Raw genomic sequence first — 60,948 nt, 5'->3', positions numbered from 1 at the left:
CTTTCACACAATAATTTTACCTCTGTTGAGAGAATCCATTTCCCTTCCTATTTTTTCTTGTTACATAATTGTCACAAGAGGAATGTGAGATTCAGACAAGGTGTGCCTTCGCCTCAGGTTTTGGCAACAGTTTAAATTTAAGGAATCACTCTTACCTGCATATTCAAAGGCTGGCAGATCAGGTCTATTTATAAAATGAATTTTTCATTAAACCAACAAGAGATAACAGATAAAATATCCTAATCAGAATCTCTTACTACTTGGTATAAAACTAAATAGAGCTACTAGTAGATTACAGCATAACATAAAATAGGGCATGAGATCAAGATATCTATGTTAAATCTAGTAAAAGAAATAGTATTGATTAGGAGCTGAATGTAATTTATCACTGAAATGACAATAACATGCAGATTCCTTCACTTAATCCCTGGGGAGTAACCTCAAAGCAGGCTTCTATATACATGGGAGAAACTCCACACATTTCCAGGGAAATGTATGGAAGATTTCTGCTTTGTGGAAGTTTGGTGTAAAGTAAGTATCTGTCAGTCAAAAATCCAGTTTATCTTCCCAGTTCTCACTTAACAAATGGTAAGATATTTACTGGCAGCTGGAGATGCCAGACAAATGTTAACCACACAGCACAAAATAATTCACTAAAAGACATCTTGTCCTGTTTGAGTTATCTGACTGCTTAACAAGCAACAGATAAGCTCTGGTGGGGGTGAGATGCCCTGCTGCAATGATGTAATTCTGCTTCCTCCTTCACCTCCTTTTCACCATGCAGCAAATAATACTAGTTGTTACCTGTCACCACAGGTGTCCTGGGCCACAGACAGTGGATTTATTCTCCCTTCATTAAAGGGTAATCCCTCTGGGCCTCAAAATTAAGGATTAATAGTTAATCCCTTAACTTCTACCAAAGTTAAAAGCAAATTGAAGTTTGCGTTAAGAAAGAAGGTTGTAAAAATTAAAACGAATACCTCAGTTACTTGTACTACTTGAAATATAAGGCAAAAGAACTTCAGGATTTCTCTTTTAAGACATCTCTTCATTTGGACTCATCCCAGTTACTTCACAACTGATCTCTCATAATCAGTAGTCATGGTGTCAGTTGCTGGGTGTATTGGGTGATGCACCTAATGTGCAGAACTTGTCCTCTTGCTCTAGGCGTGTCTTATGGTGTGCAACTCAAAATGAGTCACAAGCAACTTAAAGTTTTATTCCCAAGTGCCCCTTGACTGTAAACTTAGGGAAATTTTATCCTTCCTGCTCTCAGAACATGCCTGAGAAAATTGACAAGAACTTGTCACAACTCCTAATAGCTGAGTTTGACTCATCAAACATAACTTGATCCTCCAGAGTTCAACTTTTCAGAACAGACATTGTGTCAGGAGATATTGCTTTCATCTGAACAGAATCAAACATTAGAAGTATTTGAAACATCCTCTTCCTCCTGCCTCCTTGACACAGATGAAATTCAGTAGCCCATAATTCTGCTTAAATGATCCCAGATAAACAACAGAGAAAGCGGAGGAACCAAGCTCAACACCAAACTCATAGAGTGGGCAAACCACACATGCAGTTTGGGCTTGGGTCAGTTGCTCATTAACACAAGGCCTTCATTTCTTTCAACTTTCTAGAGCATCTAATGAGATGGTCTACTTCACAGCTCCAGCAGGCATGATATAAGAATATTCCTAAAAAGCTACCTATGGCCTAGCAAGGAAAAACTTCTTTAGTTCCTTCTGTAATCAAGGGCCCAAGTTTGGCTGTAGATTAAATACAAATTTGATTAAATTCTATTGATTAATTTCTAAAGGACAGTATGGTTAGAGCCTTGGTCTAAATAACTTTCTTAGAGAGCACACCTTTCAGTGGTGACTTCAGAGGGCTGAGAGAGATTAGCTGTTGCGGAGGCTTTTGCCATGTTAATAATAATTTATCATCAAAAATTATGTTAAATATTAACAATTACATGCCAGCCCCAGTAACATGTGTTCTTAGAACTACTTAGAAGTGAAGCAAAATACATTACTAATGCCAGGAAACAGAAGTGAAAGTGTACTGAACAGATACTTCCCCATTAACAGCTTGGGGAAATCCAGTTACTTTCATACCACCTTTCTCTTCTTGCTTGCTGGCAAAACATGAATGGCTGACATAGCCAAATCTCTTTTAGTTTTTAGGTATCTTACTTCAGATAAGAAGGAAGTGGTTGTTCACAAACATTTGTCTATATTACCTTTAAACCTTATGTTTAAAATCAGATTGTTTAATATGGTTTTGACGTTTTCCACAGTAGGCTGAAGATAGTAGTAGCTCAGGAAATACAAAATAAAAGATCACCTTGTCTGAGTTTTCCTTCCTCATTTAGTACTCTATGAGCTAAAGTGCCTGAATGAATAAAACTCGTGGAGAAGAGACACTGAGAATTGTCTGAGAAGTCAGAAAAGAGAACAAAATGTGATTAATACCTTCTCATTCATTCACCTTCAAACTGGAAAGCTTTCAGAGGTCTCAGTTCAAAGAAGCCTACAAGCTACCCATTAGGTAGATACCATGCCATGGTATATTGACTCCATACTTACCCAGCATTAGTACAGGGAATCAGGAGATGCAATAGACCTGTGAGCATTGACAGGTACAGAGGGTTGTGGGGGAGTTTTTTTATTCACCACACAAAGTTGGTAACACCAACTTGCACTGTTCATAGAAATTGTAATTACAGGAATGAGATAAAACTATAACTGTTGACTTATCTGCATTCTCATTTGGTCAACTACTTCATACAGAGAGGAAAATCCCCTTAGGAGCCATCAATATTCCTTCTAAGACCCTCCTTTTCACTGTTTAAATGAATTTTTTGTTTAGAGTTTAGGAGAGTTCTCTTCTGCTCAGACAGTTTCCAGATCACAGCTGGGAAATTGACTGTAAACAAATGGCAATTTACATAGAACTTATCAAAAGTGTCATCTTTTTCCTGTACTGCAGTCCTTCCACCCTGCATCACAGGGGCTTGTGAGAGAAGTGAAGCTTGAGGAAAAATTAGGAGATACTCACCTATAGTCATATTTATCACAGCTCTGTGTCACGTTAAATGTAGCTTCTGAAGAAGAGATCATTTAAAATGGAATTCATGCTCATCTGAAGATGGTATTTCTAACCCTAAACTTTTCATGCAAAAAATACTTTCCATTTTCACCAGACTTGGCTTTCTTCATAATGTCAGTATGCCTTGTTGTGCACGTTCCCCAACCTGACCATGAGGACTTCATCCTGCTTCTTTGAGTCTGCCCATAGATGTGGTTTTGACCCCAGCAGCAGGCCAAACACAGTATCACAAGTTTTGGAAAGTTTTGGCAGGAAAGGGAGCCGGGAGCTCAGCGTGGTAAACACAAGCAGAGATGGTGTCCTCATCATCAAGGATGCTACCCTTAGGCACCTGAATATGGCAAGTGGAACATGTTTTATGATAACACCTTCAGACAAGAAAGAGTCCAGACTGCCAGAGAAGTCCCCAGTGACATGGAAGGTTCAAGGTCAAGCAAGCAGGTCAGGTCAGCAACAGGTCAGCAAGTCAGTGGGAGGATCACTCTGTGCTGGGTTGCAGCTGCCAATGCTGGACACAGCCTCTGGTCACAGTGTGAGGCAGGTCCATGATCAAGCCAGAGAATCCACTCATGAGGGATAAGGTGCAAATTACCAGGATGCCCTATCCAGGACTGGACACGACTGCAATGCAGCCACTCTGACCAAAGCTGAGACCAAATCTGGCTGCTAGGGCATGGAGGGGAAAAAAAAATAAAAATTATTATGTACAAAGAAACTGGCATTGTTTATATAAATGTTCATTCACAGCCCCCATTAAAAAAAAAGCGCTTGCTATTTCTCATGAAAATTCCAGTGTTCACAAAAGAAACCCCCATTTAAATAGAAAGCAATTGGCTTTTAAGAACAATCACTTCTTGCACCTTTTTCCTTGAACACAACTTATGAATTTGTATGTCACATTAAAACCCAAATTTTTATGCTAGATATTAATAAATCATTTGCATTTTGTTTTAGTTAATAGCTATGCTTCAAGTATGAAAGGGATTTTATGAATTAATTCTTCGGATGTTCTATGGCGCCACACAACCCCTCTAATAGATTATCATAGATAAGGGCCAAAGAAATGGCCATCAGATCATATGAAAGATCTGTGTTTTTATCTCTGACAGAAACTGACAAACTTCTGATGCACTGCCTTCCTATACTTCTTGTTAATGGACTGGTGCTCACCCAGTAGGTCCATGTCCTATATTGATGTAGATAATGAGTTCAATTAGGTATCATTCATGAATTTGAGACTATTTTTTCAGCTCAATTCTCCAGTTTGTAGACATCCAGCACTCTCATGGATGACACCTCTTTTGTGTCATTGACTAATTAATGTAAGCATTCTATCAGTTTCTTCATATAAGCTGTTAATGAAAATATCTAACAACTTTAAACCCAGAAGAGCGTCTCATAGATCTCCATTCAATACTGTCTTTGGCTTGCTGGTGAACCATTGTTAACTATCTGGTGTGCAAACTGTGCTGTGTCTACACCCATGATTTGACTCGGAGGAGCAGCCTCTTTGTCCTGCTTACACATCTTGATTTAGTTTTATGGAGATTTTGGAATGCGTGACCTAGACTCCTTTAAGATGAAATCTTAAATTTGACTCCAGACATATAAAGAGGGCTCTGCAAATCTGTGCAGAGACTGGTGGAGTCCAAACTAGTGGTTGGTTCTTTTGGTGTTTTTAAACACAGGCCCCTAGTTGTCTGCTCCTGTTGTGTCAAATTAGGTGTTGTGTACGCATGTGTTTCACACTTGTTTATCAGACTATCACTAAAGACAAATTTGAAAATTCTATTAAAGTAAAACACGCTTTGGCATGATTCTGATTCCATAACTGTGCTACAGTGACTCCACTCCCTTGCTTTAATGTTTTCTTTAATGTATGAAGACTCCTTTGTGATTTGTGACTGACTAAAGGAGTATAAATCTACAAATGCCTAAACTGCCTCTTGATATGTCATGGGAGCTACAAATCATCACATCAGTCAGAATTTTGTGAAGCAGAATTATAATCTTTCTCTCTGAAAGCTGCCAATTTGAGCACAGTATTTATCAAAACTGTTTCTCCCCCCGCCCCCCGCCCCAGTTCACTTTTATTTGTCCATTTTACAATCAAGCAAAGAATATGTTTAGTGTGACAGTTCTTTTCATCTGTCTTGGTCCCTGAGAACCTGTCTACTGCAGGCTTCATGTAGGAAATTGAGCTGGTCACCCATTTTTGCTGCTAGTAAAATGAATTGCAGGATCTTCTAAGCAGCAGGACCCTCTGTAAAATTCTTTCATAAAATGTGTCTTTCCAGGGCAAAGTACCAAATCATGCAACTGGGTGAAACAAATGAAAGAAAAGACAAGTTTCCTGTCCCTCTTTCTACCTTCAATGAATGCTTCATGTTGGGGAGTATCATGTTTCTTGAACCAGCAGAACTGGGATGCTGAAAGTTTGTGGGAGGAAGCTTTAGTTGAACATAGACCAAGATGCTGGGCCCAGTCCTCTTCTACCATAAATGGGTGGAGCCCCATCCATGGAGAGTGTGCCATTTGACACTATTTACGCTTCTTCCATGGTACCACCAAGTGTCTTTTCCAACTACAAACTTTTGCTTTGTTCTCTAACTCTGATTTGCTAAGAGCGGTATATTTGCTTAGTAGTATTTACTAAAAGATTCAGTGCCCAAAAAACTTTGATGTATTTATCACAACCTCTGATTTTGGGTCCAATTCTTCTCCTAAGCTTTTCATCAACGTGAAATAATGTGTGATGATAGTGGCAGTGCCTTTGGTGAAAGCCACAGAAGACTCAAGCTACACATATTTTTGTTGTTTATATACCCAGAAGTTCCTGCTCTGAGATTGATTACGAGAGTTTCAGCACCAATAGTGACTGTGGCAACAGAACTACTTTGCAGACAGTTTTCTTTGGTATCACTTTGGTAAATCAAGAAGCCCTCCCCAAATATGCTCAAGCCTCCCTGGTTTTTGCTGGTTGCATGGCCTAAATGTCCTGTCCTTTAGCTCAGCCTCGTGCTTCCTGTGTCTGGACTAAGTCAAATAGAAGGTCCATCCAGATTGCTTGTGTTCAAAGTGCTATCACCAGGGACAATGCTCAGATCAGGCCATCACTTCACATGGTAGCCACGATGGTAAAACACAGGATTCAGTAAGAACCAAAGCAAAGGGGAGCAAAGGAGGGCCTGTGAGATTGGAGCCTTCCCTGCAGCAGCCAATGAATTGTGTGTGGTGTCTTTCAGAAGAGTGGCTTTGATAAGAGAAACAGCTCAGGCTGTTGAAAGTGATCTTCCTAGGTTTCTTCAAGGAGGAATTACTGATTTAATCAGTTGACTGGCCTCAGCATCAGATCATTGATTCATATGATGAAGGTCTTATTTAAGGCTAAGGTCTGCCAGTGCATGCAGCAGTCACTTTGTCTCCTTCCTGGGGATCTTTCAGCTTCAGGAAGTGATGGGGCAAACAATAAAAAGCCCATTTTGTAGAGTTTCTGATGAGTTGTGTGGGCCAGTAAAAATGGAACAAATACTTCTGGAAAGGCTTTGAATGTCTATGAGTGAATCTCTGGTTATCATGCAATCAGTAAAAAATAATATCCTTTGTAACATTTAAACTTTTTCAATTGCTCACTGTTGCTTGCAGTTCTGGTTCCCAGGACTTAGAGACCATAAATCTTCATGTAAAAGCAATGACTTTTATTTTGATTTATGTGAGATGTGTTAATATATGTTAAGGTATGGCAATAAAATTCCAGAGAAGACCAGACTTCAAGGGACATCTTAATGCAATCAGAGCAGAACATTTGCAGTTCTAGCTATAGTCCAAATCTTATTGGCTCAGAATTCTTTCCATGTATCAGTCTTCAAGATTCTTTGCTGGTTTATTCTGTAGGCATCTTAGACTGGCTGGCCCATAATTTTGTAAAAGTAGATCTTCAATCAGAACTTTAAAGATCTCCAGAAATGTCAGTTTTTAACACAGAAGAATCTTTATGTAAAAGATTTTGTCGCTGTGGCAGAATAGTCAAGAGAAGGCCTTTGGCCAGGCTTGAGAAGTGGGACACAGTGATTTTGTGGATGACTATGATTAGATTTTTTGCTACTACCATATCTAAATACTGCCAATGCTGTATTTAAATAACAGCTCTATCAAGTACTAGAAAGGATTTTAGTAGGTTGTTTTATCACAAGCTTCACTGAGACCCCCTTGCTTTCTAAATTTCACAGAGATGCCTAGGTGTAGTTAGAGCCATTTAGTCTCAGTTTTGATCAACACCTTATGTCTAAAGGATTATAAGAAGATCCAGCTAGAAACATACAGGTTTAACATTTTCGGCCTTGCAGGTTTGCCGTTACAAAACAACAAAGCATCTATGTAGCTTCTCTAGGACTTTATCTCCCCATTAGACCAGACCTTAGTCCTTTTTACTCACCAGTCCAAAAGTGAGTGTTCCCCATTTTCAAGTTGGACAGATCCTGCAGATGTCCCTGCCAGAGGTGGGGATCTGTCCGGATAGTTCATCCTGAAATACTCACCTTGCATTCTTATCTTAGGGCAAACAACACGGCCCATCAGAGAGGGAAAGTGTGTGTGTGTGCATGAGGACACGTGAAAACACACAACTTTCATCACCATCACAGTCAGTCTTGTCTACAACTTCTGTGTTCAGTGTTGCAGCATGAAGTCATTTGTCCTAATTGCTTAGTTAGCCTCCAATACAATATAACTGGTTATGCCTATAGCTGTTTTCTTGCCATTACTTTCACTTCAGCAGTAAGATAAGTGCCACAACTTTATGCATTTAGTTTTCTGGATAACATGGTTGACTGGTGATCATTGGGTTCTTTCCATCATGTGAGTGGTTTAACTGAAAATTTTAATTTTAACCAAGAGATTTGTGTTCTTTTGTGTACCAACAAAAAATATACATTAAGACCCCATATTATGTAATCTGTTACTATTCCATAACTTTGTTTTCATAATCATTCAGTGTGTTATATTACGAGAAAAATAAAAGAAGATGCCTCAGCAAACTTATCAAGTCTTGTGGTTTATCGAGGAAGCTGTGCTTATTCTCCACATTACAGTAAATTGTAACTCTTGAAACACTCAAGTAAAATCTGCTGCTTGAAATCTGGTGGGAACTCCAGTCTGCTCCCCTGGAATTCTAAGCATAATGATGACCCATGCTCTTTGTAAAGCAGTGGGCAGCAATGTGGTGCTAAGTTCTACATGAAACTGAGTGTCATCTGTTGACAGCTGAGTCACACATGCCCTGCTGCTGGATCTGAGCAACTTGCTCCACCTGAGTCCTGCTGCTTCTGCTAGGTATCATAATTAGTTCTGTTAAGGTTCCAAATATATAAATACATATCTGAGACACTTTGCAGTGAGTGTCGTTTCTGCTTTTATCTATCCTTGAGAGCTCAAATATATTGGAAAATCTGGAACAACAGTCTGTATTGTCTACAAATGTTACCTACAAACACAGTGGAAACAAAACAAAACAAACAAAAACTCTGTCACTGAGCTGAGAATGGTGGAACACTTGCCCATGCTCCACCTTCACCTTCAATTTAAAAAATACCTCAGGCAGAGCAGCATTCATGGCTTCCTGGCTTTTGACACTGGGAGTAGTCATTTGCAATGACTTCTGGAAAGGATAATGACAAACACTGATTTATTACCAGTCCTTGCCACTTAGGGTCCCTAAATTTCCACAGCAATTCTCTGGGACTCGGTTGCATCACCATGGACTCATCATCATCATCTTGTCCAGGCATTGGACATCAGTCCTAAATGGAACTGTCATAGGATTTGCATACACTGTGTAATGAAGAGGGCTGGTATCAGCAGAATTTCGATAGCCTTTAAGATATACCAGCTTGGACATTCCAGCAGTAAAACTATGGGAAAACAGCTGCCTGAATGATCTGGATATTTGAATTATTCTCTAACAGAGAAGCTTCTGGCTTCTTCTTGTCCATTCTGTTACTTTCTCTAGTCTCTTCTCCCAAGTGACAAGCAACAGAACAAGAGGACATAGCCTCAAGTTGTGCCAGGGGAAGTATATTTTGGATGTTAGGAAAAAAAATTCTTCACTGAAAAGGTTGTCAAGCATTGGAACAAGCTGCCAGAGAAGTTGCACAGTCATAATCCCTGGAGGTATTGAGAGGATTTGTATACGTGGCACTGAGGGACATGGCTTAGTGGTGGATTTGTCAGCGTTATGGTTGGACTCAATCTTAAGGGTCATTTTCAAACTAAATTATTCTATTATTCTGCTCTATAAGGAGCTGTTCATCTTGCTAAGAGGTCTTGCAGAAATTTTTCATAACTGGAGAAAGAATTATTAATCCAATTCCTACTCTCACCCCACTACAGCTGACTTAGTAATCCATGCTGGCAGTGGAAAACAATGAGAACTGTTAGCATGGGATCCACTTTTAAGATCCATATGAAAAATCTGCTTAAGGTGAAGAACAGTATCTCCACTGTTTGTGTTAGTTAGACTGACTAGATGACCATTGACTCTAAGAACAATTTACAGTGATTAACTCCTGTGTAAATGTCCACATTGTACCTTTCTACCATCAGGCAAATGGTGTTCCTAATACATGAAACAGCTGATTCCACCTTGATTTAGAAAGGTTTTAGAGAAAACTTAGAGAATGCGAAGACTTGTATAAAATAGCTGTTATTTTATTTGGTGGTCCAACTTCTGACCTGTTTTACTCCTCATACTGTTGCCATTGTTACCTTCCATTGGAGTAATATGGAACACATGTATCAGGACATACAGAAGAGAACAGTGCACATTCCTTCCCCCAGGAAACTTGGTTCAGAACCAGTTGGTTCTGGTTATCCAAGGTTGTGCTCTCCTTAGGCATTGATGGTGCATGAATTGCAGAAAGCACTCAGCATGCCTGAAAAACAAATTATTTTGACTTAGGTGTCTTCCATACAGTTTGAGTGCTCTCGTCCCAGGCTTTAGCTGTGAAGGAAGGGTGGTTGTGACACTGGGCTTTGTGCTAGAACATAAAGTAAAGAAAACACTCCCATTTTCATTACCCAGAAAGAAGGATTCTCGCTTCTCCCTCCTAACTGCTACTCAGATTTTAGAAGAAAAGGCTAGCACATTTTTTGGCACAGAAACACTTCCAGATTGTGTCTTATTTCTTTGAACTATGCAGGCTAAGATAATGATATAAGGATAATTATATTTCATGCTTCAAACTGAAGTTGATAGGAGAGAAATATCCTTCTGTGTGGAACTTCTACATCATGTTTAAAACATCTGTTATTAGCTGAAGCCAGAAAGACCTATGCATGCACTTAATGAATATATTTAAAGAACAGAGAACACAACCAGCATAAAAAAAAAAAAAGCCTTTTTCTCCTTATATTAGCCAATATGATATTTCTGTTGCATCAACAGTGAAATTGCCAATGATATATCCCATGCTGATCATGAGTATACCAGAAAAGTAATTCACTAGCAGCTTCAAAACATGCAGTTTCCAGAAAAAGATAACAGTAAAATTATCTTTATGCAAAAAGACACAAAAGTTCTTACCACACGGAAAAAAAAAAAAAAGCTTCAAGATAAGTAGAGAATGCTTCTTTAGAAAGAAACTCACCAAAAAGCAAAGAAAGCCCATTAATTTAGTCTGCTCCTCTCATCATTCAGCTCCAAGTGCAGTAGAGATTAGGTCTAGAAATCAACAGGCTGTTTCCTGAGGGCTGCTAAGCTCCGTCACTGAGAGAGGTAAGGCTGTCTATAACTTCTCTCCAGCCCCTGTCACTACTCAGGAAGATGAGTAGTGATGTATTGAAGGATGCTTCAAAATGAGTTATTAGATAGAAGGTTGCAAAGGGCCTGGATTGCCCTTCTTTTAGATTTTGCCCATTTTAAGACCATACTGAGTGAACATAGATGATGCAAATAAAAAAAATAAGAATAAGGAAACTTGGAACCTAGAAGAAGACTTCTTCTGAGGATCTTTTTTGCTGGGAGGGGAGCTGGAGCAGGAGCACTCAAAAAATGCCACAATAAGCAGTGAGATGTATTTGGCATTTGGATATCTGCTGCAACATGAAGCAGCAGGACTTCTGTGAGACAACTGGCGGGACAAGTCTAGCAAAATGCCTTGTGAAATAAATGAAAGCCATCTTCTGAAATGAGGAATGGTGGTGGATTGAGACTTAGTGATCCTTCCTCTTTTATAGTTTAACCTATAAGCTCTAGGTGAAGATGCCTTCATGAGAGGGAACTAGAATGTAATGGAAATTCCTCTGGAACCAAATTAATTCCTCAGGAGGAGGAGGAGGAGGAGGAGGAGGAGGAGGAGGAGGAGGAGGAGGAGGAGGAGGAGGAGGAGGAGTAGTAAAAGAAGAAAGAAGAAAGAAGAAAGAAGAAAGAAGAAAGAAGAAAGAAGAAAGAAGAAAGAAAAAAGAAGAAAGAAGAAAGAAGAAAGAAGAAAGAAGAAAGAAGAAAGAAGAAAGAAGAAAGAAGAAGAAAGAAGAAAGAAGAAAGAAGAAAGAAGAAAGAAGAAAGAAGAAAGAAGAAAGAAGAAAGAAGAAAGAAGAAAGAAGAAAAAGAAGAAAGAAGAAAGATGAAGAAGAAAGAAGAAGAAGAAGGAAGAAGAAGAAGAAGGAAGAAGAAGAAGAAGAAGAAGGAAGAAGAAGAAGAAGAAGAAGAAGAAGAAGAAGAAGAAGAAGAAGAAGAAGAAGAAGAAGAAGAAGAAGAAGAAGAAGAAGAAGAAGAAGGAATTCCTTTGTTGCCTTCATTTATCCTTCAGAGCAGATTTTGTAAAATTCTAGAAATTTTGCTCTTCTAGCCCATTAAAGAATGATTGAAAAACTCCTTATCTTTTTCTTTTCAGGCACTCACTGTTTTTGATGCTTTACATTTGAATCACTGTGAGGTCCTGAAGGTGTGACAAATATATCAATAAATAAAAAGCTGTAACTCTGGAGTTGGTTCCAAATTTGTGATTTGTAGTAAGGGACAGAATATCAAGATCACCGAAGTCTGGTAAGGATAACTCTTTCACACTATTAGGGTAAAAAAGGACTGCAGAACATAAAGTGGTGCCATTTGGAAAGGAGCTGGGGCAGCATCTGACAGGATATTTGACAAAGCAGTTTGTTTGTATGTCTCTTGCTGTACACAACACGAAGCTGAGCACTGGCAGAAACTCTCTGAGTGAAAGGATGTTATTAGGTCCCCCTTGCCTCTGCGATTGGCAACGTGACTGTAGCTGACTGATTAGTGAAATTGCTGATCATAATTTTTAGTCTTGAAATTGTGGGGCTGTGGTTTTTGTTTTGTTTTGCATTGTTGTTAGAGAGCAGGATAATAATTCATGAAGAGACCATATAGGCTACAATAAAAAAAACCCCATAAAACATAAACCTTTGCAAAGCAGTTGGTATTCAGTTCTCCAACCAACAGAATTTAGAATAAAAGGTTGCTAACATTTTGGCAGTGTTTTCCTCAGGCTTTCTCTTGTATTTGTGCCAAATATCTCACAAGGCTCAGATTTGATTAAAATGGCAATGCTCTCTGCTACTTGAATGTAATTAGAGCCATTCATTACAGCTTTAGTTGACAGTTTGGCAACCTGTACATTTTTCTGAATATGGACAGCATTCCATGGAAACAGTTCAAGGGAAGAGTGCAAGAAGAGGGTCCTCCCTTGAACTGCAGCAAATGGAAGGCTGTCTATGTTTAGAGAAGTTTACAGGTTTCCAAACTGTCAATCGAAGATGCAAGGAAGAGCTCTAATTAGATTAACCTAGCAGAGCACTGCAATTTTTGTCAGCCAGCTCCTCTGCGCCCCTGCTGTGTAGTTATCACATATGCTACAGGACCATTAAGTATTTCTATTGCAAGTCACTCTATTTTGCTGCTATTAACCCCAGCCTTAGAACACTGTAGGATGGAAAGTAAATCAAGAAAATGTGTTTGCCTATGAAAATCTTCTCTTCAAGACAGCTTTTTGCAGAATTTAGAAGGCTTTAAATCTGCTTGAATTTCCCACTCTTTCTAGTATGAGTAAAGCAAAATGACACCAACAAGGTCAGAGAGGTCCTGAGCTTCTTTCAGGTTACTAATGAATCCTATCTTTCGGTTCAAAATAGTAAGTCAACTATTGTTGTATTCATTTTGCATTTTTCTGTGCTGTGTCCTGAAACTGAAAAAAAATATATCAAGAGATGTCATTTAAAGCATTTCCCAAATCATCTGAAAACATGAACCTTGTTAATTCCAATCAACTTTTCTTAAGATTAAAATAGGAATGTGTTAGCCCAAAATCTGACAAGAACAGCTCTTTGTTTTCCCTGTGGCTCATCACTGTTAAAAGGGAGAAGCAAGACTGAAGATTAATGGATGGGGAAATGTGTAGTTCAGTTTTGCATTGCTTGTTGCTGGGCTACTTTGCTGTGCAAAGTGGGGGATGATAGCCTCGTTGCCCTTTTGGTTTCATGGCAAACTGAACACTGAGGCTTTGCAGGAAAGAGGGTGTGTCTGGATGAAAAATGGTTTCAAAGTTTGAAAGTCTTGAGATCATTTGTTTATTTACATAATTATACACAAAGCCCAGTTCCTCTCAGCAGCAATAAGAACATGCAGACCACGAGCTTTTGCCAAAGTCTCCCACCAGACAGTTTAGCCATGTGCCAGAGAAACATCTGTCTCTTTCTGCCTCAATTCCTTTATCCTCTGACATTTAACTGCTTTCCTCATTCCCAGCCTTGTTAGATGTCCCTGAATCCAGAATCTCAAAAAACCTGTTAGCTCTGGGTGGAGCCATGGCTTTGGGCTGGACACTTAGAATTGCTTTTATTCTGCTCTGCAAAAGTTGAAGAGCTGTCACAGCTCAGGACATGGAAGACACCAGGAAGCTGTTACCTTCCTGATCCTGAAAACTCCCCTTTCCTTCCAGATCCTCTGAACATCCCTGACTTAGCTCATGTAATTGCTTTTACAATACCTGTGATGATCCTTGCTGTAGTTGCTTGCTTTGTCCATTCTATTGAATTTCCCTTAATCCTTGTGTAATTTTATACTGTGTTAAATACATTAGGTAAGAAATCAAGTCAAGTCTAACAACATCCTTACTGTCACAAGCGTAATTACAAATGTTTAACTATTTATGTGGCATTCTCCCTTTCCAACTTTTCAACTCATCATTTGAAAATCCATTTTATTCCTTTCCCATTCTTGTTGGAACCTCCCTCTGTGTGATCCTCTTTCTTTCCCACACAGAATGTAAATAACAGCTTTCAGATGCTGTTGTTTGGCTTGGCAGAGGGCCTCATAGGCAATACCTGCTCAAGTGATTTTAACTCATGAACTGGGATTTTACTAGCAGGCCAACTGTACTTGGTGCCTACCTCTGTACAGAAGAGTCACAGCTGTGTTACATTCTCCCATGGGTGTTTTAAAGTCCTGCTTCTCATGGGAGTGCAGTGAATACATGAAAATGCTGGAGGGTCCTCTATGCCTTAGAAATATTTTTATGCAGTTCTATCTGAAATTTTCTCAAAAATGTATATGCATGTAGATGTAAGAAGGCCCTCATGTCACCTAAGAAGCATCCTAAGCTTCATGTATTCCACAAACATTAATATCTGTATTGAATAAGAAAGAGAATTTGAAACAAATGTAGATAAGTTTATGTAAGTAATGTAAGTACACAATTTGACTCTGAGACTATATAAAGTTGACTGAAAGCAAAATAAAATGTTCTTTAGAGAGCTGTGTGGTTAGCTTTGTTTCTAGCAGTTTTCTAGTAACTCATTTGTGGTCAGCTCCTCTGTATTGTAGTCTGAAGACAACTTAGATATAGAGATGGTCACAAATGGCCTTCAAAATTCATTCCCCATGTGGCTAGGATACTCAGCACTATTTCTTTCACCTGATGCATGGGAGTTGTTGTGGCCAAATGTGATGCACAAGACTCCACAATTCACACTTCAGCTTATCTGAAACTACTATAATTCATGAGTGATATTACGTTCATATTGCATAGTTGGTCCCTAGCATTAGAATCACAAAATGGTTTTTGTTGGAAGGGACACCTTTTTCCCCAAGATGTTGCTATCTTGGCTTCTGGGCTCAGCCATGCCCTGTGGTGGGGCCGCTGGAGCCATCTGGAATGGGCTGTGTCCAACTGGAATCAGCCTGGCCACTCCTCACGGAGGCTCCTCTGCAGAACCCACTGCCAGCGCCCATGCACAGCAACCCATATTCATTTCTAGACAGCTGAAAAAAGCCATAAGCTGGCCTGGAATCACCTTTTTCAGAACACATATAAGGCAGATGTAATGGTACTACTTTGTTGGCCTCCTTTCTCCTCGTTCCTGGTTGTTTTCATCCCTGATGCAATCCAATTCTACCACAGAAACTCTCCCGCTGTCTGTGCATTTGATCTGCTTTCACTGATGTTGATACGTGAATTGAAATTCAGCTGAGTTTCTCAGTCCGGAGTACCTTTCATTTATCTGGGGTGGCCTCAGGGGTACATGGTGTGTTCCAGCTATATCTCTCAGTTCAGTCTTTTCTGCCTTTGAACTTAAGCTCATGATGAGACTGATGGCCGGATTATGTTTATACATCAACAGCTTTCTCTAGGGACAAGCCATTTTTTCCTGGGCCAAGCTCCTCAGAACTAAACTAGTGTGCTTATTTTGGCTGCTCAGGTTCCCTTTTGTCACCACCATCTCTCACATGGTTACTGAGGCATACTGTTAAGTTAGACCCTTTGGGGTACTTTTTCTCTCGAGTTCCTCAGGACCACAAAGGTGGGACATTTGTAAATATCCTTCTGTGCACAGAGTCTCTGATTGGCTTGTCAGCGTATCTTGCTCCCAGACATCTGCACAGAGGAAGAAAGGATGCTTTGACAAGTTGGTTGGTCTTCTGGGCCTCCCTGGCATCTTGCTACATGTCAGAGTGCTTTTCCTGGTCATTGCCAGACAGTGGAAGACACTTCCATCTGTTTCCAGAGTTACCTACCTGAATAGCTCCTGACGTGATCTACTCTGCTGCACTTTGGCTACTCTGGAAGGTGTGTTGGGCAGTGATCTTACATGACAAGGTGCCTTGGGGCCCTTCTTAGGGATTTGCTACATTTGTTGGTCAGGAATGTACCAGTGATATCCATATAAAATCAGAACTCACTAATGTCAGGTCATGTTAGGGTTACATGACTCATACATTTATATATGCAATGTACATAATTCTCTTATAACAGATTTTAAAATAAACAGGGAAGAAAACTCAGGGTTAATCCATTAAAAATTACATCAGAAAGGTTGCTTTTCCCCCCTCTTTCTTCACTGTAGTAGCTTGACCTTGCTGGGATGCCAGGTGCCCACCAAAACACTCTATCAGTCCCTGTTCTCAGCTGGACAGGGGACAGAAAATACAATGGAAAATGACTCATAGGTTGAGATAAGGCAGTTTACCTAAGCAAAAGTGGAAGTTGGGGTGCACACAAGCAAAGAGAAAAAAATAAAAGTTTTATCCTCTATTTCTCACCAGCAAATGATGTCTGGCTACCTCCTGGGAAGCAAGGCTTCAGCACTTGGAGTGGCTGCTCCATAAGGCAAAAATTGTAAATAAGGAATGATTCCCCTTCCTTATTTTTCATTTAGCTTTTATATCTGAGCTGATGTCCTATGGTATGGAACATCCATTTGGTTAGTTTGGGTCAGCTGGCCTAGATGTCTCTCTTCCCAGGGTCAGCCTCCTGATGGAGGGGGAAGGTTGCAGAGCTCTGGGGCTGTGCCAGCCCTGCTCAACAGTGGCCAAAGCACAGGTGAGTTATCAGCACCATCCACTGAAAGGGTTACCCCATTCAGACCTTCATATAGCCTCTACCTTAGTGAAACACAATAACTTTTAGACCAAGATTCTTGAAGGTGTTCTTCACTTTACTTCACCACGAGGCCCACTCTAGAATACCTCTTGGCCACTCTTCTTGGTTAAATTAGATACTATTTCTTTGGATCTGCAAATCACTCTCTGTTAAGCTTTCTGCACAGTTCTCCTGACTGAAAAAATTAACTCCCATCCTTTGACTTTTGTGACTTTTAGGTGCTTTTGTTTGTGAAGTAGATAGAAATCAGTATGTTAACAAACATGCTGGATGTATAAGGGAATTAAGTGCAAGTAGTAGTTTGCTTGGTTGAAACCAGATACTGTGACACTTGCTCCCACAGCAATTTGACCCTCCCCTTTAGCCTTTCTCACTTCAGCTCCCAGTATTGCAGCTGTCAGTCTCAGCTCCCCCTCTCCTCTCAACCCTGTGACCAGGGCTGTGCCTACACTCTGCATGCCAGAGCCAGCTCCAGACTCACTGCATGGTGTTAATGTGCTGCCAGCTTCCCAGAAAGGAGGTGATCCCATCACATGGCAGACGGCTGAAATTGCTTAGGCAGCTCTTGTCCTCTAAGTGATCTCCTCTGAAGTTGAAGGGTTCATATGTGGGTATCTGCAGATAGTGTTTCAATGTTGTGTGTGTAAAACGTGAGAATTGCAGTGGTTTGTAACCTAATGGGGCAAAATGTGAACATAAATACCGTGTTGTTTTAATCAGGCAATTGGCTAGATACGACTTTTAAGCCTTCTGGAATTTTGTTCTGTAAATGCTCTCTGTTCATGTTTGCTCAACTGATTTCAATCCTTCTAGATCCTATGAAATCACACAGTCCTAGAATTGTTTAGGTTGCAAAAGGCCAAGCAGCAGTCTAACACTGCCCGGCCCACAACTAAGTCGTGTGTCTAAGGGCCATATGCACATGATTTCTGAACGCTTCCAGGTACCGGGATTCCACCACTTCCCTGGCAGCCTGTTCCACCCTCTCAATGAGTAAGTTTTTCCTAATATTCAGTCTCAGCCTTCTCCAGCACAACCTGAGGCTGATCAGAATGAGGTACAAATAAATTTTGTGCATGTATTGAGCCTTATCATGAGCTGGATGCATTTGAAGCAAGGACAATTCATACCAGAACTACCTTTAAACAAAGGTAGCTGAGGCAACAAGGCCACCACTCAGCCTGTTTGACCACACAGCTACCCAGTACACTGGGTGGGCTTCCCACTGTGCTGAACTGCCCAGCACTGGGCAGGACTCTTCTGTGGACACTTACATCTTTATCTTGCAGTCCAGTCTGAGCAGTGCCTTGCTGAGCACGCCAGGATGAATTCCGGCCGAGAAACAGAGAACTGGAGCCATGCCCCTGCATGTGCTCTGGGTGAGTATTTGGTGCAGGACCTCAATAATGCTGGATATGAGATAATTATGGATATCAGCCTCTGTTTTGGTAATCCTGAGGGCTCATCACTCGTGTGACTCTGGCTTTGCTGGGATCTGTTTTACCTTGCACAGCAGTGTGCTTCCGGAGCCTGGGATCCATCCACACAACTCTCCAAAAAGAGAAGCAGGTTTTTAGTGGGTCATTTCTAATGTCCCAGCTTTGTGAAGGGAATTTTACCTAACCAGATGGGTGAGTGGCAGCACAAGGGCAAAACCTAGCAAGGTGTTGGTTGCAGTGTCAATACACACATGCTGACTGGCCACCTGGCTCCCATCTCTGGCCACACAGTGGCTGGATTCCTTTGGCAGAATCAGCTTGGTTCTTTTTCATTTACCCAAAGAAGTGTTTTATCTTTGATATCTTCATCATCCAGTCAAATGTGAATAAAAATATTCTGTTTTTTCAAAAGAGAGAAGGAAAGAGAAATGTATGAGTGGGCAGATTGTGATCATCTAAACCTTATTTCCTTAGAAACCATAAGTAATCATGGACCTCCAGAATTCTGGAAAATAAGAAAAACTCTCTGGAATGTTACAAATGAGAATATAGTATAAAGGGTAAAATATGTTCTAGGTTTAATGCTTAGGTTCAGAGCAGTAGGGCTATGAAGCCAAAGCTGAAATACATATGGGGAGGGGATTTGATTTTGATGACTAGAAGCCAAAACATGGCCATCTCAAACCAAATTTCCTTCCTTCTGTACAGTTTTCTGAGGTAGGATTTAGTGTTTTCCCCGGAGAGAAAAATTAAATGTTTTCTTGAAGAGTATTTCTAAAACTGAAGCCTACATGCTTGTGACATCAAATCACAAATGTAGTGCTATATTGCCCTGTGGGCATGGAAATTTCAAGCTCTTGAGTACACTATTATAATAAGTTTAAAATGCATTTCTTGCAAACAGTGTAATTCCTGGAGACACTTTAGTTGTACATTGGCTTGCAGATTGTTATCACAGTTATGTAAATAAAAGAAGAAAATATTTCTATTTCCAAACACCAGAATCAGGCTGACAGGCCTGTGCTCTCTTTGAGGGAGCAGCGGGGACTTCTGTTTTCCTCTGACTGTAAAAATGCCTTCCAACCCTTATGCAAAAGCATTAATCTTTGCTAGAAACAAAGCAAAGCACATATATTCATTAAAATTCCTTGAAAATTTATCTCAGTATGTTTTCAAGTAACAGTTTTGAAATAATTTCACTAAAGCAGGTTAAATTAAAAGAAAGATTTGACCTGGAAAAATAGCAATGACTTTTAGTCAGATACCCATGTCTGGCCTTGCTGTCACATTCAGGTTACGAAGCCATTGTCAGCATACTTGTCTGTTCCATGTATTTCAAGAAAACTGGGTTGTAATAAATGGCAACAATGTGTGACAACATAATGTTTAGCTCACCAAAGCTATTTCTGATGATTTGGGTTAGAAGGTAGTGAGTGAGTGGATTCCCCAGTTCATGTCTTTGCATCTTGAAAGCTCTGATTTCATTATGCTGAAGTGACTCCCCACAGACCAATATCTTGAATATCCCCTGTGAAGTTAATTTCATAGCTTTTCCTGGCTTCTTGCTTCTGCATTTGCATCTGGGTTTATTTTGCCTTCACATAGTTATGAAATTTTCTCAAATTTTTAATCTGCTTTTTCCCTTGTTAATGTTTTATTTTATTACTTCCTGGTCTTCCCAGTGGGTTGATAAGACTGATTTATCTTTTATCTGATATCCATTCATATGTCCGTGAATAATCCTGCTTCCTCCTGGTCTTTCCTTTCCATGAAAGCTCCATGTTTGAAAATATTTTCTCTTAAACTCTTTCAAATTCAACAGCATTTTTAAAATTTTCCCCATATCAATAAAGGAATAGAAAAAAAAGTCAAGGAAGATTGATTTGAGATAGATGTAGTTACATAGCTGTATATTTAACATGATGTTTTTATTAACACTACCCAACATAGTGTTTGACTTCTCTCTGACAGTCACAGTAACTTGAGTTCAGTGTATTAACAGTTTTAATCTTCCTCTCATATAACATGATGATGTCTTTATAATGGTGATTTTGATTAAGACTGGATCAATGTGAATAAATTTTCCTCATTTGATTCAAGTCATATTTCTTTCTGTAAAACCCTGGGCTTCTGTACAAAAAATCAGTAGTGTGTTTTAACTGTCTTTTTTGGCCCATGAACAGACTTCAAATGCAAAGTTTTTGATGCTTAATTCAAGAAATATAATACATTTTAAAAGACTCAGTTCTTAAAAAATGTTAGAAAGCGCAAGCTATGAATGCCTGGCTTTGCTGACCTAAGGAGAGCTAACTACACTGCTATGACGTGGTAGAAACATAAGCAAAGGTAGAAGAAACTGCTGGGATAGTGGGAAGAAGCTGGTAGCTGCTACCAGGAAGAAAAACACATGTGAAGACAGTAAAACAGACCTAGGCTGGAACCAGCAGCAAGAGAAGTAGTTTTTTTGGAGCCGTGACTGAAAGCTGAAACATTATAGACTCCTAAGAACCTTTGATAGCAGTACATGATCTCATAGTAACCTGCAGAAGGCAACTGGATAACGCTTTGGACTGGATAACAACAGTTTCTAGCCTGAATGATTTACCCATGCTAATGAAGATGGAAATGGGCTTTCACATCCAGCTCTTACAGGGTTTTCCTGTATGTTGTCTAAAATGGATTTTCATTTTATCACCGATGGCAGGAAATTACCCGGCTCATAACCAGGATGGAATAAACCTACCTAATCCAGGTATGAATTGGTATTCTTTGAAAATAATGTTTTCCCCTAGCACTAGGGAAAAACAGTCCAGTCTGATTTGTAGTACAGATTTCCTGCATGTTATTAACGTGAAATGGACTGCTGAGTAAATCTTCTAATTTGGGCTTCTGCTAGACTAAAACCATCCACTTCAAGGATTGTCCATATCACAACAGTGAAATAGATCTCATTGCTTGTTTTAAAATTCTGAATTGGGACTGGTATTTTAGACAATCCCAAAATTTGTACTGGTTCTTATGAAAAAAATACTTAAATGCCTGTCTTCATTTCCTTATCCTGGGTAGGATACTGGATATCCCGGGTGGGACTGGACTGGATTATAATTATGAATCAAAAAGACTGCTACAGGATTCCCTTGAGCAGATTTAAAAGTTCTTGCATACCCTTCCACTACGGACAGTACCTTTTCCATTCTTGCCCCAGATTTGCTGCTACAGAACCAGCAACTGATTTTCTGTGGCTTACAGGTCTTCAAAAAATCACTTAAAAGCTGTACCTTTGCTTCAGCTTCATGCATCTTTACCTCTTTCTTGCCTCTTGCTAAAACAAATAATTTGTGTTGTTATGGAAGCGCTCCCGCTCAAATTGTGTATGCATGCTGGTGATCTTCTGTGATGAGATACTGTACAACTTTACAGTGCCACACACTAAACACAGCAGCATGCAGGAGCTCACATGATGGTCATTTAATATCCATGACTCACAGTCCACAGGACTAGGATTCCAGCCAGATGGGATTTGTTCTAAGTGGCGTGAAATGACAAACAGTGCATGATATACAGCTGAGATACCAAACATGGTGGCCAAGCTTTTACAAAAACATGGCTCCTTTCCCTCTCCATTAAAAGAAGTAAAAACCAAAAAAAAATTTAAAAAAATAAATACAATAAATTCACCTAATGACTACTGAATATTATTTTTCAAAAACTTATGAAAAATTAAGTGCCGAGATAAAGAGCATGATATCTTGGCCTTTCTAGGTGGTTTCTGCGCCCTCCCTGGTTCGTGCTTGTTTTCCCTTTGTTTAATTTTTCAGTTTGAGTTTTATGTTGGAAACTGATAACTCCTCTAACTTGTGCTTGTGGTATCTCTCCCTGACTTTTTTTTTGTACGTAAAACTTCGGCTTATTTTCCCTGGCTTGATATTCAGCTGGGATGTTATACAGTTGCCGAGTGCAAGAGGGATTAGATGTTACTCTGTGATTCACCCAGTCCCCGAGGACAGCTATATAAAGATCATCCTCTTCCCCTTGGCCCCAGGGAAGCTAGGGGGCAGATTACGAGCTAGCAGAAAAGACGAAGGCACAAAGAAAAAAGCTCACCGTCTGCAAAGAGGCTCCTGGAGCACACATTCTCCTGCTCTCACGTTGTACAGAACTGGGAAAAAGTGCGCTCCACTGCTCGCCTACAGTTGGCATAGACATAGAGGGGCAGCTCAAGGGAGAGCAAAGCCACTAAAAGTTCTCTTTCCCACATTGGGACTGCTGCTTTCACAGAAGTTTCTCAAGGTTTCCTTTTCCAAGGAGAAGAAGGTGATGGGAAAGGCAGGACCCAGAGACCCTGCTGTTTACAGATGCTTTTTCCCTATGGCCTGGGAATCCTGAAATGTGATTGCCTTGTAAGGGCAGGTTATTTTCAGCCACTCCCTTCATTATGTTCCTGTTAAATCCATGGCTCAAGTGGGGCTTCTGTGCTGGAGAGATTTTGCACTGGCTCTCTGCCCAGGGATAGATTGCAGCAAGGGTAGACTCCGACAGAAATAGGTGGATATGTGTGTAGACCTCCAAGTCTTGAAACAGGAATATCACTGCTAGAGGTCAAGGTCTGAGCTTGCCAGTATTTCCCTCCTTTACTGAAGTCAGTTGATGCTCCCTTGCCAGTGCTGGCTATTTTTGTAACAGTCTCACAGTGGTGGGGATTTTCTCATTTCGGACTGTGTCACAGAAGTGACACAACTTGGGATACTTTTGACCCTCAGTTAAGAACTGCAAACTCTGCATTCTCATGTTACAATTTCTTCTAGTTTACTTGTTTACAAGTAAGAAGTACTTCAGCTTCTATAAAATATTTAATTGTATTTTTATGCGTGTTATCTGAGGCTTTAATATTTTAAAACTATTATTTTTTCCTCTAGAAACACTTTATGTCTATTCTAATTTCTCAGAAACAAAGTTTTAAAACAAAAATCAAGATTATTGGGTTGAAGTTTATTTTTCTTTTTAACAGGTATCCAACAGTTTTAGACAGCTTTTCAAAACACTTGGAATTACAGATTTAAATCCAGAAGTCTCATATCTGGTCCTTTTCCATGTTTTTTATGGAAGAACCAAGATATGATTTGAAAAAATTGAAGAAAGAAGGAACCTGAAAGCTGACAGCTATGACAACACCTGCCTCAGCTTTCTGTGTTCTGCAAGGCACATTTAGCTATATTTATCCTTCTATTTTTGCATCACCATTTTGTCCTGCATCTCATCACATGCAGCAGGGTTTTGCTGCTTCAAAGTCTTTGTCAACTGTAAAGTCGCTGCTCCATGTAGCTTGTTTGAGATTAAAAGCCCTTCCAAAATGGGGAGGTTTGGTTTTTTTTACAATAGGAGAAGTGTATTCTTCTTAATTTTTAAAAAAATTTTTATTATGAATTTTACTGCAGCACTACCTGGTATTGCCATTGGCTTTACTAAGGCTTCACTGCCTTAACTTTTGTTTTGAATGTTCATTATGTTCAAATGTGTTTTGTTTTAAAATGTGTTGCTATTCATGTTACAGAGAGCAAATTCAAAGTGCCCTGTACAAGAAGGTAATGAGATTTGTGATGATTCCCAGTTCCTTAGGGAATTATTTCAGCCTTAGATGGCACTTTGGGAGTGCTCTGTCCTTGCACAAGAAAGCTTCCCATGGTTATAAGTAGATACTTAATGTAGGGCAAGATTAAAATCCTTGGCAAAGGTTGTAATGACTTCATTGGGTCAAGGATTTTACCACAGGATAGTGAAACAAAGAAATGAACAGAAATGAACAATGTACGACACTGTCTCCCTTGTGAAGGGAGAACACTTTTGGCATGGATCTTGGACCTCAACCAAGCACTTCATCTTCTGAGTGAGAGCTATAGTGTGCATGAAAATGGATCCACACCATGCTACCTGCTGGACTTTTTGGATTGGTCTGTATTTTCTTGGCAATAATATACAAGGAAGAGAGGTGTGAGTCTGCGATAATTTCTCTTCTATTAGCAGGTGACATTGGTAAAATGTGTTTAAAAATTTGTCTGTCTGGTCTCAATTTCTTTACTGATAGGCAGTCTAAGCTATATTTGTTACAAATTGTTGGCCACTGAATCATAAGATATCTCTCAGAACACTGCAGTCACCTTTTGACAATAGCTGTTGCTTTCTATCAGTTTCCATTCAGTACTGAGCTATTCAAGAACTCATCTTGTGTCAGCTAGGTTCTGGAGGCTACTCCAGATGTTTTCTGGTACAAGTATGGGAAAAATGGACAGGATTATAATTTTCAATAAAATGTTGGGTTACAAAGAACCTAACAGACATTTTGCAGAATGGTTATCTCATCTTAACTCCCTAATGTCATATAATTTGGAGGGAAAGGAAGAAAATCTAAAAAAAAAGGAGGCATTGCTTGGGTTTGGAATACTCATTTTTCACTACCTAGCTCTATGCTTTCTTGATTTATTTTTTCCAAGGAAGAATTTGCATTGCTAATGTGTTGACTGGGGGGAGAGAATGGTATTCTGAGCCCTATCCTGTATTTTTCAGGGCTGGCAGTGCTTTCTTACTCAATCTTGTGGTACCCTACCTCCCACAGGCGTGTAGATGAAAGGCCTGAATCAAATCACCTTGCTCATGTAATTCCCAGCACTGCCTCTGTCCATCAACTGCTTGCCCACTGTTCCTTCTTTCTACTGTCCTGCACAATTTCTTCTGTCCTGTGAGAGGAATACATGCAATTGTGTAAGTCTAGTTGATGCATGTTTCACTTTGCTTTGCTTAATGGTTTCGCTGTGCTCACTTTTGTTTGCCTTCTCCTCCCTAGTGGGGGTCTCTGACTGGAGGCCATGATCAGAGGGTCATGTCTATATGTATACTGGTTTCTGGTATTGGTGTAGTCAGGATCAGAAGATCCTCTGAAAACGTGTTCTGGAGAAGATATATGACACTGCAGTGAAGCTGAAGGATCTGTTTCACACAACAAAATGTTAAAAGAGTCCAAAAGGCTTTTAAATGGGAACTATCATAGGAAACCACCTTCTCATCTACTGATTACTGAATAGTTTCTCTTGTAGAAGAATGCCCCAATGCAACTTGATATCTTTTGCATCTTTAGCTTAGCAGACAGAATTAAAAGAAAAAGACATTTCTACAATCTGCAGGAACCAAATTGTAGAATTCAGTGTCTCATTCCACTTGGACCTTGAAGGTCTTCAAAAATCATTTGAGGCAAAAGGAAAGGAAAACTTGTGATGATTGCAGACATAAAACATTACAGTTTTGTAGATCAAATTTCTAGATAGAGTCGGATTTATTTGTGTAGATAAATTTGCCAGGAGTTTGCCATATGAATGAAGAAATATGCAGCTTCAGAGATCTGGTATGAGGCTGGTGGGAGCTCACTTCAGTAAATTCTGTGTGTCCATGTGAATGCTGGTGACAGTCACATGAGTGGTGGCACTAACTTTTTTGGGAGGTGGGAGAAGGCACAGGGTGAGGGGATGCAAACAGCTTCAGAATAACACTTCCAGGAGGAGAGAAAATGACTAGTAGAAAACTCTCCTGTTGTCTGTCTGTCACTCATGAAGACTGATTAACCTCTCTGCAGCTCTGTCCTGGTCCTTTTGGTGAAAAACCCTGCTAGCTTTCTCATAGTGGCAAAAGCAATTTAAAAGGGAATCGACTTCAGAGGAACATAAACCACAGCAAAAGTGTGTCTTTAATGATATCCCCTCCATAGTTCACTGGCAGGCATTCTGCCAATCTAACTCCTCTTAATTCTATTTCTAATCAGGTCTATAGCTCACCAAAGGCTGTTTCATATCTAACAGAGGTACGTTTAACTGTTTTAATCCTTGGCTGGGGAAAAAGTCTGTTGCTATGGAAAGAGATTTTAGAAGAGACTGGAAGACATGGCACACAAGACACTGGAAGTTCAATAGTTTTTTATTGTTGTTCAAAACCACCTGTAACTTTTCTCTAAAAAAAACTTTTTCTGTTTCTCTGATTCTGCTGCATTTCTTCTGCATTTTTCTTTCTCTTCCTGGATTTCTCAGTCTCCTTTGGACTGAATTCTTTTGGGATCTTCCCTTGTGGGGACCCCTGCTTATCTTAGTTCTCTGGTTTGAAGAAAACTCCGGAGCTCGTTAGAATCTTGTTTCTCGTGTTTATTAGAAGGTCATCACAAAACTTGGCAGGTCTCTCCAGAATGGCTGCACAAGTTTAAATCACTGCAGTCTGGTACATTTCTTTCTTCTGATGGTACAACAAGGCCTTGTGGCTCATTTTGTGTTTGATAGCACAAAATGGCCCTGAAAAATGCCGCTCTTTTATCTTTATACTTATTTTTACCCAATTAACAATAGACATGTATATTATTTTTCTTAATGACCCAATGACCCATCGTCTATGTGCTGCACTGCAGCATTTTCTACCCAATCACTTACTATTACCTAAAAACCTTTAGAAGAAGAACATGAAGAAAGAAGAAGGACAAGGGACAACACCCTAAATCCCCCATCTTGTCTTCTGGTCTCTAAACTACCTTTTTCACCCAGTGACTTAAGAAAACTCTGTAATCTACACACTTACACTTTCAGCTTTTTCTATCTAACTTTAACAGTTGTTCTCATGTATCACCATGAAAACATGCTCATTAATTTCACATTATATGAAATTCAATGTTTTTCTGGATCTTAGAACTAAGTATCAGAAACAAGGCCACACACTGTATCTCAGATTCCAACACCACCATGGAAGATGAATGGAACTACACTACAGCAGCAGTGAACAGCAGTGGATTTTATAGAGACAAAGTTCAACACAGTCATAAGTATATTAACTTTCAATACAGCTGTGTTTCCTGCAATGTTTGAAAACTCAGAAAATTAGGGCCACTGTGATAGATTGGCATTTAAGAAAACAAAGAGAAACACCTAAGGAAGTTAAAACCGCTGGAGGCTGATGGGAGTTTTTCTCCTAGCCAACAGCTGGCCATTTCTAAGAATTGACAGCAGTTTTAACCATTGGAAAATGAGATCAACCTGTGAACACCACCTTAAGATCTAAGCCTGGGAATTTCTTTGTCTCTTTGTTTCCTGGCTGTGAAAGGTAACTGAGCTCCAGGCCTCCCGTTCCCCTGCCCAGGCTGTGTGGCCCCGTGGGGCGGGGGCTGGGCTGGGCCTGCTGCGGCTCCCGGCCGGGAGATGGGGCCTGCGGGGCTTGCCCCGGGCTCTGGCCGGGCCAGGCCGCTCCCTGGCTCGGCTGCAGTTTTTGCTGTGACTGAATTCACCAGAGACTGCCGAGTAAAGAAAGGAAAAAAGCTCTTGACCTGCGGCGGGCTGAGACAGTGACCACACTCTCCAGAGCAGCCATGAAGAATCTTCCATCGCAGACAACTCCAGCCGCTGCTCCAGCAGAGATCACAGAACCATCTACAAAGCCTGGGCAAGATTATAACCTTTTCATTACCCAGATGAGACTTGCAGATTAATCCTTTTATCCAGAGAAAGAAAGAGAGAGTAATCAACATATAAAGAGACTTTATAAACTATCAGAGACAGTAAAGAAAAGAATTAAGCTTCAGAAGAGTTAGAGAATAAGGAGATGTTTTAATTAAGCTGAAATATTTTTCTGTTAAAGTTATGGAGATGGACAATAATGTCCTGAAAAATCTCCTATAATTCATGACAGAGTATGTTGGGAGGAATAGTGTTCAAAGTGTAGATTTTGAGCAAAAGGTGGAGTAATTATGATACAGTGAGGTGCTGGAACAGAGTGAGGTGAAGTAATAGTTGAAGATTTGAGGCCTTGAGAGGCAATGAGAAAACTTTGGTTTCCAGGGAGGCTCACAGAGACAGATGAAGAGAACTTTTGCCTTTGAATAACTCATCCTTAAAAATGACATCCTTAGACTCATGGCCCATAACACACCTCAGAGTGATGTGAAATGGGAGGAGTAGACTGATGACAGATTTTTTTCCGGGCAGCTGGCATCAGAGAAATAGAAAGCTATAACAGAAATAGTTTTCTTGTAAAAAACTCCATAGATTAGCAGAAGAAGACTTCTGTTTCTCTACAAAGACTGATGAAAAGACTCTAACAGGAATTGGGACTGATTTAAACACCAAAGTACCAAGTTTTTTGTCTCTATGTTGTCATGTGAACAAGGGAATAGTTGGGTAGTGGGGGAGGAAGAGGTTTTCTGGAAGTTATTCTCGTTTTCTTATTCTTGTAGTTCTGGTAATAAACTTTCTTTATTCCTTTTGAGTTTTAAGCCTGTTTTGCTCTTGTTCTAATCCATATCTCATAGCAAGAAATAAGTAAGTTTTCTAGTAATTTTTTAGTTACTGCTTTAAAACCATGACAGCCACTATGCTGTTGGAATAATGGAATTATGAATAATTCTCATTTCCCAGCCGCCCTCCATCACTCTAATGAGGCAAAGGGAACACTTGGGTGTAAGGTGCCCCCTGCCCAGGAAGGCAAAGATTTCGTTTCAGATAAGCATTGTTAAAGTGAGAGGTGTGGCTCTTTAAAGCCAGGGAAGTGTGAATTCAATTCCCCTGCTTCAGGGGATGGGCCCTGTGAGCCTGGGAAATATTGCTCCACCCTGGACCCCTTATGGGGTGGCAGCCCAGGGGTTCTGATTGGCTTTGGGCCCCTGGAGTTTCTCCCTTACTCTGTCCCTATTAGTTCCCAACCTTAAACTCCACCCTGGTTCTGTCCCTCAAAACCCATCACCCTGCCTCTGTTTGGGGCTCTCTGTCTCTGGATCTAAGCTGAATTTGTTTGTGTGCTGAATAAATGGTTTCCTGAGCAGACGCCTGTCTCATTGGAGTCCCATGTTGGTCACTGGTAACTGTAGCCTGCCTGTTCATGATCCCGTGGCTGCAGAACGCAACAAATGGTGGAGAATGCAGGCATCCAGCAAGGCACCAGGAGAACAGCAGGACCGGCTCCACAGACACCCCGTCAGTCCCTGGCTGATGGCTTGGGAACCATCCAACTTAGAGACACCCGCCTTAGAAATGAGGACTTAAGAATACCTGGCAGGAGGGCCAGGTTGAGAGTGCCTCAGAGGCATGGGGAAAAAAAGGGCTTACGGAGGTGGGGGAGCTGAGAGACCAGACACTGGGACAAACACCTAACATCACCCATCGAGACGTATTATGGACGGTTTTACTTTTCTTATACATGGGAAGGACTTTTATGGACAATATGAACAATACGGATGATATGGGCACTATGCCTCTTCCTGTGGACTGTTTTTTGGCTTCTGTGAAGTCCTTTATTTTGTGTATACCTCCCCATATCTTCCCCTCTCATCTGTTCCTAAAGGCAGAACAAAAGGTGAAAAATGCCAAGATGGCTCGGGGCTGCTGCCAGCTCCCCATCACCCATGTGTGTCTCTGCCACCCCATCCCCCGTTTTCCTGAATGCGGGCAAGGGATGGAGAATGTGCAGAGTGATGTGGATCTGCTGCTGTCTGCCCACCATCTTGTGTTCTCCTTCACCCCCCTGCCTTTCCATATTCCCTGTTACCTGTCTGGGAAAGTCCGTCCTGGACCTCCCTCCTTCCTACAGATGGTGCTGGCCACGTAGTCTGGGATCCCTTTTTCCCACCTTACTCCTTCTCTTCCGGTCCCTAAGCCTTCCCTTCCCCCAGTAACTCCTGCTCCAGTTCCACCCCTTTCTCCAGATGCTCCACCTCTGGCAGCTGTGCCTTTTCCATCGTGGGTAACACCCGCTCCAGGAAAGTCAAAGCTGTAACCTGAGCTCCAAAGGCTGGTGTTTCATCAGGACCATGTGGAGTGGCAACACCCATGGCATCAGTGCTGGAGTCAAGGCTGAACACTATGAGCTCTGCCCCTCATAAGAGGAGATCAAAGAACTGCACCCGTCCAAAAAGAAAAGCAAGAACTGGAAGAGACTGAACTAAAAAACCTTCATGTTTTTATTAACTACCGCCACTGCTTAATTTGCCCAGATGTTTGTCTGAGATCTAAGTGTTTGTTTCTAATTTTGTTTGTGCTTGTTTGCTTAATGTGTTTTGTTGTTGGGTGCTAGTGTTTTTAGTGTCCCACAGAGCAAGGTGGGTGCTTTGTGGGGGTGGGCGGTTGGATTTTTTATGGTATAAGTTTTAGAAACATTCTAAGCTCCTAATCAAATTCTAATTTAAAAAAGGGGGCAGTTGTGAAGTGCTCCCCACCCAGGGAGGCAAAGATTTAGTTTCAGATAAGCATTGTTAAAGTGAGAGGTGTGGCTTTAAAGCCAGTGAATGGAATTAATTCCATCCCTCTGCCTCAGGAGATGTGAGCCTGGGAAGAAGCTCCATCCTTGACCCCTCATGGGGTGGCAACCCAGGGGTTCTGATTAGGTTTGAGCCTCTGGGGTTTCTCCCTTACTCTGTCCCTATTAGTTCCCAACCTTAAACTCCACCCTGGTTCTGTCCCACAAAACCCATCACCCTGCCTCTGTTTGGGGCTCTCTATCTCTGGTTCTAGGCTGAGTTTGTTTATGGCTTGAATAAATGGTTTCCTGAGCAAAAGCTTGTCTCATTGGAGTCCCATGTTGGTCACTGGTAACTGTAGCCTGCCTGGACATGATCCTGCAGCTGCTGGGAAAACACAGCCTCTGAAAAGCAGCTATATATGTCTCTGTATGTATTGCCTCTTTTGAGGGCAAACGTACCTCTTTCAAAGTTAGGCTGAAGTTTGATCAAATATGGTTTGATCAATTAATATTTCGGTGAGGGTGAGTATTTCACAAGTATTTTTCATTACTTTGTAACTCAGATCTCCAGTAGAATTCCTGTCTGAGTTGCTGGATCCCTGGCAAAGGAGATAACTCATCACTCAGGTTCATGGGAGATCCACATGGCATGCATATTGCCAAATTTTGGGTTCCTTAGTAGAGTCTGAGGTTCCCCAAAACTATAAGTCTGAAGGCTCTTGGAGGAAGGAGACTCTGAAAGCTGCAAGGTTCCCCATCACAGAAGGTCCTGAAAATCCTGGAGTTGGCCTCCAAGGACTGTAGCTGGAGCACTCTCATGAAGTTATCACAGTATCATGAAATTATCATAGACCTATGAATCACATATGCTGGCCAGAGCCTATAGAAAGGGGTCTCCAAACATAGATTTTGTGTTGGAATAAGATTAATATGTATCTAGTGGTGACTAGATAAAGATAATTTTGAAAACCAGGCCATTCACAAATGCACTGATATGACTTCATGTGCCTTATAAAATTTCCTTGCTAAGAGAACCCCCTCTATTTTTAGCTTGTGTGGCTGGTCATAATCCTGTCTGCAATTCTTCCTGAGCAGCAACTTTCAGTGAGGTTGAAGAGTAATGTAAATAACTAGAGTTTCAGGAGTCAGGGCTGTGCTGTGGAACACATTCCATCTAGATCAAACCTGACTTGTACTGAAGGAGAATCGATGACAGTCTTGTCAAGGAAAAACAATTCTCACAATTTTTCAGAGACTTGCTGAAACTACATTTGGAAAACAGCAATCAAGGTATTCAGTCTTCATCCTCTTATTTGCAGAGATGGTTTCTTTACTATGTCATAGCTATATGAAATTAGTATATGGGGCTTGCACAATTGTCCTGCTCCTGGAAAGGTCGCACTGGGCTGGCTTGCATAGCATGAGGAACAAATTTCAGGGATTCACTGAAGGACCTCTACTTGAAGAAAATTTGTAAGTATTATCACACTGGGGACAGTCTTCTATAAGGAACTGGATCTGAGGTTATAAGGAGAGAGGTGCCTTTGAGTCTTTGAATTCCAAAGGATCTTATGGCCATCTAGAATGCTTATAGTAATATAGGGCACCAATCAGGCAGAAATAAGGTTGTATATTTCCTGTATGAACTTTTTGTTATTCCTAATAATAGCAGCTTCTAGCACTGTAATTCTGTTCACTTCTCACAGTTTGGGTCCCTCAAACTCCTGTATTATATGCTTTAACCCTTCAGTTTTTAATTTGGTGCCTTATTTTTTTCCCAAATATTCACATCCATATACTGACAGAGCTTGCACAAGACTAAATCAAGCCAAAAGAAAACATCTGGAGATGTCAAAATGTGGATGAATGGAAGTCTCAGCTGGATTGTTCCATACAGTTTTGGATACCATACTTCAGAAATATGTGGTCCAAATGGATGTACTCTGCAGAGATTAAAAAGAATAACTGGAAACTGTGATCAGCAAGGAAAACAAAAGCAGAATTAGGTTTATTTAGTCTGAAAAAGAGAACTCCAAAGGAAGGCAGAAGAAATATTCCTTAGGTATGCAAGCGCTTGCTGGGAAATAATAGCTTGTTGTCAGAGCATTCACAGTGCGTAAGACAAAAGATAATGGATCCAAACTGCAGTAAAGGAGATTCATGGTCAAATCAAGGGGTAAAGTATGAAAGGGTACCCTAGCACTGAATTATATTGCCTGAGAAAGCTGTAAATATCCATCATTAAGGGAGATAGTTGCTGTTGTTTCAGGCAAGTATTTCTCAGTTATGTCTAGACGTGGGTTAAAAGGAGAAAGTAAGCTGACTTCTGAGAATGCTTCCAGCCATATTTTTTTATAATATGTTTTGGAAGCAAGGAAGGAGGAAAGTAGTAGAGTTTGGAGGTGAAACCTGAAGAAACATCCAAAGATTATGCTCTTTCACATTATTCTTTAATTGGCAAATACCACATATAAAAAATAAAGGAATTATTTGTATCTTCCCTGATACATGAAGATTTCAAAAACTAGCTGTCTGCTCTTCTGTTTTGACAAATGTGATGAATTGATAGCCCTGTTACTATCTCTCTCCTTGCTCTGTTATGGAAAGAGCAATTGAAAAAAATTATAATACTTATCTTTTAGTAGTTTTACGTATTAAGGCTCAGGTAGTGTTATCAGCCCTGCAATGGACTCTCACTCTGATCTTGTGCAAGATTCAAAACTTTTTTAATGCTCTTCTGCCTTACAAATGAGGCATAAGCTATTCAATACAGACAGTTTTATCTATGTGTTTCAAGAAAATATAAAATATTAGTATATTACATTTTAAATATCCCATAAAACATCTTTTTTTCTGTTTTTGCTTTTTCTAATAGAGCTTTTACAACCAGTACATAAAGATTAATGTAAAGATTAACTAGAGTGATTATCATGTCATAGGTATTTTTTCCTCTTAACTTGCTTTCTTATGAAATGGTACTTATGCAATACCTTCCTTCCTTCCTTCCTTCCTTCCTTCCTTCCTTCCTTCCTCCCTCCCTCCCTCCCTCCCTCCCTCCCTCCCTCCCTCCCTTCCTCCCTTCCTCCCTTCCTCCCTTCCTCCCTTCCTCCCTTCCTTCCTTCCTTCCTTCCTTCCTTCCTTCCTTCCTTCCTTCCTTCCTTCCTTCCTTCCTTCCTTCCTTCCTTCCTTCCTTCCTTCCTTCCTTCCTTCCTTCCTTCCTTCCTTCCTTCCTTCCTTCCTTCCTTCCTTCCTTCCTTCCTTCCTTCCTTCCTTCCTTCCTTCCTTCCTTCCTTCCTTCCTTCCTCCCTCCCTCCCTACCTCCCTACCTCCCTACCTCCCTACCTCCCTACCTCCCTACATCCTGCTAAATTTTATCATGCTTGTTTTAAAAATCTATTGCAACTCAAAGCCTTTAATGCTCCTCCTAACCTCCCTTAAGAGTTTGTTTGTTGCTGGCTATTCTGGATGTAAGGAAAGCAAATGTCACATTGGGTGGCTGCCTCTTCTCTTGGGCATGGCCCCTGCAGATTGGTGCTAACCATTATTTGCCTGTTTTTCAGGTGTTCTGGGGCAAAAGGATGAGACAGGAAACATCTGAGTCTGACACTCCTGTGGCATGGATCACACTGGAACAGCTGGGGCTTCTTATTTTGCTGGGTAACCCCTGGCTCAGGCCAAACTTCCATGGTACTTTTTCATCTCTCCTGTTGTATATGTCCTAGAAAAATTGTGTCGGGGTCCTGAGTGCATTAATGAGCCTTAGCTGCTCTTATCAAACTCCCATAGGGCATCCACCCACATGTTCTGCTCAGGGGTCCACTGCAGCTCAGTCTCTGCTGAGTTCTGCTGTAGCTCCAGCTGTGTTTCAGTCACACCTGGCCATGGCCCCTGCTCCTAGCTTGACATGGGACCTGTCTTGCCTGCTGATCATGAGAATGTGTTTGACTCTGGCTACTCCTGTCAGGCCTGGCTTGACCCTGACTTGGTGATTTGTATATAAATGTCACTACAAAATGCTTGGGACTACATGAAGCCTCACTCCTCAAAGGTGCAAGGCTGTGGCTTGTCTTAAAAGGACTGAGGTGTTTCCACAATCTGACTTCTCTGTCCCTTCTGAGAAGAAAATTAGCCCCAAAATTAGATCAAGAAAAGCACTGTTATTTTGGTCAGCCTGTGCACATGGATTTTCTCTAATCCCTCATTCTTGCCCATTCAAAAAATCTTGGCTAAAATCAGATGTCTACCTGCACATACTGGTTTTTACACATATGGGGTGGCACACTGCAGCTAAGGCATGGCTTGTTATTGCTAACCCCTTCCCCAAGGAATGGAACTATCTTGACAGGACATAGTGGGACTTGCAGTCCTTGAATTTCAATTACAGGTGGGGGAAGAGAGAGAGGGAAGGAGAGCTGGGTGTTGTTGCTGTCTGCTTCCCTGTGCACAGCACATATTTCTGCATGGGTTTCCAGCAGCAGTTATTGATGATCACATCAGCAGTAATGTCCCTTGATGCTTCCAATCCTTCTTAAGGAGTCCAGGGATGGTAGTACTGCATGGAAATGCACCTGAAAGCAGGAAGGAATACAGGTGACAGGTGACTAGAGAGCAGAAGAACTGCTCTGTGGAGAAGTTCTATGCAGCCTAGCACTTTTTCTCTAATGAGCCAGCAGCACATCCCTGCAGAACTCAGGAACTGCCCATTTCTGGAGTGACTTCTCCCTTGTTGCGTCCTTCCTTCTTATCTCCAGCAGTCCCTGGGCTAGAGACTTACTGGTCAAGAATCCAAGCTCTGTCTGAAGACTCCCAATGGACATGACCATCATGTATGTGCTTTGGGGCAACCTAATTTCAGCCTTCCAATACCTGAAGGAAGCCTACAAGAAAGATGGAGAGGCACCTTTTACATAAGCATTTAGTGATAGGACATGGGGGAATGGTTTTAAACTGAAAGAGTGTAGATTTAGATTAGATTTTAGGAAGAAATTTGTTATTTATTGTGAGGGTGATGAGGCACTGGAACAGGTTGCCCAGAGAAGTTGTGAAGGCCAGGTTAGATGGAGCTCTGAGCAACCTGGTCTAGTGGAAGGTGTCCTTGCCCATGGCAGGGGTGTTGAAACTAGATGATATTTAATGTCCATTCTAAACCAGGCCATTTTATGATTCTATGATTCTGTGTTCAGAGTCTCTCAGAGAAGTTTATTATGCCTGCCTAGCACAGGGTAACACCAACACGCATGATTTCAATATGCATTGTGCAAACCTATCCTCTCTATTTTATTCTTCCATACAAGGTCTTCCCTTCTAGAGATCTATCTAGGCCTGCCAGGGTATATGAAGAAAAATACAGTTTTACCAAATCTCCAAGTCTATAAGTCCCCTCAGAGCCTGAGGCTTCTTCCATTCTGTGAGGGTTTTGCTGGTAAGGTTTGGGTTGTCTGTTTTGCTGGGCTTTGTGTTCTAACATGGGAAAGGAAGAACCTTTTCAGCTGATATATGTTGATTCATTTCTTTTTCAGGGTGGACAAGAAATAACACATTACCTTTTGCCTAGCTAATTTATTCCTGGAACAAGTAATCTTCCATGGCTGACAGAGGATAACTTGACCTCACTTCTGAATTGCCAGCTGTGACTTGTGCAGCTACACATGCAGTGGGTAGAAGTCCAGCTTCCTTGTTTCACTTTTCCATGAACTTCCCAGTCTAGGAACTCTGATTCCTGTAGTTTTCCCACTGGAATACCACAGAAGATTATCTGACTTAGCATACTTCTGTAGATAAAACTAGATCCAGACCAACAGCTCTTTTGAGCTGGCTGAAGCTAGGTCACATCTTTAAAGCTATTAGATATATGGCTAGATGGGCTGACTTGGTTATTTACCTTTATATATATGGATTATATGGATTTACAAATTCTTTATTATTTTATTTATTATTTTTATTTAATGTATGGTGTCTGAAGATTTTCCAGAAAAGCCACTGTTATCCTCATTTGTACGCTCCATTCTTCCAGTAAAACCCTACCAGATGACAGTGGAGAAAGGAGGAATTTTCTGAGGTTATTTCCTGCTATCTGGAGATAGGCAAGAAGTTCCATTATATTGTTTCTATAAGATCTGCATTCCCAGTCACAGGAATTGCTTGTGTGACTGTTAAGCCCTTTGTGGATTCAGATAAGAAGGACAGTGGTTCTCTGGAACAGATGTGGTGTTTAGGATGACATAACAAGTGCTACCAACACTCTCAGTGTGTGACTGAACAACTTTTGCGTGTCATCCTTCTTGGCACCCACAGAGATGGAGGATGAGGTTTACTATTTAACAGCTGTTGGTGACCTTCTTTGCTCACCAATTTGGAGTCAATGATGCTCTAATACACTTGTTTACCTGGCAGCTGACATTCTAGAGGCAAAACAAAGTTTGGTCAGTCCCCTGGTCTGGATTCCAGTGTCTTAATAAAATGTTTCTTCATTGGCCTGTATTCTGTTCTGGTCAATAAAGCCCCATGGACTTTGCTTGTCTGTGTCCTCTTATTTTTATCCTTGTAATTTCCCAGGTAATTATTTAACTGGTGCATAACTTGGTTTCAATCCTTCCTGGCAAAAATGGAATTAATGAATGTATGTCCCTCAGATATGTGTTTCAAACAATTAAAACTTGCCTCAGATCTTCATTTCAAACTCTTTAAATAAAGTATTTTTAAAATGACAGAATTACAAGAAAAACACTTAAGAAAATTAGTTTTCATTTTGGTTACCATGAAGAATTCTTTTAGTTTAATTATTTTTCTTTGTATAGCAGTCTACATCAACCTTGGAAAATGGTTGAACTGAGGATATTTCCTGTCAGTTAGAAGATGGGTTTGAGTTGAATTAAATTACCACTTAGAATTCCACCTTAAATTCTACAAAGATGGCACTTGCTTAAGGTTCTGGAGATGGGAATATGATCTGCTAAAAATCAGACAAGTGAGCAGAAACAAACTATGACTTCTGCCCCAGGGGTAATGGAGATGGAGATGAATCCTGACAAGCACACACATGACAAGACCTAGGCAGAGCAAGAACGCGTGACTCACAAATTGTAGTGGCACGTTCTCTCCAAGGGCCTCAGTGTGCAGTAATGCCTGAAAGATCTCAACCAGGATCACATGATGCATACAGTGGTTGGCTGACTGTTGAGCCATATAATAAAACCCCAACAAATTAAGTATAAAACAGCCTCTGGTGAGCTATAGCCCTAATTAGAAATAGAATTAACAGGTATTAGATTAGCAGAATGCCTGCCAGTGAAGTATGGAGCAGATATCATTAAAGAGACAGACTTTTGGTGTATGTTTATGTTCCTCTGAAGTTGATTCCCTTTTTAATTATTTCTGCCACTATGAGAAAGGTAGCAGGATTCTTTCACTGAAAACACCAGGACAGAGCTGAAGAGAAGTTCATCGATCTTCATGGGTGAAAGATGGCGAACGGGGGAGTTTTCTACCAGTCACTTTCCCTTCTCCTGGGAGTGTTCTTCTGAAGCTGTTTGCATCCCCTTTCCCTCTGCCATCTCCCACCTCCCAAATGGTGAGTAAAGTTAGTCCTACCCCTGATGCCACTGTCACCACCATTCCCCTTGAACATGGGCACAAGGAGTTTCCTGCTGTTTGAGTCTACTGTGAAATGAGCTCATGTTCAGTCTCAGCCCAGATCTTTGGAGCTGGGTATTTCAGTCTCCCAAGGTGTTTTCATCTGCTCTTACTTCCTTCACAGCTGTTTCTCTTTGTCCACTCTGGTCCTTCTTTTCTCTGCCCAGTCTCTTGTTATTCCTTTTTTTCTGCTCCTTCTGGATATTTGTTTTTGTTTTTATTTTTTTTTTCTTTTCCTTTTAAAACTTACATCCTCCTTAGTTTATCTCACTTTATCCATTCTGCACAAAGTGCAGGTCTCCAGTGCTTCTCCCTCATCTTGCCAGACCAGAGCACTGGACCGTCATGCCATCTGAATAAGGGTAATCCTGGACAGACATTGCACGCAAATCTTCATGCAAGCATGGATATGGCAAATACTCAGAGCAGAACAAACTACAGTGACAGTGGGGGAAATCAGAGGTTGTATCATTTTCTAGTTCATCAGTGACCTCCTTCTAGCCCATAATCCTGAGATTCTGAGTCCATTAAAGAGACCCAAGGACTTTATCCCTTAAATCCATCAGAATGGACTCTGTCGCAAGCCATCACTCCTGCTGTCTGCTGAACCTGTAAGCATACTGTGTGCCCCTGCCAGCTCTGCTGGGTAAAATAAAACCCACCAGTTTCCACACCTAAACATGGGAGGGGTCCTGTTTCCCACAGTCTCATTGCAATTCTGCTGTGTATAGCACAGATAACCTGTCAGGTGCAGTGGCCTTGCTGCACTTACAGTATAGAGTTTTTCTGTGCAGATATAGTGGTTATAGTGGTCATGATTATGATGAAACTACAGTCATGTCTTTGACTTTCAAAGTCTTCTGCTCTTGCATGTATCCCTGCCCAGAACTCCAAACTTTTAGTGAAAGAGGGACCATATTTGATTGAAAATCTTCTGTGAAGAGGCCTTCTGCCAGAGCAGTTATGTCGAGGGAATAGATTGGCCAGACCATGCTGTTCAGAAAAGTGGCACTTTTTACAGTGTCCTTTGAGAAAATCAGGTATGGGTTGCAGTTAACTGAATACCCAGAAAGAATTGTTGTCTCCCAGGTTCTCAGGTAAGTGTAATTCATAGAATTACAGTTTTAGAAACTGTTATTTTCAGGATGCAACTATGCATCTCAGTCTAGGTAGTCCAATTTTGCCAACATGAAGTGCTCCCATTCAGGATCTGAAGGCATTATTTACTTTCTACTAGGTGTGCTCTGTGCAGATGGCTTTTGTCTATTTCCTTCCTATTAGGTGTAACTATAATTCATGTGAGATGGAGAGGGTTCCAGCTGAAAAGATGGATAGATTTTAGCAATTCTGTTCTTTTAAAGCCATGACCCTAAAAGGCACTCATGGTATGAGTTGGCCAACAGTATTCTGGCAGATTCTGTAGAAAGCTATTGAAATCAATTTTTGTCAGGAATTTAGCTAGCAGGGTTGTGACCACACTTTTTATATAGCTATTGTGGTTTACTTTGACATGGAGGGAGTGATGTGGCACACACAGAGAAAGCTTAGATTGTTACCATGTTAATGCTAAGAATATAGACATCAAAGGGTGGCAAATGTGTTTCTGCAGTTCAATGAGTTTCTATTGTTTTTGCAAATCAGCTTGATATTGATCAGCTTTGAGTATATCTGGATGTGGATCAGCCATCCTGAAGTATGAAGTTGAAGCTGCATACCTCTAAAATACCTGTCTTCTTCCCTAGTGAAGTCTCATTTTCTTTTTCAAATCTGTGCAATGATGGCTGCATTTACGTGGTTGCTGTCCTGTTCAATGACTATGTCTCAGCCAGCAAAGGCCTTAGAGAATTCTTCTTCGGTATATGCTCTATGTATGCTTCTGTGAGAGCTTGAAGAAATAAGCTGTAGTTAGAAATTAAGGCTGCATTTGTATTCTATGGAATTAAAATGCTAGAATGGGTCATAAATGTGAAGCCTATTCTGCTTTTATTAGATATGATAGTTTCTGTTTATATATTTTCTTCCATGCAGAGAGACACAGAGACACACATACACAGTGTTTGTCACAATTCAGTACAGCTGGTAATTTTCAGTTCACCAGAAACTCAGAATAGCAGAGAAATTGTTCAGTCAGGCTTGATGTGGAGAACAAGTGTTTGCACACACTCCTCACTCTCTTTCTGGGAGGAAACTATCAAGAGAGGTTTAAAAGAGAAATGTTAAAGAGAAGAGAGTCAACACAATTGCCTGTTCTTTTTAATATACTTATTGCTGATACACAGGTGCAGGTTTAGCTGAGAAGTGAAGCAGGAATTTATACGCAATGTCGTTTTAACTGGAAAAGTGGACAGGAGTAAAGCAGGCAGCACTTTGCTACAGGGAATCTTCTGCTGAATGTCGTATCTACAGAAAAGACTTGAGAGGGTGTTCTTGAGAAATAACTTTTTTATCTTTTTCATCTTTCCTACCCTAGTAGACTGAAAATCTTAAGACCCATCACAGCCCTCTGATGAGGCAGGATTGACACATGACCAGAAAAGAGTTTGTTAGCTCAGGACATTGAAAAATACAAACCGTAGATAAACACAAACTGAGGATAAAATATCTCTCTTCTACCTTTCCACCCACCAGACAATGATCTAGAGAACGTCAAAAGTCTTTTGATTCCATGATTTCAGTCATACACCAAGCACCAAACACAAGTCTCTTTTGGAGCTGTGTATTCAGTGTGAGAAAAGCCAATTTATCTCAAGAGTCACAGTAGATTTTGTTGTACCAAGAGAAGTTGGAGTTATGTAGACACTTAAATACAAATGCTTCCTCATTCTTTCTCTCAAGGCTGAAATATTTCCTCAGATATACATATTCATTTTCATTGAAGATAATGAGAACTAAGCAAGTCTCAAGGCAACTGCACAGAAACTGTTATTTTTTTGCAGTGAAATATGACTTTATACAGAGTAAAATAAGTCTCTTTTTAAAAATGTAAATTCCATATATAAACTCCTCTTGATATATCAATGTTTCTAAAGAATCCCTCTCTCTTTGCTCTGTTAGCTGAGCAAGGAGACTGACCACTTTATTTGTTGGTCTTTTGTGACGTTGGAGAAAAAAAATAATCCATTTTTGCTATAATATTAGCATTAAGATTTAAAACTGAAATGCATCTTGTCTTCATGAAACAAATCTGAAATTTCTGTTTCAGTTACATATATTTTATCTACATCCAAGAGTACCAGACAGCTTACTGAAATCCATCCTTCTCTGACATTGGCAATATCAAAGAAAAAAATCTAAATGTAACACGAAATATGAAAGTATTTAACACATTATAAATATAGATAAGTGTATTTTTAATATAGATAGATTAAAGAGGCATGGCAACCAGTTAAGTTCCTTTGAAAATGCCAAACCAATTGTTTATCTGATGCATGAAGCTGTAGGCAAGTATCCTAGTGATTTGCTTGCAATGTATGAGCTTTTGTTCATATTACACAGTGAAGACAAACAAAATCTGCAAACTTCTCAAGTTTGTTTACAATATGATCCAATTAATTCACATATGATATTGAATTACCGTTTCTGCTGTATTTAGTTGCTAACCATTTTTGACACCAAATATTTTTCCCAGTGGTTTTAGTATTCATTGTCAGGGACAGGAGAGAGGAAGATGTGAGATATTGATAGGACTAGATAGGAGAGGTACATCTACACCCATGTGATTACCTCAAGCTCACCTTATATTCTTTGACAGGTTTGTTGCTCTGCATCTTTCTGGTGCCTCCACTTGCCAGGGTACATAATGTTCTTACATTTACTGTTCTTACTCTTCACAGACTGTAATAGACAGTGGAAAGTCAAATGCACAATATTATCTCTCCCACCCTCTCACAGACAGGCAGGCTCAGAGTTTTAAGCTGGAATTTCCTTAATGCTTTGGAAAAGTAAAAAAAGTACCATAAAACTACACAGTATTTTAACTACAAGAACGACTTCATGGTTATTTTGCTTTCACTGCAACTTATGTGCATTCTCAGATCTTCCAAAACCTTTCTAGGGATTCCACCAGAAGGTAGCTGGCATTGCTTCTCTGTGGTGTACACACCGGCCAATTCAAGCAGAAGACAATTTTGGCTGAGTGAACTGTGAAGCAGTGATGTATATTCCATTAAGTACTCTCATTCCAGCTGAATGTGGTTGCTTCAAACTAAATCTGTACTGAAGATAGCAAGGTTGGTTCAATTATTCATTTACACAAAACTTACCCCTGTTCTGTTGTTTGAGAATCAATCACAGACATTCATCTGCAACATATAAATGAATATTGTTCATGATATGTTGAACTGTTTGTTTGCTGCAGGTTGCTGTCTGAGGGGTAGTTCCTGTAAACACACGGGAGCCACTCATGATGCATGCACTCTGTTGAGGAATAATTTCTAATATGTTTGGGGTTTTTTTTGACTGCTTTAAAAATATTTTAAACCAGCATAAAGATTTTAATGGCGGAAAATACTAAATAATTAATTTAAAAGTCTGGGGAAATAAGAAATTATTCAGTTTGTGAACAAGTGCCTTTGTCGACTTAAGAAATTAGGTGTGAAATGTGTGAGTGCCACTTAGCAGCCATTGGAAGAATAGATGGACACAAGTGCTCCTGTAAAGGACCCTCTGGACTACGGCAAACATATTTGTTTCTCCCAACACCTGCACAGCCTGCATCACTGCTGCTGTTTTCATCCAAGTCCTGCCAATGGGTAATCAAAATCATCGGGGGGTACTCACAACAGTGAAACATTGGCTGTCTTGAGTAGTTACAGTGTATTCATCTGGACAAAAATGTGAGTGTGGTGTAAGTCCATTTTGCAGATACAGATTAGAAGATAATAATAGAAGCAAGGGCTGGACAGCTATTATAGCAGTTATAACAATAAGGATGTCTGGGCTGTGTCTGCTCAGATGACCCATGCAGAAATAGAGTAACCTCATATTTGCACAAAGGATAATCTGGAAAGTGGTGACTCTGAGGGATACTCAAATGTAAATGAATAACCAAGTGAATGTGAACTTCTGTCATCTCTGCCAAAGAGTGCCAGAGCATGCTCTGTAAAAAGCAGTACTGTCAAGTAGAAATAGAAGATGCTACTGCCTTGAAGAGACTGCCACAAAAATTCCTATCTAGTCCTGTTATTAGGAAAGGGCTCAGAAGAGAGTAAAAAAACTGAAAAAACCTATGTAAGTGTGATGGACGCAATATGCTATTAAGAAAGAGCTTAAGAGAAGAGTCATGCCAGAAAAGAACTGTTGAACATTAAAGAAAATGGCAGAAATGAGACTTCTATTTCTGGAAAGTAAATGCAGATAAATCAAGCTCAAATTAGGTGCCTGCTTCTTGGTGTAGTTAGTTGACCCCTGGAAACTTCTTACCTAGACATGAACCTTTCTCCTGTCACTTGAAATCTGTAAGCCAATACAGGATATATTACAAAAGTTGTATTCCATCACAGTCAGGAGTTATGAGTTTGCAAATGTTTTCAGGTGTTGGACCAAAAAGATCAGCAATCAAGTAATCCCAAAGATCTAGTTAAAAAGAAGAAAGTATTTAAAAAAACTTACTTGGAAAGCACTCAAGTGGAAATATTAGTCATGGACTGGAGCAAACAGATTTATACAATGCTATATATAAAAGCAGAATAATTTTTTGCACTGAACAGTAAGGAAGTTATCAATGCTGAAATTTTGAGCATTTTATCACAGTAAAAAAATAATAACTGGCAGCTTGCCTGTAACAGAGGAATTTCATCTAAGCTTTTGTGCGGAAGCAAAGGGTCTCATAGCACTTGCAGCTGAGTTGCAATGCATCTCCGGCATAAGCATCATTTGATAACCATTATGCTTTCTAATCACTTTCTAATTAAGCTGTGTTATTACAAATACGATGTGCAGCTGTACTTTATTTGTCATATTCTTCCTTGGACTTACTGGCTCCAACCTGTAGTCTAATTTTCATATTTATGGGGCTGCCTGAAAAAATTAATTTTGTTAGTTGTGGCTTCTAACTTTATTCCTTCTGCAGCCTGTTACCTATGCCCATCTCCTTTGATATTTTCCTTCCTTCCTTCCTTCCTTCCTTCCTTCCTTCCTTCCTTCCTTCCTTCCTTCCTTCCTTCCTTCCTTCCTTCCTGCCTTCCTGCCTTCCTGCCTTCCTGCCTTCCTGCCTTCCTGCCTTCCTGCCTTCCTGCCTTCCTGCCTTCCTGCCTGCCTTCCTGCCTGCCTGCCTTCCTGCCTTCCTTCCTGCCTTCCTGCCTTCCTGCCTTCCTTCCTTCCTGCCTGCCTGCCTTCCTGCCTGCCTTCCTGCCTTCCTGCCTGTCTTCCTTCCTTCCTGCCTTCCTGCCTGCCTTCCTGCCTTCCTGCCTGCCTTCCTGCCTTCCTGCCTTCCATCCTTCCGCAAAACTAAAACAAATGTGTCCCAGACTTCCAGTGTAATTATGGCATGACTGTTTCTGTAGCTGATGGCACCCCAGGCTGACTCCTTCCACTTCAAATGATCAGGTCAGTTGGAAACAACCTTTGCTACACAGCCTTGAATTCCCAACTCTGAATTATCATGACTAAGGAATAAATGGCAAAAAGGGTCTTTTGACAAAACCAAGCAATAACAGCTTTTGGACGGAACATTTTATTCAACATTCCTACATCTGAATGATAATCGCATTTTCAAATGTTTTGTTCATCTTCTCACCTAAAAATACAATGTATTCACATCATCAGCTCTAATTGCATCTGTAAAACTCGTTGACATATTTCATGTTTTACACTGCTTACTTGTTTTATTTAGTGCAAAAAAACCCACTAAAGTGGACTGCAGCATTATAAGGCATAAGGTTTCACAACAAGGGCTCTAGATATCACAATAAAAACCTACAAAATCCCAAATGGACACCATAAGTAAGAGGGGATGCTATAAGTAAGATAAGTACAATGTACTACTGTATTGTAAATTAATAGCATTCTACTAACTTCACTACTAATGTTACAAGACTGCAGTACAAAATATCCTCCTAAGATTTTTGATATTTAGCAAAATTTTTTATGTTCAAGTTTCTAAAGAGCCATTGTATGTATGTTTCTGCACCACTCATTACCCAAAAAGGAAGGAAAAAATGAGAGAGCATAGTTAGTTTTATTCACTACTCCTGGTTACTACTCTATTATTTCTGGGTTTATGTAACTAATGTTACATAATGTGTGCGACAACTATCGTAATATTTCCATTGTAGGTTTCTAAAGAAATGAAGACATTTAAAATGTCTGTTAACTACCAAGGTAATGTTTTATTATCCCCTTATTTGATGCTGAAGCAAATACAGAATTGAAAAGATGAATCTCCATATTCTCACGCTATACAAGCAACATTAATTAATTCAACATGACAAGCTTTGTGAAGTATCTGGGTAAGTCAATCTAGTATCATTTTGTTCATGAAGCCCAAAATATAGACTGACAAAGCACAAGTATGAAATGCATTTCAATCAGTTTAATCAAATGGAGTCAATGTAAAGAAAAGGGGCATTGTCAAGATGTGTCAGTGAACATTTGACCTGCCTTGCAGTTAATATTGTTTTTGTGCAAATTTCTCTTGGGGGGATACCCGCTCTGCTCTGCATCTCAGTTCTAAAAACTGGAAGTTTTATTTTTGATCTGGTGAGTGGAAATCTTTAGTAGGAATGATAAAGGAAATATATCTCTTGCAAATCATTATTCACATACAGTCTGAACTTGTGAAATGATACTTTAAAGAAACTAGGCTATTCCGTGTGACTTGCACTTGTTTGTAGGAAATTCTGCTTTCTCTGAATGATCTTTTTTGTCTGTTTCGTGAAATGCTAAAGATGAGACTATAGAGTACCAAATGCATAATCTGCTGGAGAGTTTAGCTTGTTCTCTTCTCTAAGACTTGCACAAGAAAAAGATGAGGGCACAAAGTGAACTTACACCAGAGGCAAGTGGCCACAGAGCTTGCCAAGCTGTGACTTTTAAGAACAGTGGAAGTGGATTGCCACAGATGGCTTCAGTGAGACTTCAAGAGGGATTCCCTGGTAAAATAATTCAGTATTTCTCCCAGTAGAGAGTACCCAAAGCTGCCTTACTTCTCTGCATCCTAAATCTCCCTGCATCACTTTCCATGATCCCAGTGGAAAGCAAAGCAGAATGCAGGTCTGTATTTATTTCTGAAAATTTCTTCACAGATTTATTTTCACAGTGTTTGATCTAACACTATGGTTTCTGATCATGCTCAATATGCAGAATAATTTAATGGTCAAATAACGGCACAAAAGGATTCTGTTTTGTCTGTAAATCTACTCCTCCACCAAGGAATAATGCAGTTGTTTTAAGGGTTTTAAATCTGTCTGTTACTTTCTTTGAAAGCTATAGATTAGGCAGGATTTAAATTCACAGACTGAAGGCACACATGTATGCTTAGCAGAAACCAGAAAAGTAGCTGTTAACTTTTTTTCTCAAGAGAAGAGAGAGCTATGGACGTGACCAGGATTTGGAGAATAATTTCAAAAGTCCATTTCCCACAACAGTATATATTTGATAGTCTTGTTTTGTTTCCTGGACCTTCAGCATTCACTGCCTGCAAAAAAATCATCATTGTCTAGCAGCTGTGGTGACCTCAGACACATGAATCAAGTTTGTCAGGATATGGAGAGATCTGCAAGGTCTCTAATAAATGCCTGAGCAAACTTCTCTATCCACCCTTTGAAGTGTTGAGTGTTACCCCCCAGGAATGAATGCTGACTTATCAGTGCTACGTTTCATACCACTCTTAAGAGACAAGAGGAAACCCAAAAATTCTATGAATTTCATCCCCACTGATGACTGCCATTTGTACCCCCTCCCCTGATTCCTGGTCCCTTCCCCTCCCCAGACATTGATGGAGCCATTCCTAGAGCACACCTGAGCCTATGAGAGCATGACCAGAGCACAGTCAAGCTCTGGGATGCCAGTGGACCAAGTCATACTTCCAATATGTGCACACTGATCTGAGCAGGGACCATTGTAGAGACTCATCTGCAGGGCAGGTTTTTGAAGCAATGCTCCAAAGATCAGGACCACACATTTTTCTTAACCTTTTGATGGGTGAACCTCGAGATGTCACAAATCTGGAGAGCTCTCAATATAATTCAGTTTCTCCTGGACCTCTGAACCTCAGTACTATGTGGAAGGGTTCCAAGTTCTTTTAAACGTTTTTTTGAATGCTTCCTTCTTCAAGCTTTGATGGAATGAATTTAAAAATATGTGGAAAGAATGATTAATTGCAGTTTGATGAATCACAGGAAAGGTTGATTCCTAGTTCCAGCTCTGGAGATGCACCTGTATCAGTCTTATTTATTTGAAGTGGTTTACCCTGTAGTTTTACAGCCAATGAACTATAATAACCAAAATGGTCTGAAGTGTCTTATTTTGATATTAGCAGCATTTTCACCCCAATGTTTTATATAAACCTTTCTGGTTTCATGAATATATGCTGCTTAGTCCTTGACTAAAACATTTAACAATGTGAGAGTGGAGTATTTTGCTGCTACAGACTTAGACCTTCTGAAGAGCCTAATCAAAACCAGATTTTTTTTCCTTTAATTGGAAAAGAAATGAGTGTTTTGCACTACACACTAGCTAGTTAGTGCTATCATAAGCAACCCCCTATTAATCACGTACCATTTTTTGCAGCTGTGTACAGTAACTGACCTGCCTAGATACACTATAACTGAAGCAATTAAGGATCTTTTGTATTTTTTATGTAATTACCACTTCTGAGCTAGGTTGCTAAATACTTGGGACATTTGGGGTTATAATTTCAAGGTCATTATATTTTGTTCATCTCATTTCCTAGGAAACCTATTTGCAGACTTGCCTAAAGCACCCCAGATACTGTACATTAAAGTATGGCAAATTAATTTAATCCTACCTCCTTCCACTCAGTAGGTGCATGTCCATTTTTCCAGTATCTAATACACAGTATATTTTTAAATTGTAAACTATTGCATGTTTTAATGATGCAAACAATGGAGAGACCAAATAAGCTAAAAGAGCTAACACATTTATCTCTACATTCTGCCATCTGTTTGAAGCTGCTGATGTAATTCCAGTTTTAAATTACATTAGATCCTGCCTTCTGGACCCCTTTCCCTATTTACTTTTTTTTTATTTTTATTTTTATTTAAGCCTTTAGAGAAAGCAGTGCCTTCAGGTTGTTGACTACTTAATAAGAAACTGTGTCTTTGACTGTTTTCAATCTAGACTTAAATTTAGGTTTCCTGGACAAAGAAGTATAGTGAAATAATAACAGTATTTCCAAAAGATGAAATTATTCTCTGTGTACAATTTGATGAGATCTGTTTTCAGCAATAATGCTAGCAACCAGCAGATTTGTTTATACTGAAGAAACAGCAGAGATTAAGGTTTGTGTTCTTGCATATTCTATTGTCTAATGATGGAATTTCCAGTTTTGTCTCTGTGATTATGCTCCAGAATGAGTTTAATTTCTTTTTTGTAACCTCTTCCCCTTATTTTATTGGCTTAATTAACAAACCTGTATTTATTTTTCTTAGCACTTGCTTTGCCTTTTCAGTCTACAGTGACAATTCTCCATTCTCTCTTCCTCTGGCATCTTGTGGCTCAAATCACTTATTTGTCTGGATCTGATACTAATGTTGATCTTTTAAGGATTTGCTTACAGGCATGTTGGTCAGGGTCTGTCTTCAGCATATCCATCAAACACATAGCCTGATTTTTAAACAGTTATTTTGATGCCTTGAAAATTTGGATTTTAAAACATTTGCATGACAGAAATTAAATTAATGTATTGTGGTTTACATTTAATTTATTTTTTATCTTAATTTTTACTTTGTTTACATTCATTATATACCCACAGAATAGTCTGGATATAAGGACTTTGGAGAAAAGTTGTAGTCCTATGCCAAAAGTTTTCAGACTCTTCATTTGAATTGATTTTAAAAAGAGATATCACATAATTAAAAACCAAGAAAAAATGAATTTCAAGCCATATTTTATTCATCATAGCAGAGAAATTTTTCATAAGCATATTTTCAAGTCATGGTAACATTTAAAAAAATTGTTTTGGATTTGAAAAAATCATCCAAAAAATGATTGGAACAACTTACCCATTTAGAATTCCGAAACCATACCAGGCAAAAGTCTGAAGAAAATGTTGAAATAGATTTGTTTGATTCTGTTCGTTTTCAAGAAAGTTCAGATTCTTAATGAAAATTACTTTCATCTCAATATTTGCCTAGATTTAATTTGGAAAATTCTTTAAAATTTAAATGAAACCCCATGAAGCTAAGCCTCTTTTTTTGTTTGCTTTGGAAGGGAAACAGACACTGGGCTCATTTTGAATTTAAACAGATGATTTTATCTTTTACTATTTGACTTAAAATGTAGAAAATTTGCTATTAATAAAATTTAGAAATTTTAATTAATATGAAATGCTTTTCCTCTTACAGAATGGTATCTAGGAGCTTGACTGTTATCTTATATGAATCTTAAATTTTCTCATTGAACCAGCCTCCAGAATGGTAGCAAGTTCAGTGTAACAGTCAGTGATCCATGCCAGTCTCTGGGGAGGAGCCTTGACCAAAGTTTCAAAATTCCTAAAGCACTGTTACCTATAAAAATATAGACAGTCAGTCACTATGACTCCAAATATCATCATGCTCAATAGAAACAAAAATCTGGTGATTGAATTGTGTCAAACTTAATGTAGGCTTTCTACATTTCCTCTCCCGACACTGAAGGCAATGGTTGAACTAAAGTGGAGGCCAGGTGTTGGGAATGTGGATGACTCCTTGATTCTCTGTCTAGGCTGGCAGCAGCCAAAATCTGAAGCAGGAAGGTGTAATATTCCTTCTCACTCCAGCATTGCTAACCTGGGCTGGAAGGATATGGAAAAAGTCAGCAGGTTCATCAATTGTTGAGGACTAAGTCAAGCATTAAAGTGTTCAGTTCTGGATTTTCAGAGATTGGTATAAAACCATGTAAACCATTTATTCATATTTTCATATAAGACTATGTTCTATGATGATTCATCTTGCTATGAAAAATAAGTGTATAAAAGTTAAACCAGAGATGTCCAGGTATGGTAAAACAAGTATGTCTTTTAAATAGCTCTGAAGCTGATATCACAGATTCATAGAATGGCTTGGGTTGGAAGAGACTTTAAAGATTATGGAGCTCCAAATCAGAATCCCTGTGCAGGGATGTTCAGGGCCCTGTTCAACCCACCCTTGAACATTTCCAGGGCTGAGACATCTACAGTTTCTTTGGACAAGCTGTTCCTCAGCACCCTATGAGCAAAGAATTTCTTCCTTACACTTACCTGAAATATCTCCTTTTTTAGTTTAAAAACTGTTCCTCTTAGCCTATTACTAGCTGCTTACACAAAATGTCACTCTCCCTCCTTTTCTAAGAGCCCTTTAAGTACTGTCAGCCTCAGTGAGGACTTCCTGGAGCCTTTTCTTCTCCAGGCTGAACAACCCCAACTCTCATCCTGTCTTCACAGGACAGGTGCTCCAGACCTGTGATCCTCTTTGTCCCCCTCCTCTGGACCTGCTCCAGCAGGTCCACATCTTTTCTGGAATGAGGACCCCAGAGGTGGATGCAGGACTCCAGGTGGGGTCTCACGAGGGCAGAGCAGAAGTTCAGAATCATCTCCCCTGACCTGCTGGCCAAATATTGTCAGTTAAAACTCGTATCAGCTTTCCATAGATACAGACAGTGGCACACATCAAAGGCGGAATTTTCTGCTTACAAAAATGCTGCTAATTTATGGAGTCTGAACAGTGTTTCCCAAACAAAGAATTGACTCCACCCCAGCCTACAAAGGAAAAATAATTGAAGTCACATTATTTCTTCAAATACTCCTAATTCCAAATGTTTGGTAACCAGCTGTCTGTTGTGGTAATGCTCCTTCTTCTGCACAGAATTTGTATTCTAGACCTACATGAAATTAGTATACAAAATGAACTGAGTGAGTGATTTGTTGGAAGAAGTTTTTGTTGTGAAAATGTAATGAATATTTCATGGTTCAAATTCAAAGCAACTATAAAATATCAAGTTTTGCTCTGATGCATAAAAACAATTCATCATAACTGTTAAATACAAACCATATTCACTCATGGTATGAACCATAAATATGACAAGAGGTCCCAGAAAGTTGTAGTTATGGTTAAGAAGGAGTCTGTAGTGAATACAGTAAAATTCCTCCCAAATATTTTAAATAATGCTGTCTTTCCCGATGATAGATTGCATTTCATTGGCACCAAGATTTACAAACCAGTCAAGGTCACCAAAACTCAAATTTTTTTCACTGCATCCCTAAAACAACGTTGTCATGGGCTTCCTCCCAAAATCTGTCCCAAACCAGAACAAATATAACATCCAAGTATATATAAGAATTTCTTTAAAAATTCAAAGAATATGACCTGCCAAGTCCTGTGCCAGTTGATTTGCAAGAACCTCTGAACATTTTACCCCATGTGCACACCAGGCCTTTCAACACAGTTCTTGGTCTTACAGAGTCACTTTGGAAATGACAGATCTCATGGAAGCCAAAGGAACTGTTAGGAAACTGAAATGTAACACTAATACCATGGACTGTATTTCCCCTAGAGTAAAATATATGTTGCTGTTGTTCTTGAAATCTATGCTGTTGAAAATGTCTGATATTTCTTTAGCTCAGTAGTGCATGAGTCCCTATGATAGCAAGGTTGATTTTTAAATGGAATGAATAAATTTTATTTGAATGATTAATTTATTTAGTGATACCGGCATCTTCCATTTTCCTGCAGTTCTTTTCTTACTATTGATGTATAGAACTGCATTTCTTGAATGGAGGCATCTGCAGCAGCTGGATGGATGGTGGCCTGCTATAGGCTCTCTAGAATAGTGCTACAGTCTGTGTTGTTCTACAGAAAAGTCTCTGACTGTGGCATCCTCTCTTGTAAGGATTGAGCTGCCTGATCTGAACATACAGACAATGCAAAACTTTGGACAAAGAGCAGTGGTTCCTGTATTGGTTCAGAGATATAATGGAAGTGGGGCCTATAGGGAGGAAGAATCTTTCACACAGCCAAGATTCCAGCCTTGAACTCCAATCAGAATCCTTAAAAAAAAATCTGAAGACAATGAAGCGTGAACACAAAACACTATTTATATTACTGAATGAATATACTAATTTTCAAATTGCATATGCCTGAATGTATTTACTTTATAAGCAAGATTTTAAAAACTCTCAGCATATACAGCTCGATTCCAGCATTAATACAATTTGCAATGAGCTAGCTAATGAGCTTCTGGTTTTGAACAACTTGACTCTATTTATGAAAGATTAGACCCACTGAGGATCGCATTATTCTTTTTTTCATAAAGTATTAGAATCTAGCTACTGTAAGGTTGCAAAATACTGCAGAACAGTCAGATTCAGAGATTATTTAATCAGTAATAAAATGCCATTGTCGGCAGCATAGCAGTACTTCCTAAATCCCTCGATGCATGGTCGGCTTATTTCATTAGAATCTGTGCTGGCTGTTCTCCAAAGATGCAGAACTAATGCTATCTGCAATTATCGGATTTTGTTAAGCACAGAGTATTCGACAGTTACAGTGTTAATGAATGAAGAATAGCTAAGCAAGCCTCTAATCCATTGCTCATTGTTTAAAAAAAAACACATTAGAGCCCAGCCCTATCATACTCAGTTACAATATGACTCAAATCGGCAGAATAAATAGCTCTGCACCTTTTCTCCCTGTGAGGCAAATGTAATGCATTGCTTGCTATTTTGCAAATGACAGGCTTTTTACTGAGAAATCCTTTGCTGAGAAATAGGTAAGATGTAAAGTTTTCTAACAAGTAGGGGTATGATATCTACCTATCATGACCATATTTCTGCCTGTTGCAAAAATAATCTATTGATAGGAGAAGGAGAAAATAATCTAGTCTGTCACTAGAAAAATCAGTGCCTTTCAATTAGCCCTCAGCAATTGTAAGTTACCATGGTGTGTATTGCACTGTGTTGATAAAGCTGTGAGGGGAAAAGACTGCAGCTAATAACTAGCTCTGAGTTCAGAATTGCAGCATTTTCTGGGAAGCTTCTGGATGTTGACACTTTCCAAGAGTCATGGAGACGTGGGTCCCCTGGCAGAGCAAAAAGGTGAGCTTGTGTGTAACTGGATCATGGCAAAGGACTTAAACTTTGCATTTGTAATTGCATAATATTTGTAATTGACTAATATTTGTAATTGTATTTTTTGTAAATGTAGACATTATATATAATAAAATTTATAATAGAATGTTAGTAAGTGAAATGCTTTCCTTAAGAAAAAGAGCTGGAAACTTTCTATTTTAGAGCATATAGAGCTACTAAAAAAATTTAAAATTGTTCTGGGAAACAAAAGCTCCACGTGGCATTCTTTTACAAAGTTTCTTAACCATTGTCTTAAGACAATGCTACTATTGATCAAATTTAAGATATTTTTATGTTTCAAAATTCATCACCATCATTAATTCTGATAGTGACAGCTAAGTTTGGCTTCCTAATGAAGCAGTCTGGTGATAAAACACAGTGGAAAAACAATGTATGTATCCTGAATATGTCCTTTTCCTGTATCTGCAGTCCATCAGTCCCAATTACTCTGCTCTTTTTCCACTGTCTGATTAACAGGAGCCACGGAGAATGACATCAAAAGCGAACAGTTTGGTTACTTTTTCCTTGCAGTGTCTTGGCCTCCATCCTGCTGTTATCTGCTAACTGAAAACATTTTAGGCTAAAATGGGAAAATGGTTGTAGAAACCTACGAGGCAGGACACAAGTATGGCCATTAAGAGCTGTTAGTGGTTCTCATGGATGAGAAAAAAAGTCCTATTGTCTCACATTTCCATTGGCAGCAGACGTCAGACAGCCGAGGTTGTCCTGCATAGGCACCAAAACTCTTGTCATGGAGGTGCATGGCAGGGCCATCGGTGTCCCTCGAGGGTCCCCAGCACAGCCCTGCCCCAGGCCCTGGCACCCCAGAACCTGCCTGGGGCCTTCAGCCCCTGCCTGAGCTCCCATCCCAGGCGGGGTGTCGTGCTTTAGGAATGCGATGCTCCAATTTCATGCTCCCACTGAGATTCTCCTAACCATGGGTTGCTTTTTTGCTTCCCCTCCCTCTTCCCTCTGCATGGGGCTGGAGAGGGGAATTAGGGGCACAAAAGGTGAAGATCACACGGAAACAAATTCTTTGAGGTGAGAACAGTTTACTGGAAACAGCAATGAGATAAGAAAAGGAATAGTAACAGTATTAGTAACAAAAGTGTACAGAATGCTCAAGTGCCAAATGCTCACTGCAGAGCCTGACCTGACTGCTCCCTCCAGCCTGGACCTGGTGCCACCCAAATGCTCCATCTGGCTCAGAACCAGCGCTACCCAAGCGCTCGCCCCGACTCAGAACCCAGTCCCAGCACTCCATCTGCCACGCTTACTCCACCAGCAGAGACTCCCTCCTCCCCACCTCCGGTAGTGAGGCGGCACAGAAGGGACTCCAGGTCCCAGCCATGCCCCTTCCTGGCTGCTGCAAACACCCAGTCACTCCTGGCCAGAACCAGGACACAGGGTGAGCAGGGCTGCTCTGGGGCTGCTGCTGGCACCGAGGTTGCTGAGGAGCCCTGAAGGCGAGGGGCACAGCAGGGTCCGGTCTGGCAGGAAAGGCCCTTCTTTCCTCAGTAAGAAGCACAAAAGGCAGCAAGAGAAAGGCTGCACCACAGGGGAGGAAAAGGCAAAATCCAAGGGTGGTCGTGGCCACCCTTAGCGAGCGCAGTGCAGTCCCACAGCAGCTGGCCTGGCTGAACAGAGTGCTGATCCAGCAGGTTCATGGACAGGCAGAGTTATGGCAAAACCTGAGCCAGGAGAAACAGAAACAAAACTGCAGCATGGTCCAGGGTCCATCCTGGAGTCAGCTGTGCCTGTGGAAGGAACGAAGAACAGGGCTCAAGTTTAGATGGAGCTCTTTAGCCCATGGGCTGAGGATGCGGATGAAAGTTTCATTGAGGACTATTGGTACACTCAGAGTCCCGACAGACAAGCTGGGCCAAATATTAGAAAAGATTCTATTATTTGAAAGATTACTGCTTGGTAATGGTTATAATACTATATATATATATCTTCACTTTAATAAACTGAAATATCAAGAAGTTAGAAAAACAATTGTTTTGAGGAATTTTTCTTCTAGATTATTTTAAATGGTGCTTATAAAGCTGAATAATTTCTCTAAGTGGACACCAAACAAAATGTGAGTTTTATTATGATGGGATTTTTTCTAAAATCATATATATAAATCATATATGGAGAAAAGTCTGGTCTCTCATTGATCACAGGCCAGCCCTGAAATTCAAATATGCTTCTTCTGGGTTTTTTTGCATTTTACCCATGCAGATTGCCCTCACTCAGGCTGTAGCTTTGGACAGCTGGCCCTGAAGACCATGGCCACAAAAGGAACTTCAGATTATCCCTAACCAAACATGACTTGCACATTTTTTGTGGGATGAGAGTCACCCTCTATAAATACAATAGAGACTGAGAACTCTGGATGTTGTGTTGCGGCATTAAGGGAGTATGTGAGGAAATGTGTAGTTACAAAAGTAGTTGCCTTTTCTCCCACTAACTAGCTCTTCAGAATACAGATGTCTCTCTTGCAATTGTACTTTAGATAGTACAACAATTCAGCTGCAGTTATAAGGCCCAAACATAAAGGAGGCATCTTAAATTTCTTCCAAACTAAGAACTGGAAAGAGCACAACTTTTAAGATAAACCCCTTGGTGAAAAATTAGTATCCATTTTCAACAGTCATCTGATTTAGCATTCTTGCTGTTCTTTCACACTTTGGAATTGGACATCTAAGCCTCTGATATGGTGGAAGTTTGCTCATTTTTCCCCGTGTGATGCTGTTTACAGAATGGAGAATTTAGAACTCACCTGAAGTTTGTTACATGGCCTGAGTCATCAAAAATTTCTCTAATTAAAGAGTGTAGACGGACTTTTCAATTTTTTAAATAGTTTAATACTTCACCACTGATTATTTTTGTATATAAAGATAAAAGATACAAATACATATACTTATAAAGATATAAAAATAATCATCATAAAACAAAATGCCAGCTTAAGCTGGAAAATTCTTACTGACTTTTCTAGCCAGCAGTGGTCAGGAAATTCTTCCTGGGAGCTAACATAAAGCAGCAGAACCTGAAAAAGCGTCAGTCATTCACTGGAAGGGGCCAGATGGAATGGGTCTCATGGAAAGATGGTGATATATGCCATCTGCTGGGACCCCACTGCTAGAACATTCTCAGGTAAAGCTTCTTGGTCACAGAATCTGACTGAAACTGCACCTTATTAAATCAAAGGTAATTTTTAGCAAAATGTAGCAATAAATGTCAACCATCAAAGATATTATGAGCATGTCCTTTGTCCTCATAGACAGCTTGAGGTTCAAAGATTGAGGCCTGAAAAGCACCACGTTTCTCTGAAGGCTCAAGACACCTTTTGTTACTCAGGTTCTCTCATTTTTAACCAGATTAATATCAAAAATGCCATACTCTTTCTTTCTGAAAAGTTGAGACAGGTTTCCCTAATTCGACACAAATACTGCAGTTGTGTTTTTTCAGCCTTGAGATATAGGATTGAAATTGCTGTATAATCAAAATATTTCAATGAATATGTGATTCAGATGGGTGTTCATGTTGTTCTATTTTTACTAGCTAATTCACTGGATTAAACAGAAATGCATCATAGGAATTCAGTGAAGTAAATGTACCTGAAATCTTTATTTGATGCTGTGTATTAAATCAGGTATCACAGAGAAACATATCATTTTATCCATGCATCCAGAGCAGCTCAAATTTTTACTATCAAAAATAGTGTACACGCAATGTACATGCTAAAAGTTATTTCCAGAAATGATCTGTAGAAGTCACTGCCTTTGAAAAAAATCTTAACCCTTCTGAGGTAACTAAGGTACTGACTGCACTTAGAAATTACATGATTTCACTACTTTTGGAAACTGTTCTAAATTGTACCTGCTATTAATGATTTGTTTACGTTCTTTTCAAAGTTACTGATGCTTAAAGATTTATCTAAAGCACAGTTTTTGCTGGTTGAATTCAAAGCCCTTAAAGGTATTTTCTTGGATTTTCAGAAAGAGTTTTTATTCTGCCTGCCAGTGCTGCAGTTGCAGGTTTTGATGAAGTTGTCATGAAACAGCATCAATTCTTTTGCTGATATCAGTAAATTATTTCTACGTTTCTGTTCCCTGTATATTTTGTGTTTCTCATCACAAGATCAGCCAACTTTGCTTTTCTTCTTTGTAAGGCTAGTAATACTTACAATTAATGATTCCATTGCTGTTTGAGGACTCGGAAAAGATTCTTTAGGAGACCTGTGTCCAGCTGCCTACATCTTCCTGGGAGCCTCTTTGCATAGGTGGGGTTAGAGGAAGGTCTCTTCATGAAACAGAGGCCCAAAAGCAATTCTCAACAGAGGAAAGACTTTGCTCTAAAGGCTGTCTTATTCTTTGACATCTGGCAGTGAATATTTTGGCTTGTACCAAAAGCATTAATCTTCTTTGCGCAACATGGATCATCAACTGAGAAAGGAATTTACGGTAGCCTCTGGAGAAAGTTTTCTGTCAGAAAGTTTTTTTGACAAAAGGCAAAGCAGCTGGACAGACAGACTGTGCTAAGACCATTTGCTAAGTTCTAACCTAGCAGTGTCTCCATGACAGCCTCAGTTGGAGCAAATGTTTAGGTCATACTGCTCAAACAAGTGTGAGCAAAGGCAGAATGAAGCAACACAATAAAAGCACCAAAACTTTAACTCTGCATTTGACTTCCTGCAAAAACTTGTACAAACCCTATTATGAATTCTGTACTCGATATAGCTGGGACAGCTGTTCCATCTGGAAACTAATTGGATCAAATAGGAAGAAGGAGATTTTGCCAGAGAGAAAACTAGACTTACATTTTAGAGGCTGAAAAATCTAAGTACCTCAAAATACTGTATTTATCTCAGCTTCACAACACAATTAATCAAACTGCCAACTTCCATGCATGCTTATGCCACCAAAGGCACAGGATTTCGACATTAATGAGGAAACTGGACTTGCACAGAAGTATATGAAGATGAGTTTACTCAGAATACATAGCCTACTGAGTCAGTGATGCCTAACATGAGGTATAATGTTGCTTACAGTAGTGAGACAATTATGTGAAACGTTGTGTTGGATGGATGAATGATCAATGAGAAAGAATGATTGAGAGTCCACATTAAAATTTTAAATTATCCCAGTTTAGAAAAAAGTTCAGGGAATTTTCTGTCAAAGAGAAAATCAGAATGAGCACCCATTACACGGCAGATAAACCATCTCAGAGTAGGCATTTTACTTATTATAACCCATACAGAATTACATCAATCCCATTAAAGTATTTCAGATAATGCCTGCTGCTTCATACAGTGTACGGGCATTTTCATTTTAGAGCAGCAGCTATATCCACTGGGTTTGCAGGCAAGCTTATTTTCCGGCTGCTCGTGGATAATATTTCTGCTGAACCCCCTGGTGTTTTTCTAGGCATCTTATTGCTAAGGCTAAACCAAATACATACTATCTACTACTTTAACTTGTGTTTAGCTGAGCCATTAAACATACTATTACACTGTACTCTTGCAAACTTCATAGACTGAAGGATTTAGGATTAAATGATAGGTCTAGAAGCCTGAGAAAATTCTTGTAGACACATTGAAAACACTTACTCTCAACAGTCAACTTAGTATCAAGGCTACTTAATGATCAAATCAAGATCTGCAGACACCACAGCCTGCACACTCTTTTTTAGAAGATTTTAATCTTTGTCCTTGTCCTTCAGTAGAGCTTCTTTCCAGAGCATCTTGGCTTAATAAATGCCTCTGAAGAAGGCTTCAGCACAAATAAAAGAGTACTTGTGCAGCAATCTTGAGTTCTTATCAGCTGTATAGTGATCAGTTGAAGGAATAATTTATTTCAATCAGCAACACCTGTTTTTATAATTGCTCAAGTGATTATAATTCAATAATAAAAAGCCAATTTAACTATCTTTACTCAGATATTAACCTCTGATATACAGCATTAGAATGAAATTGCCATTGGTTAAATTCCCTTAAGAAAACAATTGCTATCATAGATTTATCCTATTTTGGTTTGGTTTGTTTCATATTTCCCTTGTTATTTGACTTTTCTTTTAAGAATAAAATACGTTCACACATTCTCAGTTGGAGGAACCCCATTGTTATCCATTTTCTGCCATAGTCAAATATGCTTCATCTCTCAAAAAGTTCCATTATTTCCATTTTTCTTCATAGTTATCTCTTTATGATTTGCCAGTTTCAGAACAGCATTACATTTTTGACACATAATTCAACTTGTGATTTCCTGTAATACCTAGATCCATTTCTGCAAAACCCCTGCTTAGCCAGGTATTCTCCCTTCATTTTTATGCCCTTTGTCTTCCTAATCAATATAAATACTTGTGGTTGTCCTAAATGAACTCCAGCCAGTCTCTTTTTCTAGGCATTCCTCCATTTTATCAAGATTGTTTGTATTCCAAGCCTGCATTTCTCCATTTTTGCAGTCATTTCCAGCTCTGTGTTGTGTGTTTTTTAAGTTTTCAGGCTCTCCAGTCCATCTTCCATATCTCTAATAAAAATATGGAATATTAGGTGGTCCAAGAGATATTTACTGCAGATCTGTTCTTAGCACAACTCATCATTTGACCTACAAAATTAATATTAAATAATTAACCACTAAGATACCACATTTCCTTCTCCTTGAAGGAGACTTTTATTCTGAAAACAGAAGCAAAGGTAAGCCTGTGATTTCTACTATGCCACCACCTTCTCCCTTCAGAAATTAAATAAGGAATTTGTATTTTTCAGTTTCTAGGTTTTCCCTCTTTTCTTTGGGTTCTCAAATATAACAGCAAATCTTTTTGTGATAGATATCTGACCCAGAGTAGTCCACAGTGGATGTTTTTTGGCATAGCTGATCTGAAAACTACCAAGCATATTCTGTGAAACTTGCTCTAGTAACCTGTTTTAGTCTTTCTCTCTGATCTGCTAGCCATTGGCTTGCAGCTGTGAAGAGTAAAGGAAAAAAGAAAGACAAAAAAATGAAACATGCTGCTGTTCTCAGTCTTGTTTACCCATTTCATTAATTATTCTCCAGCAACCAGACTGAAACTTTTCAGATCATCTGCTTTGCACTGTTATATTTTACAGAAAATATAACAAGACATTACTCATATCTCACGTAGGCATTTCTAATTTTAACTGTATGTACTTAAACTATTTTTTGTGGTTGTTCTTACTAACCTGACCTGGTTTCTACCTTCTCCATGCTCTCTCTCTTTTTTTTTTTTTTTTTTTTTTTTTGCTACACAGAATATGAATCTCTTCAACTTTTGTTCTCAACATGATGGAGGATAAAGTCACTCAGCTTGGCCACCCAGTACTGAAAGGCAGCGACAGCATATTTTCTTCCTTTTG

The 60,948-nt window shown here is 39.8% G+C and overlaps 2 long non-coding RNA genes across 3 annotated transcripts; one reads left to right on the top strand and one right to left on the bottom strand.

Annotated features, from left to right (window-relative positions):
* Positions 1-9,795: 9,795 nt before the first annotated feature.
* On the bottom strand, positions 9,796-22,908 carry LOC111925281 (uncharacterized). The gene is made up of 2 exons (XR_002862155.2): positions 22,550-22,908; positions 9,796-10,040 (listed from the first exon to the last, which is right to left on the bottom strand). It is a non-coding gene; the product is annotated as an uncharacterized LOC111925281 (long non-coding RNA).
* On the top strand, positions 20,762-37,205 carry LOC111946134 (uncharacterized). 2 transcript variants are annotated; one of them, XR_015288556.1, is made up of 4 exons: positions 20,762-21,197; positions 25,056-25,201; positions 34,252-34,378; positions 36,211-37,205. It is a non-coding gene; the product is annotated as an uncharacterized LOC111946134 (long non-coding RNA). The 2 variants fall into 2 exon arrangements; XR_015288557.1 differs by lacking the exon at positions 25,056-25,201.
* The last annotated feature ends 23,743 nt before the right edge of the window (positions 37,206-60,948 follow it).

Source organism: Cyanistes caeruleus, chromosome 1 (assembly GCF_971803275.1).
Source record: "Cyanistes caeruleus chromosome 1, bCyaCae1.hap1.1, whole genome shotgun sequence".
Classification (NCBI taxonomy): domain Eukaryota; kingdom Metazoa; phylum Chordata; class Aves; order Passeriformes; family Paridae; genus Cyanistes; species Cyanistes caeruleus.
The sequence above is the reverse complement of the archived record's forward strand: the minus strand, read 5'-3'. Positions and strand labels throughout refer to the sequence as shown.